Source organism: Oryza glaberrima, chromosome 12 (assembly GCF_000147395.1).
Source record: "Oryza glaberrima chromosome 12, OglaRS2, whole genome shotgun sequence".
NCBI lineage: Eukaryota > Viridiplantae > Streptophyta > Magnoliopsida > Poales > Poaceae > Oryza > Oryza glaberrima.
Genome location: NC_068337.1, coordinates 7,587,488 through 7,659,576, shown reverse-complemented (window position 1 = coordinate 7,659,576; position 72,089 = coordinate 7,587,488). Strand labels below are relative to the sequence as shown.

The following is a 72,089-nucleotide window of genomic DNA, read 5'->3' as shown; positions in this document are numbered from 1 at the left end:
TCACTCTGTATCAGATGCATACTAAAGTGGGGACAAAAGTGTGTGCAGTTTGTACTGCATTTTACAGCCAGCTTAGGGAAAAGTTTAGTTACTCTCTTGACCCAATTACTTACTATACTTGGATCCAAGAAATAGTGGGGATTTTCAGAATTTCTGGGGAGTTGATGAATCTACTAAAATTTGAAAATAATAAAACCAAGCAAGTACCCAAGGCTATTAAACATCTTGTTATCTTGTAATGTTGTGTTTACCTTGTGACAAGGAGCAAGCCGCAAAATTTCTTCTTCCTAAGAAAAGAAATACTACATTTCATCCCAAATTTATTGTATTTTAGTTTTCACCATGAGGGCTTTCACATACTTGAACTAAATCATACGAAAATCCTATAAATCTCCTAAGAATCAGCTTATTGTTCAATACATAATATCATTAGTGTTAATAATAAATTATGAGAAGAACATTTTTTTCAAACTAAACAGTAGGCCAACATATTTTTATCCAAACTGATCAGTAGACCACAATATGTCCATTTCATCCTTAACATCACATGAACCACTCGAGCAAAAGATGAATTAAAGTGTATCTAGAAATGTCATAGCTCAAGGAAACGTTTGACATTTCAGTTTTTTACAAAAGTGTTGTTTCAATCCAAGTTGCATAAACACAAGTCAGGAATTGAAGGATTTTGTAGGTACACTTTAATGTTTCTCAAAGATGAATTGACGTTCATTCACACAAATCACAAGTTAAATCTAAGCTCATGTGAAAGCACAATTCACATGCTATCTTACACGCAAAATGGAAACCTTGGCATGGTAGTGCCCACATGCTGTTGACATCAATATGAGGAATAAAGAGCAGGAGATAGAGTAGGAAGCACTTTACCAACAGATTGAGGACCAACAGATGCAGTTTATAGAGTCACCTTGACATGTCGTAGGAGATCTTTATTGATATGCCGTAGGAGACCTTATTGTTCAATACATAGTTAGATACGGCAGGGACCAATTAGCGATAGTCCGATACACATGTAGAAAAATCACCCTTAGAAAAATCAAGTATTCAGCTTTTTATTACAAGCTTAAATGCCAACCCTAAAACAGAGACTGATCACTATAGGAAAATGTGGACCTTTCTTAACCTATATTCAGGCTATTAGTTAGGTACATCTCATATAGAACCTCAATCCATATTGACACCATGTTAGAAAACCACAAAAATGTGCCCGTGCTAACACTACGGTTATATTTTTTATGTAAATCAAACAACCAAAATGTGAAATATGTTTTGTTAATGGAGTAGGATAGATTTAAGCTTCACATAAAAAAAAATACCTCTGCTAGGGATCATGCATGGGTTTTCAAGCTTCATGTAAAGTCATGAGCAGAGATCAAAATATAGTAGATCAGTTTCCTTTCCATAGATTTGGCCAACAATTAAGTGTCAAAATGGCATACAGGACCAAGAAGACACAAAATTTATATCCTTTGTATTTGTACATAAATAATTGAAGAAAAGCTATTCAAGAAGCCACAAGGATTTCCAACTTTTGTATTTCTAGAGAAGTAATTAAGATCAGCCATTTCTGTACATCCCAATCTGTATACAGGCCATTTTGATCATATATTATCTCTAAGAGGTCATGATGTTCTCTCACATCCTGTTATTGTTATAAATAGATCAATCAAAATGAGCTAACATGGCATCGATCAATATGTAACCTGTTATCAGTATTCTATGTGATCCTGCTATTCTGCAATGACAGAAGACAATGGGCAACCCAAACTTTGGAAGGAATATGTGAAATCATTCCCTGAGTACTTAATCACATAACAAAATGATAATATGCATGCCAGGTCCTAATTCAAATACCCATCGAAGAAAAGGATAAGATATTGAATTATTGATACAAGCCTTTTAGGTTGAGGTGCCATGTTAGGCTAGATTCCCTTTGATGGTACATATGCTGATGATCTGCACCCATGCAAACCAACATCCTTTTAAGATCCAAATGTCAGTTTGCCAAGAATGTAATAAAACCAGCAATATGAACCAGTGAATCAATTTATCGAACAACCACCAAACATGAGACATTGATTGACAGAAATTTTTATATCAGTTATTAATGCTAAGATTTGACAAGACTAACCAGGTCCATTTATCATTTTCTTTTACCAGAAAAGCTAATCCATATTGACAGAAATTTTTATAACAGTTATTAACGCTAGATCATTAGAATTGACAATTTTATCAGCCGGTGAAGCAACAACTCTTAACATCCAAATTGGGCCATCCTAAACACACCAATGCCAATAAGAAAACCTACTCGTTAAGAAGATGACACAAACCATGTCAACGTTATTCACTTTCGATGGGATGAAACTGATATACATGGTTCAGAGATGAACTTAATAAAACTCTCTACAAAAGCTAATAACAGCATACACTACCAAGGAGGTGGCGATGCAGGCGGCGGTGCCGGTCGGCGCCCCTCACCTCCCCTGCTCTGCTCGCGACTCGCGAGATGGGGATCGGAGCGGAGGCGGCGATGTGATGGAGAAGCGGAGGAGTGCGGCGACATCTGATGGAGGGCGGCACGATGCGATGGAGAGGCCGAGGCGTGCGGCGACGAAGGGTCCCGGCTGGCGACGTTGTGGAGCGGCAGAGAGGGCCCTGGTGGCAGCGCGCGAGGGATCGGCATGGGTCTGGCTTCGCCGGTGGTGGGGGGAGGGGGAAGGAGCGGCGGCCATTGCGTCGACTGCGGGAGAGAGAGGGGGGGGGGTGCGAGAGAGGATGAGGAGCGACACGCGCGCATCTAGGACGTCCGATCTAACTCATTTGATGATTTTACATCGTTGGATGTGTGATATGATGAATGAGTAAATGAGTAAAACCATTTGTTCAACTATAGGGTAGAAGATCTGAGCGAATCTATAAAACTCAGGATATAAAGGATATAAACACTGACTTTTAAATAGAGATTAGATCCGATAAATTAAAGCGGAATTGAAAGGAAAAATTATGGGGAAAATAATGAGGGAGTAGTGAGGAATCGATTTTTACGACCAAGGAAGGAACGCGGAGAAAAAGGAAAAAAAATGAGAACGGAAAAGGGAGGGAAAAACGGCGGGTGAAAAAAAAAGGAAAAAAGAAGCGAAGGAAAAAAAAGTGGAGGAACGGTAAAAATGGAAAAAAAAAAGGCGAAAATAACAAAAAAAAAGTGACGGACGAAAAAAATATGGAACCTTACGTATTTTTATAATAAACTAGAAAAAAATGCCCATGTATTGCAACGGATAAAAATATTTTTGGAATGCTATACATTTTACTTTTTGGTTTTGGACCAAAAGCTCATATCATTCCTTCTTCAAGTGGAGCTGTAGGTCCCCGATTCTCCCCATCAAATCCGGTCAAATCCTCCACATCAAATTCAGTTAAATCTTTCTCAATCTTTAAAATTGGTTGAGGGTTGTTGATACACTTGTTCCCCTTTTCATTTTTATTAAAATTAGAGCGACAAAACTCGGGATAAAAACGATAATTTTTAAAAGGAGATTAAATTCAATGAAGTAAAGCGGAGTTAAAAGGGAAAATCATGAGGAAAATGATGAGGGAGTAGTGGGGAATTGATTTTTGGCAATCAATTGGAGGAGGGAACGCATGGGGAGGTAGATCAACGTGGCGGCGACGCTAGTGTTCGGCCGCGCAACGAAAAAAACATGGCACAAATCCTTACTGCGTACGGAAAAATGCAACAAAAAAACAGCAACGAAGAAAAAACATATGAAAAACCTAGTAAAAAGGCCCAGAAAAAAAAGTGAAAAGCAGATGAAAAAAAAAGCAGAAAAAAAGACGGAAAAAAAAAGAAAAAAGAAAAAGGGTGAAAAAGGACGGAAAGAAAAAAAAAGCCCAATACGCGTTTTTTTTTGCCGATTTTCTCCGTCCGATTGGTTTTTCTGCACGCGGTTTTTTCCTCCGGTTTTTTTCCACGCGGTTTCAATTGGTTTTCTTACACGCGGTTTTTATCCACGCGGTTTTCTCGTCCGATCAGTTTTTTTCGTCATCCGAGTGGTTTTTTTCGCAGCCGTTTTTTTGGCGACAGAGAAAAAAAAAGGAAAACTGACCAAAAAAGGAAAAAGCGGCGAAAAAGAAAAAAAAGATGGACGAAAACTTTTTCACGGAAACCTCGCGTATTTTTTAATTAGGTATAGAAAAAATGCCCGTGTGTTGCAACGGGTGAAGGTTATTTTAATGTTATTATTGTTATATGGTTTAGTTAAGTTGAAATTCACTTGGATATATTTTTTTAGAAAATCATGAGCTGCAGTTAGGAGTCCAATCGTCTCAAATTAGTATGCGAGTTTTTTTTAAAAAGATTTCTTATACGATTCCTTCTGTATTACCAAAAGCGGACGAACTTAAAAACTGACTCATACACGGATGGCGTATCAAAGTACCGGCAAATACATTTTCAATTTTTATAATAGTAGAGAAGATATTAGTATTTTTATTGTTGTTAGATGATAAAACATAAATAGTACTTTATGCATGATTTTTTAAAAAAATTTATCAGAAATCTTTCGAATAAGACGAATTGTCAAATGTTGGACACGAAAACTCATAACTGCATGTAAAATGGAATAGTTGGAGTAGAAACAAGTTCAGTCTAGGTTTGGGCTGTTCTATAAAGTCTATTCGAGCATTTTGGACTTGTTGTGCGTATGTGTAGGAGATTATTGGGTCTGATGTGAGTATATACAGGAGATTGGAGATTGGGAGTGATGTGCACGTAGTTGGTGATTTTTTTTTTGACACGGTAGTTGGCGACAATTGATGGCACGGACTCGGGAAGGCCACGTGAATCAGGGCAAACGCGAGCACACGAACAGTGGAATAGGGTTAGGGAGCGATGGGCCGAAGGCCCGTCCAGCCCAGCAAGGTCTCCTCGCGCAACATGCTTGTTCCGGATATATACTGCTCGTAAAAAGTATGTATATGAAATACGAAACCGATACGATGACGAGTGACGTACCAAAACTATCAAAAACATCTTAAACTTTTATAATAGCCAAACATGCCTAATAGATTATTATTTTTCTTTGCATACACACGCACACACTAAGCTCTACTGTTTGTGAAACATATAGATAATCTATATGTAATAAAAAATTCGTAAGGCTTCCGTAAGGTTTTTTTCGTCCGTCAGCGGTTTCCTGAACACACACGCGGTTTTTTTGCCGTCCGGTTTTTTTTTTCTACCCCGGTTTTCTGTCCGGTTTTTTAGGCCGTTCGGTTTTTCACGGTTTTCTGGCCTGGTTTTTTCGTTGATTTTTTTTTCTCTGATTTTTTCGCGGTTTTCTACCCCATTTTTTCGGCTATTTTTTTGGGCTGTCCGGTTTTTTTACCATGGTTTTTTTTCTCATCCGATTGAGTTGAAGCACAAATTGAGTAGGATACAAATACAGATGGCCCAAAAATTACACAGAGTCCAATGATAGAAATTACATACCGAATTACATACATAATCCAACTATTGAAATTACATGCCCGAGTAGGATACAAACATCTTATCAACCTATATAAAAAACTGAAATCACAGATCACAAATATGACTCATATGCACCCAAAATTTGGTGTGGATACTGAGCAATCTCTCGCTCGGCACTAATATATGCCCCCAAATATGTTTTTTTTTCAAAGTGAGCAATTTCTGGTTCAAGGTGATACTAAATCTACGTTTATGATGGATGAAGGTAATTCTTTAGCCCTTAATGATGCACATATTAAGAATTGCATTTATTTTTTGGCATAACTTTTGGAATAATCACAATTGAATCTGGATATTCAATTATTCCTATGATCTCGTAGACTGGAATTTGTAAACTATTCTTCTACTTCCTGCTCACTACCTTCGCACCTTTTACCTGAATTATTGAGTAAATTCAGAAAAAGTTAATTACATATAGCAAGCATTAGCAGCAATTATTTTTCACTCTTAACATACACACAAATGAAAAGGTTAGAACCAGATTAATTTTTTTTTAAAATGATCCAAAGTTAGTTCTTTGCATCAACTCTGCCATGTCAAATGTAGTAGGAGCAAGAACATACTCCACTATATGCAATTCTAATGAAAAGGTTAGAACCAGATTAATTTTTTTTAGAATGATCCAAAGTTAGTTCTTTGCATCAACTCTGCCATGTCAAATGTAGTAGGAGCAAGAACAACTACTCCACTATATGCAATTCTAATATGAAATAAAGACAAACAGTGGCATGCAAAATACTCATACATATGCATCATGCATCCAGATCAAGTTTATCTGAGATTGCTTCCATGATTGCGTGGTGGCACTCAAAATCACAGCTAACTAAGTGCAGTTCAGAGGTATTATTATCACTTAGAGGTTGAACATCCACACCCACATAATAGTATAGATCTTAGTGTCCACACAAGCTAGAAGTACTTACTTCAGTACGAGTAGTAGTATCATTTAGAGGTTGACTATCCATATGACCACATCCACTGAACAGTACAGACCACGAAACATCATGCAACACAAACAAGCAGGAAGGAGTTGAGGTTGAGAGACCATAAAACTTACATATTTCCAACTGGCGGCAGCGTAAAACACCTACCCTGCTTCTCCTCCACTCCCAAAGTTCATGTCCGCCATTGAAAATAAACTTCTATAGGAATCGACATAGGAAAATGACTAGCACAATAGGATACCATTCAATATTGGAATATCATATTAGTGTCAATATAATGAAGTGATCTAATCTCCTGCAGCTCAATAAAACGAACAAAAACAGCTGTAAAAACGTAAGACATCAATCAAAAATATAATTGAGCGCCACAGAGTAGATCATCATGAAAACCTTAGAACGCCCCCAGAAATAAAGGGATAGAAAGGAAAGCAGAGGCCCTCGCGAAAAGATAAAAGAAAATGAAAAGCACAGCTGGCTTAGACCAATAGACAGAGTAAGACCACAAGAGGTCATTTTTTACGTAAGGAATAGGCTCTAGGAAAGCTGCCTGGAAAAGTAGGAATGAAAGCAGAATGCTTACCGGCTTCGAAAGATAGGACTGTGAGACTACGACATGAAGGAGAGTTCCCGCTATTCCATAGGGACTTGACAGATTCTCATACACCAATATGGCCTTCTAGCCAGAACAGACACATCATGCAGACCTTTTGGTCAGAGAGATAAATTACTTGAGAATCAAGCAAGAAGCACCGTACACTAGAAATTGACTTCTTCTAATTATTTAACATAATGTAAACTAATTATTTGTTTTTACCAGTACATAATCTCCTAATCAATATCTTGCTAGATAAATATACTTTGCAGGCTATTCTTTTAGATAGAACATCTAAAGGTCTCTTCTAATTTTTCTATTTTGGTTGAGTTTTGATCTCCTAAACTTTGTTAATATTTCAAAAGTTAGTGTATTGTCACTATAAACTTGATGGAATTCTGCTTTGTGATAGAACCTTGAAATCTATTATATATCATGTAGATCAGTCATTCTATTCTTAATGGCCTAAACTTATTGTGCACGCAGAGATCCTCGCGCTATTGTTTTATAATTTAAATACATCATGTTTTCTTAATTGTGAAGCTTTTTAATTCATCGAAAAGACATATAAGATTACCCATGTGTGTAGAGTGTAAATTACAATCCACAGTTACCACCTAAGTTTATATTCATCTCAATATTCCATAAGTCGTAGAGCTACAAAAGACATATAATACTTTGCTTCTCACCATTGTTTTCGAGAAGATACATCACGCTTTTGTTGTTGATAATGTTTATCTACACAGCTTCATCTTCCAAAGTTGATACCACGCCATCTGGGTCATCATCCTCATTCTTGGATCCCAATGCAAAAAGAAGACAAAGAGATAGGGAGCGGTATGCACAAATGCCTGACGAAAAGAAGCAAGGGTTACTTAAAAAACGTCGTGAAGCCTATAAACGAGAAAAGGATTCAAATGTCCTTCCAAATGTAAAGAACCCACATTGCATCAATTTTGAAGATGATCAACCAAGTTCATCACATGCTACACAATCCGGTCAAACATGCCCTGTTCAATTAAATGGTACATCATGGTTTTATACCTCCACTAAATCTAATAAAGTTAAACAATATATGCTTGCAGTTTTTTTACTAACAAATGATTTGACACCTCCAACAGACGAGTTTCACCATCAGATACAGTCACAATGTACTCATGATACTCCTAAACCAGAGAGTAGAACATTGATAATTGAAAAAAAAACGGTCAACTGACAGGGCGTATTATGCAAATTTGACACCCGAGCAAAGGCAAGCTAAGATAGCAAAGGTTAATGCTAACAAAGCATTGCGACGCAACACTTCAAGCCAATATTCCATTGCAATGGAGAACCCTGGATATGTTGCATCAAGCATGTCACCAAGGAAGCATGTAACACACGGAGAAAGACAGGCATTGTTAGCCCATCGCAATGAAAGCTTCAGAATTAAAAATCACACAAGATCAGCCTTATTAGAAGACCCTTCTGTAAGTGCAGAACTAGCCAATGGTATTGACTCCACTAATCAGCCAAGTGTAACAAACAATGGTGAGAATCCAATCTCAAAAATTTGGTTCATGTTATATATTAGATAACAATGTTTTTTAAACAAACATTCTATATTTAATATCACAAGGTACCAACGATGTACAGCCTCCATCACAATCATTCATCAATGATGATGGTAACATTCTCAGCTATATTTGTGGTTTATTTTCAATATAGTTAGAGCAATTTATGTAGCCACCAATTTCAATACAGGTGATGGTGAAGTCATTTTTGAGGATGATACTGATGATGATAGTGACATGTTTGATGATGAAGGTAATATTGTCATTGTTTATTGTTATCATGTTAAACATAAACTAAATAGTTGGCACTAAAACATTTCAGATTGGGAGATAAATGAGGATGTGGAAATCAAAGAAGATGATGATATACCTGAAGCCTCTAGCATCCCTGATATGTGATGTTGTGTATAGCAACATACCACAGAGCACTCATATGTTGAAACCAGTTGAAAATTGTGGATTTTGTGGTGCAAAGAAGTTTGAGCATGAGCCAAAGGGCTTCTGCTGCCGAAGTGGACAAATTAGACTAACAAATCAAGACACGCCTCCTGAACTCATGAAGCTATGGACAAGTGATGATTCAGTTGCCCAACATTTTCGCGACAACGTAAGGTTCTTCAATGGGCATTTCTCATTCACTTCTCTTTATTGTCACCTTGACAGAGAGACAACTAACATGAGCAGAAGTGGTATTTATACGTTTTGAGCTCATGGTCAGATATATCACAATATACATTCATTTGGCAGTGATGGTTCACACCCAAAACATCTGCAACTATACTTCTATGATGATGATCCCAGCCTAGAGCATCGGTACCGTCGTTGTCGTCCAGAGTTATACGAACAAGATAAAGGCGTAATTGACATTCTGAATAGTTTAGGAGTTTGGGACAAGCTGAGAATCTCGAGGACTACCGAGTGATGCTGAACCTTGATCAAAAGTTGGATCAAAGAACGTACAACGAGCCAATAACTTCAGAAGTGGCCGCGGTGTGGATTGAAGGAAACGAGCATAGAAAGACCTTTGATAAGAGCGTAATCTTACATGGGAACAACAATGAAGTACAAGGAATCCGATCATATCATACATGCTATGATCCGTTGTCCTATCCACTATTTTTTCCCAGAGCTAAGTTAGGTTGGCATGCCGAAATACCCAAAAATGGTGTTAACATTGAAGACGTGATTAAAGCCCGTAGGAATTGTAATAATAATGATGACCCAGGTTAGTATTCCGTATACACGTGTTGTAACCATCATGTTTTCTTATTATACTTATTTAAAAATGGCACTAACTTTTAATGTGGCATGTGATATGCAGATTCAGGTAATATACTATGTGTTTCTATGAGAGATTACTACTGCTACAAGTTCCAAATGCGACCTGGCATATTCAACCCTATATTACATGGTGGACGTCTTTTCCAACAGTTTGCGGTTGATACATACATCAAGATTGAGAGCTCACGATTAGTCTACATATTTAATCATCAAAAAGAAATAAGGGCAGATCTATATCAAGGTTTGCTTGATAGCATTCATGCTGGAGAGAATAGAGGGAATGCAGTTGGCAAACAGACAGTTCTTGCTAAATCATTTATCGGAGGACCTCGAGATAAATTACGTCGATACCTAGATGCAATGGCTTTAGTTCGAAAATATGGAAAACCAGATGTCTTCCTCACAATGACTTGTAACCCACACTAGGAAGAGATCACCCGTGAACTTGAATTTGGCCAAACACCTCAGGATCGCCCAGATCTCATCGTGCGCGTTTTTAAGGCGAAGCTAGAGGAAATGAAAACACAGTTGTTTGAAAAGGGCATTCTTGGTATTGTGAAAGCATATACCTATGTTGTTGAGTTCCAAATAAGAGGCCTACCACATGCCCACTTCTTATTGATCATGAATGGAAAATATAAATACACGTGTCCAGAGCAATACGACCAGATCATCTCTGCTGAGCTCCCAGATCAACGAAAGTACAAAGAGTTGTACAGGATGGTTGTGAAACATATGATGCATGGTCCTTGCGGCAATTTGAACCGTAATTGCCAATGCACAAAGAACCGACCTTCATGCAAGAATGGTTATCCTAGGCCTTTCAATGCAATTACTACTACAGGCAAAGACTCATACCCCTTGTATAGAAGACGCGACGAAGGGCGTACTGCAATAGTACGAAAATGTGAACTAGATAATAGGTGGGTTGTTCCTTACAACCCTTACCTCTTACGAATGTTCAACTGCCACATAAATGTTGAGGTATGCTCAAGCATAAAGGCTGTGAAGTATTTGTTCAAATACATTTACAAAGGTCATGATCGTGCATCTGTATCTGTGAATGGAGTAAATAATGAAGGTGACATTGATGAGATCAGGCAATATAGGGATGCAAGGTGGGTGACACCTCATGAAGCTTTGTGGAGAATATATGGTTTCGAACTAAGTAAGATACATCCACCTGTGATGCAACTACAGCTTCATCTGCCTAACATGCACATGGTTGCATATCAAGGCAAAAAAGACATTCAGAAAGTGCTTGAACAAGATGGTGTTGAGAAGTCAATGTTGACTGCATACTTTGAAGTGAATAGGTTACATAAGGAAGCACGAGACATATTGTACCGTGATTTTCCAGAGCATTATACTTGGCAGTCAGGAAAGAATGGAAAGTTTTGGCAAAAGAGGAAAAGAACTGCTATCTTTCAAGTTGGTAGGATCGTTACAGCTCATCTAGCTGAAGGCGAACGATACTATCTTCGGGTTCTCTTAAACCACGTAAAAAGCGCAACAAGCTTTGAAGACCTACAGACAGTTGATGGTGAAATATTGCCATCCTTTCGTGAAGCCACGGAAAGAAGGGGTTTAATTGAAGCAGACAATACACTAGACGAATGTCTAACAGAAGCCGAGTCGTTCCAAATGCCATCCTCACTACGAAGACTGTGCAACAATTCTTGTGTTTTGTGAGCCTAGCGATGTCCGGGCACTCTGGAACAATCACCACAAAGCTATGTCAGAAGACTATCGTCGCAACTGTCAATGCGCGCACACAGTACAACAGATGGTTTTGATAAATATCAGAGATATGTTGCAGTCAATGGGCAAAGACATAAGGTCATTTCCTTTGCCCGAGATCGATGAAATACATGACTCAACAGACGGCGTGCCTAGACAGATCATCGAGGAATCCTCGATCAAGGTAGATCCTCAAGATGTAGCATTGTCGAACTCCCTCAATGTTGAACAAAGGGCTGCCTATGACGAGATTCTAGCTGCAATTGAGCATAACAAAGGTGGCCTATTCTTCGTGGATGGACCAGGAGGCACTGGAAAGACCTTCCTATACAAGGCATTGCTCGCGACATGTTTTTTCAATACAGTAACAATTTATCACCATATATTGGGAGTATGCTTAGGATAGGGTGCCCGATTAGATGAATAAAAATCGGACTGTACAGTTCTGCATGCATGCAAGTATACCACAAGCTAGTTTTTTTTTCTTTCTTTTTTCTCTTTTTAAATACTTTTTTCTGTTAAATTATGTATCCAATCTACGATCTGAACGTACCGTTGTATTTATTATAGTAAATGTATTTATTGTAGTTAAATCTTTACAACAAGATATCATATTATTATATTATGATAAAATAAAATCATATGTTTCAAACCATTAAAGCTCCATGTTTCATGCGTGATATTGATATGTTTCAATACGTGTATTCAGTGTGTTCCACAAAATTCACGAACCACATGACACCTCTCTCTCTACTCTCTCTCTCTCTCCCCTCTATCAAAATAAATTTTCAAAATGAATTTTCTCCTAAACTACTTATCCAATGTACTATCCGATTTGTATTCGTTGTAATTAAATCTTTATAACAAGATATCACATGGCTATATTTTGGCGAAATAAAAACATATGTTTTAATCCGTTAACACTAACACTCGTTGTTTCATACATAATAGTAACATGTTTCTACTTGTATCTTTACCATGTTTCACAAAATTTTTAAAATTTTCAGTTGCTGATTTTTTTTTCACCATACATAACTTAATGTTTCACTTGTTGGTCAACTGCAACATTTGAACACCCGATTTTTTTTTTAGAAATCGGGTGGTGAAATATATTTTTTTCCTCCTATAAATTGTTCTATAGATATATTTTTTTCAAAGGGTCTTGTTAACTTTATACGGTATATATACCAAATACGATGACTTTGTGAAAAAAAAAAACCCCAGCAAGTGGAGTGCAGGAATAGGCACACATCATACTAATGTTCGCTACTCCAGTTTCCCAACGTGCACAATTAAACACGGAAAACTGAGTGATCTATTAGCACATGATTAATTAAGTATTTGCTAATTTTTTTTTCAAAAATAGATTAGTTTAATTTTTTAAGCAACTTTCGTATAGAATTTTTTTTTAAAAAAGCACCGTCTAGTAGTTTGAAAAATGTGCGTGCGGAAAACGAGTGAGATGGGTTGGGAAAAGAGGGTTGCAAGTGGATTCGATGGGGCGGCCGCTGCGAGCCTGCGAGTGGATTCGATGGGGCGGCCGCCGACATCATGGAGCCAGCAGGGCGCACGCTGCTGCTGGCTCGGCAAGACACGCTGAACATGTGTACTGGTGCCCAAGCACGCAAGGTAATAAGAGCAAGTATAATAGTGGGCTATAAGAAGGCTAAATGCTGAGGTGGATGGGAGAAGAGAGGAGAGAGATGAGAAGCGGACTGTAAGTTTACAGCCTACTTAGGCACAGGAACCAAGAAATTTGTGAGACAGACATGTGGACCATATATTTATAGTGAAGAGTTAACCACTATATGAGTGAGCTGATAGATAGGCTATAAGTAAGCAGCTGGCTGTATTATTATCCTTGCTCTAAATAGTAGTGCTCGTAGGGGACGCTAGCTACGCTATAACTACAACGGCCCTTGTTTTGAATTAGCAGATCGCTATAGAGTGATCCGATGAATTTATGTAACTACTAACCCATAACTAATGATAAACTAACAAATGAGAGCAGGTACAATAGTAGACTATAAATCAGCTATAAACACATATCGAGAAAATAAATGAGGAGAGAGAAGAGTAGCGGTGTCAACCCCTGGTTTTGGAAATCAGAAATCTTCTGTGTTTATCAGGGGCCAGGCAGGCCAACAACTATCAGAGGAACAACAGCGGAAGACAAAATAATATAAGGGCCCGGTTGACATGCCACAAGCAGTCGACTGGGGAACAAGACCTAGAATGAAACCGCACTCCGATCATCTTGTTAGGTACGCAAGCGTACTAACAAGGGCTTCTCTTCAACACTCTGCTAAAAGATATATATAGAGCAACAATTAGTACAAAAGTACTCAGCAAGCCACCACACAAAATGCAGTAATGCACAAGATAATACAAGGAGTGGCTATGGTTACTTTGCGTAAAGCTGAGTTTTCAATATCATTTCACAAACCTAAGACCTAGCATAAACTGGTCAAGTTTTAATTCCACAATTCATTACTCAACGATGGTTTTGTCCACCATCCATTGTGTTCCCAAAGATAGCTTCCCGCCATTGAGTCGTCATGGTTTTCTGGGGTCTACCCCTTCTCGCCTCTCGAGAAGTTGATCCACCAGTACAAAATCATCATGCAACATCCCACCCATCATTTTAAGAATTCAGAGTCTAGCCAAGTGTAATACATGTCCCAGTGCTCAATAACCGCGAGCACGGCTATTCGAATAGATTGGTTTACTCACACTGCAGTGGATGTATACTTTACTCGTACTCCGCGACTTGCCCAACACATGAGCCTACGTCCCAACGAATGAGACTTGCCACGGCAAAGCCTTTCAACAACCTCACTTTGCCAGTACCCGCTCCATGAACTTGAGTCCTCATGCACTCTAGGCGTACACGGTTTCTAGCAGTGAGAGGAGTTCTGGCGCTCCCGGGAAGGCAAGACTCACACATGCATTAAGTTATAGTTTAGTTTAGGTTTACACATGGCAGTCCTACCGATGGCGACACCACTGTAGGCACCCCCCCTGCGGTCCTACCAATGGTTGCCCCACCGTAGGCCCCTGCCTCACACACATCAAGAAAACCATGATGCAGGGATACTGCCTCCGCTCGGCTATTTACTCCACTAGGTCTATACCCATTCGAGAAGTACGGTTGTACGGGGGTCGTTTCATGCTTAACTTCATGGCTCGGTCCTTAACTGACCAGGGACGGCTCTAGCCTTTACCGGACACCACCAAAGTCCTCCAGCCACCCCAGTCGAAAACAGTTGTGTAGTTTTATTTTTCCTTTCACAAATCATGTCATCAATGTCATGGCAATGTGGCGCTCATGTCTCCACATGCCGCATCTCAACCACCTTCCCAAAGGTAGTTGTCCAAGCATAAAGCATTTTGATAAATACGAATATGCATGATTCTAGAGTAGCATTTCTAAGCATTTGCCATATTTGACTAGGGACTCATACGTAATTATGGATACAAGGGAATAATGAGTGTCGAGGAACGATCCTCTCTAGCGGGAGATCGTGAGATCCCCCTTTTGTGAGTTCGGCCGGGAGAAAAGGCTCGTGTGTCGAGATCGTGTATCCGCCCTGAGTGCTTCTAGATCACGTACGGGCGCTAAGATTATACAGGTTCGGGCTGCTATGGAGCGTAATACCCTACTCCTGTGTGTGGGATTTATGGTTGAGTGTTACAAAGGTTCCTAAACTCCGGAGAGCACTCTCGCTCTTCTCCTCCCAGAGTTCAGGCCTACTGAGCGTCGTCCCTTTTCTTGGTGGGCAAGGTCCTCCTTTTATAGTTCAAGGGAATACCACATGCACCGCTTCTACCTACTCTTTCACGGGAGGGGGACCCACTTTACCTTGACCGGACCACGATCCGTGCCTTCGCCCGGAAGCTAAGCAGCAGTCCGTCCTTGAGTGGGACCCAGCACCGCCCCCCACCTGACATGGGGGACAGCCCTGTCATTCCCTCTTAAATGAATGAAGATTTGTGGCGGTCCTTCTCACGTGGAGGGAGCTCCGGATGATGCTTCGATGGGACGGGACATACCTGCCTCCACTCCGCCGGGTACAGGAGCGAACGTGGGGGCACGGCCACCCGTCCGATCGGACGTGACTGGCAACAGGCCGGTCACAGTCTGGTCACGCCCGATTGATGTGGGTCAATCGGGCCGCACCGCACGTCCGCCCTTACCGCATTAAATGCGGTGACGGATGGTTGGGGCATCGCGCATTGATGGCGGCTAAGCCTGGGTCTCCTCCCCGCTCGCTCCCCTCGCCACATGGCAGCTGCCTGAGGGCCTCGGGGCGAGGCAGCGCGAGGGCCCGAGGGGCGTGACGTGGCACCCCAAGGCCCCCTAGCTGCTTCCGCGACTTCCGAGGTGTGGGGGAAGGACCAGGCTGTAGGGCCAATATTCCAGCAGCAATCAATATGCACAAACAAAATATAATTGTTAAGGTCGAACATAGGGTTGCTCATACTACTTGCGTTTGCTAATGGGTAATCTCTTAATCATTCTTATTGTCATGGCGGCTTATTTAGGAGCTAACCAGTATAATATGAATGAGGTACATACTACTAATATGTGGTTTAGTCTGGGAGGGTTATAGTCAAACAAATAATTACAGTGATTCATTTGTATTATTATTTTATCAATGGAGTCATTATTTTAATCATGATCAGGTTTTACTTGTCACACTATAAATCAAAAAAGGGTAATAATTATCCATGCTATATATGTTAGATTTGTGAGGTTAATAATATTATAGTTACAGATTATCTTATTGTATAACTTTATAACTTTATAATGAACAATCCTCAGTTGTGGTTGAACTAAAATTATGTATGGTCAAGATTTATAACTAGCACTAGTATTTAGCTAAATACTGGTTCTTCATTTATTACCTAGTTTAATATATGCAATTAGTAGGTTATCTAAAAGGGTATGTGTGTGCAACAGTATATTAACATTGAGCCATTTACTGAATATAGGCAATCGACTATAAGCTATATCATATTGGTGATCTAATCACTGTTATTATCCTTCCTAATCAAGCTTAGGAATGATCTATGTATATTTATATTTTATTTACCTAATTATAAGACTAAACTTAATTTAATTAATTTGTAAGGCATGGACTTAACTACATATATGGTCAGTGACTAATGAATAGCAATGTTACTTTCTATGCTTCAATTAATTTGAAACAATATTTATAATTAATTTATGTGGTTGCTAAAGTGACAAAGCATGTTAAATATAATTATTATTCTACCCACTTTACTGTACAATACCAATTTTATTTATTAGCAAATTTTTAAGTTATCCATTATCCACCATTTTGATATTATTTATTTTATAAATATAAAATATATTTTATTAAATAATGAATTAAATACCATTGGAAAGCTTATGAATTTAGATGAATTTAGGTTCAAGTTTCACTCAAATCGGAGTTAAAATGAATAAGTTATGCTAGTTTAAAGATTTAAATCTGAATGGTTGCGAAATAGCACTGTTCATATTTGATTTATTTTTAATCCGAAATATGTCCTTATCCCTAACAGCTGCTGACATGTGGGGTCAAAGCTTTGATTTTCTTTTTCACAGGATTAATTTTCTAAAGGAAATAGGAGGAGTGGGGACGGCTCGTTAGTGGCTCAGCTGAAGGTCGTCTTCAACCTCCAGCCGGGCAGAGGCAGCGCGCATGGCGCGGCTAGGCGCAGCCGGGACGGTGCGAGGCCGGCACGGCGGCGGCTGGGGAAAGTATGGAGAGGCTCCGGCGACCTCCCACCACCGTGAGCGACGCGTGGTGGAGCGAGGGTGAGCGGCGCAGCATGGCCACCATGGCCGAGCTAGGGCAGCTAGGTGCTAGGGCGATAGGGAGGGTTTCCGACCAAATTGGTGAGGGCGTGAGCATCTACGGCATATGGGTATTTGATTTCATCAGCTAGATGGAGAGGGGAGCTCCCGGGATGGCTTGTCCATGGCGAGCTCAACGACGCACAATGGCAGCCAAGCCGGCACGGCCACGGGTACTAATTGGCAAAATTGGAGCTGGTGCTAGCTATTAGAGGGTTAGAGGATGGTACGAGCTCGAGGGTTTACCCAGGGATGGAGAGACGGCGAAGGACGACGACGCGTGGTGCAGTGCGGACGAAGCAGAGGTGGCTAGCAGTCGCGACGCCCGAAAGTGTTCGACGCGTGCTTCCCGGCGTCCAGTGGTCCTCGGCTCCCTCAATGGTGACGGTGGCAGCACGGTTCTTCCTCCACTCCCTCCAACCTCCAGCTCCGGCTGGGGAGCCTCGCAATGCTGATCTCTAGCGGTGGTGAGAGAGTGATCGCAAGGTGCTCGATGAAATGTATTCGGGAAGAAAGCTGAGAGGAATGGGGATTTTGTTGGGGGCTTAGCTTAGGGTGTAAGGAAACCATGGGGATAAGATTGCCAGCACATGGCCTGGACGAGCTAGAACTCTAATGGCGATCAGATAAGAACAATGAGGTGGATGATGCGGATAAGGGTTCATCTCCTTCTCCATTAAGGTTCTGTGGCTTAATCATCGCATCTATAATCAATCTATAGACTGCAGGTCTGGGCGCTAGCTGGAGGAGAGGGCTCTGTTTTATCCATGAAGGCGGGCGTGGCAATGGCGATGCGCGCACATGGGCGATGGCAGAGCGGCGGCTTGGTGAGGACGAGTTTTCCGTCGTAGGGTGGTTGCCTAGGGCTAGGGGTGACGCGGGATGACACAGTGGCCGTTATCCCTCGACTCCGAGGCGACGCGAGATGGCGACGGCGCTGACGTGCGCGCCCGTGGCGGCTCTGCTTTTGCGCGGGGATTCAGCGGCTCGGTCGGGTGGTGGGACCCACATGAGCACAGCACAGTGCACAGACACGCCAGACACGGCACACGGGCAAGGGAAGTCGCGCGCGCATGAGACGGGTCGCCGGGTGGCACAACGCTGGGTGTTCGGCTTGGGCTAGGGATCTGGTTGAGCACCTGGCGGCCCATGAACAGTAGCTGGCTGTAAAAGAGAGAAAAGGAAGGAAAGGGAGGGGCTAAACTGCAAAACGGCTGAGATGGGATTTGAATGAAATATAGTTCTATACACTTTGGATTCAAAGATTCAAATAATTTATTTGAATATTTATTTATTTATTTCCTTCCATATGAATTTTACATTATTTTGGATTACTCTAAAATTAACTTAAGTAGTTAGTGGCTTTATCATGTGCACAAATATTTATAGGATTAATAATAATTATCTTATTATTATAATTATCACTTAGTTGTACAACTATAGTTTAATCTTCAATTGTGACAATTTATAGTTTGGCAAGCAATAGCAACCATAACATCCAGCATGATGCAAAAGGTTTTAAAAAGTTCGAAATTTTAGTGCTTTTTATTGTCGGGAATTTTCAGGATATTACAAGCGGGCTACAGATTTGTAGCTAGTTGTAGCACAAACTACAAGACGCAATGTGTGTATGACAGGTGGGACCATGTATTACTAGAGTAGTATATATTTATAGGTAACTATTGTATGAATTGGCTATTAAATTGACTATAGATGATTTGGAGCTAGTAGTTGGCTACACTATTAAACTTGCTCTGATGAGTTCATTAGTTGTTTTGTCTCTCAAATTAAAACTTGTATTCTTGTGTGTCGTAACATCTAATGATAAGAATATATCATGTTTATTTCTTAATTTAATGGAAAAAGTACAAATTACCCCCGAACTATAGCGGTCGTCTGAATTACCCCCTGAACCACAAAACTGGACATTCTTCACCCCGAACTATGTAAACCGGACGAATTACCCCCCTCGACCTAATCCGCTGTGGTTTTGGTCTACGTGGCATACGCGTGGCAGTCCAGTCAGCATTTTATTTATTTAAAAAATGTGGGACCCACCTGTCATACTCCCATCCAACTATTCCCCTCTCTCTCTCTTATCTCCCTCTTCTCTCACTCTCTTCTCAGTCACGTCCACGGAGGTAGGCGGGCGACAGGGAGCGGCGGCGGCGGTGGAGGCAAGCGGCGGGGGATGAGGTGGCGAGCGGCGGCGGGGTATGGCGGAGGAGGCGAGGCGAGGCGAGGCGGCGGCGGCAGAGGCGAGCGGCGGGGGATGAGGCAGCGAGCGGCGGCGGGGTGCGGCGGAGGAGGCGAGGCGAGGCGGCGGCGGAGGAGGAGGAGGAGGAGGCGAGCGGCGGCGGGAGCTCGCGCTGCTCGAGGCGAGGCGGCGGCGGCGGCGGCGGCAAAGGAGGAGGCGAGCGCAGCGGCGGCGGGGTGCGGCGGAGGAGGGGAGCGTGGCGGCAACGGCGGCGGGGTGTGGCGGAGGAGACGAGCGGCGGTGGGGTGCGGTGGAGGAGGCGAGAGCGGCGGCGGGGTGCGGCGGAGGAGGCGAGCGCGGCGGCGGGGTGCGGCGGAGGAGACGACCGGCGGCGGAGGAGGTGAGCGCGGCGGCGTCACGGGCCACACGGAGCCGCCTCGCCTCGACGAGTGCCGCCACAACCATGGCGAGGCAGGCCGTCGCCGCGTCCAGCCGGTCGACCAGGCCGGCGTCGCAGGCCACGCGGAGCCGCCTCGCCTTGACGAGCGCCGCCGCGACCATGGCGAGACAGGCCATCGCTGGTGAGGCGCCTCGCGAGCAGCACCACCAGGCGGTCTCGCCCTGCCTCGCCGCCGCCACCTCGCCTCCTCCGCCCCCGCCGCTCGCCTCGCCGCCGCGCTCGCCTCTCCACCCCCTCGCCTCCTCCGCCGCCGCCTCGCCTCGCCGCGCTCCTGCCATGCCGCCGCCGTCTAAAGGAGAAGAGAGAGAGAATGAGAGATAGAAGAGATAGAAGAGAGAGATAAACTGATAGGTGGGGCCCACCTATTTTTTAATAAATAAATTGCTGACTGGACCGCCACGTAGACCAAAACCACCGAGGATTTGGGTCGAGGGGGGTAATTCGTCCGGTTTACATAGTTCAGGATGAAAAATGTCCGGTTTTGTGGTTCAGGGGGTAATTCAGACGACCGCTATAGTTCGGGGGGGTAATTCGTACTTTTTCCTAATTTAATATAAGTTGTAATGTGATATTAACTCTTTGAGTGCTACTAAATACATACTTATTCTCATAGGTTATATGTGTTTCCCTTCTTTGTCGCTGGCACTACGCGTGGCCGCCTCTATCATCAATCGTCATCACCATAGTCCATGAAGAGATAGGTACATTGGCGCGATGGAGGCACTTCCCTCGAACTATGCCAATAGTGACGGGAATGGCAATAAGGTCCGTTGGTGGCTGTGTACCTAACAAATTGGCTTCGATGGTCCTGGTGGTGGCAACATGTGGGTGAATGACTGATTTACTATTCTGTTAATGTTCCACGATATCGTCCGCTTCGGTTCGACATTAGTTGTTGATAGCGATTGTGTGAAATTCTATCTGCACCAAGATTGGCTGCTGATTTTAGACATTTTGTTTTCTAATTTTAGAAAAGGACTGAAAAACAACGGTTTTCCAACCGGCACCAATTTATCGGCACCTATTCCTGAGATTAGAGACGCTGGTTCATTACTATCAATCAGCACCTATGACCCATATGCAAAAAAAAGGGGCTCAACTACTCAATCAATGCATCGGCTCGATCGAGCCATCAACATTCCATCACCCACATCAACATCCCTAAAGCATCCCGAACACCATATCCAAGAACACATTAATCATCAACATCCAGGTACCATCATCCATTCATCCAACAACACAGAGACATCAAACATGCACAGATCAGCATCCAAGACTGAAAAACACACAAATATGAAAAGAAGATAACAAAACTGATTAGGAGGACGCACGGATTTGAGCTACCAGCGAACTGTCGTTGGGATATCGCATCCGCCGCACCATTGTGGAGGCTGCCCGCCGCATCCCGCCACCGGTGAGGCCGCCCGCCACCCACCAAGCCACGCTAGAGGGTAGGCCGCCCGCCACCAACCGGGCCCCGAGGAGGCGAGGCTGCACCTTGCCACCATGGAGGCTTTCTGCCTTCCGCGAGCCTCCTCCACCACTGCCGCCATTGGTGGCAATGCTGCCGCCACCGGATCTGGTGGGGGATATAGAGGAGGTGGGGGAGGGGGTGAGGATGCGAAAGCGAGAGGGAGAGGGAGCGCTCTGGAACGGATAAGAACGAAGGGATAAGAGCGAAGGGATAAGAACGAGGGCTAAAAAACCATCCATCCAACGGGTGGCTCAACTCAGCTGGGTATATTAGTACTACTATATTATAGGTGCCAGGGCACCTATATTATATTATAGGTACCGGTTTTTTAGAAAAATGTACCAATAGTCATTGTTATCAGTTTTTCTATAGAACCGGTACCTATAGTTGTTCAAAGGTGCCGGTTCTCTATTTTTTTCATCATGCAAAGGTTGAAAATGGTTAATAGGTGCCAGTTTTCAATAAACCAGCACCTATAAGCCGGTTCCTATGAAGATTTTTGTAGCAGTGTAATTTCATTATGTTAAAAAAATTATAATCTTTAGCAAGTACATGTAAGACCAGAAAAAAAATTATATTATTGCCCTTGAGAATTGCCATGAGTAATATTAAGAAGCTAATAGTTTACAACATGGCCATTTTCATTTTGAATGAGAAATTTCAATATTTGCCATCCAATTGTTAATCCTGTTAGGAATTGCCACTCACTTTGCAAGTCTTTCAAATGTTACCACTGGATGTGTGATTTTTTTTTCTTTCGTGCCACTTCCGTTAGATCTAGCGTGTCATCGGTCTCCTTCCAACTACGCTATCACCGGGAGCTGCCGCCATCGCCGTTGCTAATAGCTGCTCGTCTCCACCGCCAAGATAGGCGTTGAAGAAGAAGATGAACAGGCTCAGTGTTGGGGAAGAAACGGACAGACCAACAGAGTGGCACAAAACGAAGAAAAAGTTAGTGGCAATTCTTGAAAGGCCTACCAATTGAATAGCAAATAGTAAGTTTTCTCTTCTTCTACCAGCAGCATCTCGAAATGAGGATTAGCAGGAGTAAAGGTCTGGGTGTTTGGTTCATGGTCACACTTTGCCAATACCATATTTTTGGCTGCCACAGGTTGTTAGACATGTGTTTGGTTCGCTGTCACAGTTATGGCTTACCACACTTTTTCAATAGCATGTCCCACCTATCATAGACTTAATTTTTTTGTCAACTTTGCCACACTTTGTGGCTAGCAATTTATACATCACACTTTTGTGACTGTCACATTTGTCTAACGTTAGTCGTGGAAAAATGTGATAGGCAACCAAATCATTTCATTCTGTACATCTATCCGATTTAATAGTGATTGAGACAGTGAAGTGATACCAAGGTTGTACAGTAGTACTTTATAAATTATTTTATGTAATCACTTCGACCGGATGATGGCAATAGATACTGTTGATAGCCGTCCCACTGTCGGAGGCACTAGGCTGGCCATTCCAATATGAACCGTGCAATCCAGTTAATCCTTTTTTTTTTCTAGAAGCAAAAAAATTCCTTATCAAGTCTCGCCAAATTAAATGTCATTGATGACTCATGCATGATTTGGCCAAAACATCAACAGAGAAAAGAGAAGAACCAATGTATCATTATTATTGTAATTAACTAACGACTCACGATTTGGCCAATCGTCAACATAGAATTAATTTCATATACTACTGCGTTAGGCACAAACATCATACTCCCTCTTTTCCAAAATATATAAAGCACAATTATTTCTATTAGATGTTTCGTAATATAAAACGTGCATGTAAGTATATAATTAACTAGCACATCTTATCTACTAAATTATTATTACTAGTGAGCGTGCACGTGCAAGACACGTCAACATATATTGAATGGAGTAAATTGAGAAAAAAAATGCACCAAATGCATTTGAACCTTAATAAAATGATGATAATAGTTGCACTGTTAGATAGATAGATACTTCTGTTCAAATACCGAAATTAAAGGAAGAGGTGGATATCAATCCCAAAATAAAAAGAATAGGTGGATATCAATGTATCAAATAGTATGTACAATGTTCATGAAGGCGAGAAACAATCAAACATGTGGAGTACGCATTGACCACAGAGGTCAGTTAGCAGAGTCTTATACATAACAAATAGAAGCAATCAACCTATATGTGCATATGCAAATGTTTACATATGGAGCCTAGTCCTTGTAGAAGTTACAAACATCTATCGGCCTTCTTGAGCAGCGAGGAGTAGTCATCACTAACATCTCTCTTTTGTCCATCAGGAGTTGAGAGCAAGGTCAACAATAAGTATGTGGTCCTATCCTATAGACTAATAGACATAAACAATGGTATAGAGTTAAACATGTATTGGTCACTTTGAAAATCAGTCCAGCATTCTTGAAAGAATGAATGAGATGTGCAATAACATTTTTACGGTACTGCTGAATACATTAGAGCAGTCCTAACCTATAGTGTCCATAAGCAGTGTCTATGGTGTCATGTTAATAAGACATCACAATAGAAACTACACTCCACAACCCATGATTTTTTAAAGTGGGCCATTAATAAATACATCATCTCTCTTCTCTACCAATCATATTTATTCTTCATCTATTATAAAGATACTATTCTCTCCCAATGCAAAACTTGATGATGTCTAGTGTATAGGTTCTCGTGTTGAAGCTGTGTCTTGCATGAGACTCAGTTTCTTTCTCTCTTCACTCTCTCTCTTAATTAATATAGTGCCACATAAGCTAAAAGTCATACATGGCAATGTAGTTAATACCATATACACCATCCTAGGTGGAGGGTTGGGACTGCCCTAATGGACACATGAATATGTACCTGATTTTTACCATTAATAATGTTGAGTTTTGCTTCATTTGCTGAATCAAGCAACTCATAGGAACAACATCATCCATATCTTAACAAGCTCGATCGTTGCAATTTGCAATCCTCTTTGGTGAGGCGCCTGGCTACCACAATAGGTTGTCGAGGCTGCATTCTTTGGTAAGGCACCTAGCTATCACAATAAGTTGTCGATGCTGCATTCATGCTTTAAATAATCAGCATAACAATGATGAGCATGTGAATTAGTTGCAGGAAAAAAATTATTGCACAGCTATATGTAGATAGCAATCAAGATTGATTACTTTGGGCTCCTGAAGTTGCTTTGCTCTGATTGCTTTACCAAGCAGCTAAAATCACTGGTGGAGAAATCATTTATACTCTCGGTTGGTAACCCCCTTTAGTCTCGGTTTTTCAACTAGGACTATAAATCTGGGACTAAAAATGCCCATCTTTAGTCCCGGTTAAAATAACCGGGACTAAAGATCCATCTTTAGTCCCGGTTGGTGTTACCAACCGGGAATAAAGATAAAGATAAGGTATCTTTAGTCCCGGTTGGTAACAAGAAAGGGTAGCGGCAGTCCCAATAGGTCTCTTTTTTCATTGTTTTTTAGCCAGAGTTTAATCCCTGTATTTTAAGTAGGATACATATCCCCAAATCAAACCTCAAATCAAAGTAACATCCCAAAATATTCACATCACAAATCTTAAGTTACTTATACACACAGATCAAATGCATCACAAATCTTAAAAAAGTTACACACAAACCAAATATATCATAGATTATACATCTCAGATCCATGCAACAAATCACAAAATTATACATCTTAGTGAATCACAAATTGTAAAAAAAGAAAAAAAAAAAGATGCCGGCAGCAGCTGCCGCCTGCCACAGCTCGCCACTGGGCCCTTGCACGGCCCATCCGGCGGCCTGCTGCGTGGGAAGGGAGAAGGGGGAGGAGAGGGCCGGGGATGGGAGGGGAAGGGGAAGAGGAGGGAGATCGATCTGAGAGTGAGGAGGGGAGGAGGAGAGGGAGATCGATCTGAGCGGATGGGAAGGGAGGACGGGGAGGAGAGGGCCGGGGATGGGAGGAGGAAGGGAGGAGGCGGAGGGGGAGGAGGAGAGGGAGATCGATCTGAGAGGGAAGAGGAGAGGGAGATCGATCTGAGCCTCTGAGGAGAGGATAAGTGCGAGGCTGTTGTGGAGGAGAGGATAGGGAAGAGGGATTATATATTAAGCGTTGAATTTTAGTCCTGGTTGGTAAAATCTTCTAAATCTTTAGTCCCGGTTGATAACACCAACCGATCTTTAGTCCCGGTTGGTCTTATCAATCGGGAGTAAAGATCCAGGGGGCCTGACAAGGCCTGACAGGTTTAGAACCGGGACTAAAGATCATCGCTGTAGTCCCGGTTTTTAGTGGAACTAGGACTATTGTGGATTTCGGCCGACCCACCAAAGATGGTTTCTCCAGTGAAGTAAGTCAACCATATCTTCAGAAGCTCGATAACTGGAAGCCTCGCTATTGTTATCCGTAAATGGGAGGCGCCCGAGTGTCATAACAGGTTGTCGATTCTCGTTTCCAAAATAAAATTTTTATTGCAAGAATATTGACTTGATGACTTATACTAATGTTGATTATATATTATATTAATATTAAATGAAGTAACACGTTATCGACAACAGTAGTATAAGCAGACTTGCTTATGGCGCTTGCCGCCTGATGCCTCCTTGTGCTGCAACTAATGGTTCTTTTTTTATTCGTGCTTCCTTCTGCTCGGCAATGGGGGAGGCGTACCTCTCTATAGCACGCTTTCTTCTCAATGGGAGAGGTGTACCTCTCTATCATGAATGAATATAGAAAACATAAAAAAAAACATGGACATGTAAAAAACAGTCTAGAAGCAGAGCATGACCAATATGCAGGATCAATATATGAATTTCCCAGCTGCTCTAATTTAGTTAATTTCCATTAGCGCAGGTGGAATATAGGATAAACATGCAGTTCTGCTGTTTCATTCATCAAAAAAATTCACACGTCCATTTGTCATGATCAATAAATTCACAGAAAAGTATTTCCTCTCATGTTTACAGTGTACAATTGGTACTAGTTACGCACCCTAAGTTATGTTTCCAACCGATAAAAGTATGGTTTGCTCAAACACATTGATGTACTCTTGTTTCTATAGCGACAGCTTCTTAATACTTTCCTACCAATGACAAAAAAAAAACTATGTAATCATGAAGGATAGTGTAAAGAACTATGTAATCATGAGGTAATTGGCAATGGCGATTGAAGTGGCGAGAAGAAGATGTATACAGCAACAATCCAACAGATGAGGTGTTATTTTTACCGTGAATTGGAGAATTGGGTGATATTGTAGCTTTGTTGCTGCTGGTCGTCGGGCTTCTTGTTGGACGGGTTGAAGGCGACCTGCTCGGTGCAATCGCGGTTGTCACCAGAGTGCTTGCGGCCGACACCCATAAGGTCGAGGTTGTACTGGTAGTTGGAGATAAAAACGTTCGTGTCGTCGATGTAGCCCTTGCCGTAGATCTGGTCGTCGTAGAGCATGTTCATGGTGGCACCAGAGCCCGGGAGCCTCTTGAAGAGCGTGTGGTTCTTGGTGGGCTTCCAGTTGCCGACGGACACGTCGTGTGTGCTGACAGCTGCTTCTTCTTCATCGGAGTCATGCACCGCCACATCGCCACCTTGAACACCATCATCGCGTTCTGCTGCAGGTACTCCGGATGGTGGAGCAGGACCTCGTGTATCTTGTTGCCGGCGTCGCCATAATTACAGTTCCTGATCGATCAACCACATCCAAAACATCAATCCGGTGCAAATAAATTAAGCAGATGGTGAAGAAGAAGCGATGGATGGATGCATTACCAGATGATGGGGTATTGCAAGTTTATCTTGTCGCATAGTCCTCCTGGGGGCTCATCTCTGATTGTAGGAGAGCCCCACGCCGTCAGCCCTCTGGTTGCCAAACCCAGTTGCACACACGCAATCCCCATCAATGGCGACCCAAAAGCTCAAGTTCAGCTAGAGAGAGAAGAGGGAAGTGGAGCCGACATGGCCGAGGAAGGCGTAGAGAGCTCCATCATCTGCATCTTCTTGCCTCTCGTGGTGCAGAAGCCGAGGGGAATGGAAGAGGGCGGTGGTGCCATGGCGGTGATGAAGGCCCGACGGTTTGGAGTGTGGTGGGAGGGGCGGCAGCGGGGAGGGCACTGGTCCGGCATTGGAGGGTAACGGCGGCTGGGAATCGCACGGAGCAAGGAGGAGCAAGTGCAGCGGCGGATCCGTGCGGAGCAGGTCGCGAGTAGCGCGCGGCGTAGTAATCACGCGGGGGCGGAGTCATCGCGCGGTGGAATCGGTAGGCGGTACCGACGGGTGTGATGATGTGACACGGGTGCGCGGTCGACATTAGTGCGATGGATAAGATGAGATTAGGGATGATGATTTGGCCTATAGGATTGGACGGTAAAACTCCTCATTTTTATACTAGTATAGATTTTTAACTCTTCCACTCTCAAAATCTCTAATTCTATTGGGTACATGCATTGTATTTGTGAAATTATTGTCATGATTAATATTTGTGATGAACAAATTGGTTTTGTAAATGATTTAATCAATGAAGTGGCTTGAAAAGATGTGTGGATGTTGGTGTAAGTGCGTGTGACTAATGTGAGTCAGGTTGTGATATATGTGCCCAGAAACAGTTGTTTTGTGTAATTAGGAAGAAAGACCGCGCAGATGCGCGGGTAATTTATTTATTGTTTATAAAAAAACTAAAAAAAAGCCCTATACCACCATATTCACTTCCACTATAAGTAATCGAACATAGATTTTAACATACTAAATTTTAATAATGTTCATCATATCCAAACAAAAAATCTTTTTGTCCTCATGTATCACAACTATTTATTATCATTGTCTCAAATATGGATAACTTTGCATTTTCACCTAAAAATAAACCCAATTAGTATTTAATACCTAAAAGTTTATCTCTACTTCATACCTCATGTCTCACATGTATCTAAACCTATATGTAAATATTTAAAAATACCACTTCTACTAATTAATTAATAGGATAAAAATCATTAAATTTATATATGAATGCCCCTCTAATAACCGGTGAAGCTGACTATAGCCGCTAAGGCATTTTTCTCCAATGCCTTGACTCATGAGTCCTACATTGATATAGTCGTGCTCCTCAAGACAAGTGTGGAGCACAACTTTATAAAGGATTGTATCGGTAAGTAGGCTAGTTGAGCTCTATTGTCAATGGTGACCTCTTATTCGGACCACTTCAGCTCAATAATGCGTACTCCTGCCATAGTTACTATAATGTAGCCACTCGAGATCCATGCTTGGCACCTTTTAGGGTATGGAGGTGATGAAAATATATTTTTTTATGTCTTGAGTCAACTTACTATATAGAGTATATATACATAATTTGTTTATGGTGCTAATTGATACATATATAATTTTCTCTTTTAAAAATTAGCAGGGTTGATCATATTCAACTCTACTTCAAAAAATCTAATAGCTTCAGTGGTGAGGACCACTTGAAAAAATATTTTCTCAAACTGTAATCCTTTGCTAACATACAAGTTATATAGGTTTTGGTTTTTTTTTCTTGTGTTATACATCTAATTTACCTATGCATGCTCGTGGGGATTAATATTCGATGGAATTTGTTAAAATTATTTGCACTAATTGTTAACACTATTTGGATGAGAACGACACAAAAAGAGATATAATGTAGTTACATGTATGTTTTTTTTCTAGCGGATAGTAGTCTCTCATATGGACGTTTGTTTTTTTTTCTTTTCGTACGAATATTTGTCTATCATAAGTATAGGGTGTACATATTTGTATTGATAGTGTGCGTCTACACGCATTTATATGAGCTCCTATAATTGCCTCTTACATTGTTAGTAAAAAGGTACGTTTAAAAATTTGACGGCAAGGAGGAGCAACGGGTGGCCTGAGGTGGCACCATAGCACAACTTCTTTTACCAGCTAAGAGTGGTAATTATGTATATGCTCAATTTGGAAAAAGAGAAAACTATCAGATGGGACAGATCATTTACACACTCTTTTTTTTTCTTTTTATATATCTTGCGGATGTACATACATGGGAGTTGTGCAGGTACTTAAGGAGGGATTAGACGGTTTCTAGTCATAAGGATTATACTTTCATAGATCTAATTTAATGGTTGAAAATAATGGATCACCGATTTTGAGTGTAAATTGATGAATAGTTGTTTTTCTTTTATTTTATAGTTTTCTTATATTCTCTCTAATTAGAGCGTCACATAACATCTTAGGAGCATTTTGTAGGAGTATAGAAATATTATTGCTTAGTCACAATCTATTTGTAGTCAACTATTATTTGTGGTGGATTGGTGGCATCCTCTACCTACCTATCATCTGTTGATCATTGCACACTTAGTATTGCTCTTTATCTCCAGTGCTTCATGACCTACATGCTCATTAGATATTAGCTAACCATTAGGTGCATTGTGCACGGATATCTCATATGTAATATGACTTGGTGATTAGTAAATAGTGACTTGTATATAAAATTTACATATATGAGGATCAGGGAGGACATGAGATTGATATTTTAGGCTAGGATTGACTAAGTATATTGCATACTACATATTAAGTTTTTAATACCTAAATAATAAATTTAAGACAGTATTGTAAAATGCACATAGGATTCTAGTCCCTATTTATAGCGAGTACGTTTTTCAAACTATTAAACGGTGCATTACACGGTACGTGTTTTACAAATACGTTTTATATAAAAGATTTTTTAAGCGAGTACGTTTCTCGAACTACTAAACGGTGCATTATACGCGGTACGTGTTTTATAAATACGTTTTATATAAAAGATTTTTTTAATAAATCAATTAGATTCATTTGTGTTTTTTAATATTTAATGCACAATTAATCATATGCTAATGACCCGTATCATTTTCCGTGTCCTGGATAAGCACACCTAATAAGCTAAATCAAACTAAAACCTAAGTAGGAGATGAAAGACATCGACATGATATTTTGTTTTTTTCTTAGAGTTGCTCTAACTTATTAGAGCACCACTTGGCGATCTAGAAGCGCTTATAGAGATGCCATGTGGCGGATTATAAGCGTTTTTAGGAAATTTAATGGACTTTTAGTAATAATATATAAATAAAGATAACTCACAATACATGAAAATACATTCATGATAAATTTAGTAATATTATTTTGATATATCAATAATTTTTATAGTAGGGAGTGAGTAATTTTGATCGAGAAATATTACTCATAACTGGAGTTGTTTTATTTTTTGAAAATGCAAGTCTAATTTTATTATACAACATACAATTATATAATGCATTTTATTCATTTATTTAGATTTTTTATGGATGTTTCGATGATGTGCGTATTGTAGAATACAACTCGAAATAACATATATTTTTACAACTATTGGGTGAAATTATTAATTTGGTTTTTATCTTATGAGAGTGAAAAAAAAAAGAAAAAAGAAAAGAAGGGAAGGGGGGCACGTACGAAGTATGTACGTGAACGCATGTACACGTACGGGATGGATCAACATAGAACGTGGCGCTTTCTAATTTTTTATGTTAGATTTAACGATTAAAAAAATATGGGTCCACCATATTAAATGACAATGATCAGATATATTTTGTTTTTTCTTGAAATTTCTCTAATTTATTAGAACGCCATTTGACGGCCTAGAAACGTTTGTAGAGATGCTATGTAGCGGTTTAAGAGCGTTTATAGGAAGTTTAATAGGCTTTTAGTATATAATAGATAATAGATAGATAGATAGATTGTGTGCAGGTGACTTGAGGTTAGCCTTAGTCAATAGTGAGGACCGGGACTATGCTCAGGGAGGAGCAGAGATCTAGTGCGGCCAGGATATCATTGAGAAGGTGACTAGAGTCAGGTTTCTTGAAAATCAACTTCGGTCAACCGTGGGGATCGGGACTAGACATGTGCAGGTATGGTACTACAGTACGCGAGGTACTGTAGCGTGCAGGTATGCAGTATGTACGGTGCTGTACATGTGCAGCTAGTTGCTTCGGCTGGTGGCTCTGTTGGATGGCACCGAGCAGGCCCATGCGGCAAGGATGCTCGATTGGCTGGCAAGCCGAGATTGCCAAGGACGTGCGCTCGGGGAGACCGAGTGTGACTCGGATGCGGCATCTTCGGCTGCGGGTTTTGTAAATTGTGATTAGATTGGAAATTGAGGGTATCGTGAATAGGAGTTTTATACCTATTTTGAGTCGGATTTGCTATACAACTGGCGACAGTTAACAGGGGTGAAAACTTTCAAATTTTAAGCTGTCTAATATGCTTTGAGATTTGTGAGGGAAAATGGCGAAAGTTAACAGGGGGTGAAAACTTTCAAATTTTAAGCTGTCTAATATGCTTTGAGATTTGTGCTAGTGAGGGAAAACGGGTGAAAACTTTCAAATTTTAAGCTGTCTAATATGCTTTGAGATTTGTGAGGGAAAATGGCGACAGTTAACAGGGGGTGAAAACTTTCAAATTTTAAGCTGTCTAATATGCTTTGAGATTTGTGCTGCGTGCAGTAGGGATCGAACCCAACACCTCCAACTTGGAGGCCTGTTCACCTAACCAGTTCTCCCATCAAGCTATTTTGAGTTACACTTGAGTTACATATTAGTTATATAGTAGTTATATAGTAGTTATAATGTAATTACATAGTAGTTATATTTGAAAGTTTTTCATCCCAAAAACTGTCGACAGTGTATAGCTACTCCTATTTTGAGTAAGGGATTTTTAGGTATAAATAGATAAGGGGTTGAGGTTATAAGAGATCGATTCTTTGGGAGAGAAAAGTTAGGGTTTATTTTGAGGATTCAATTCTAATTCGTGAGTTGAGAGAGTAGCGCTTTAGGTGCACTTTGTAAACACATATTGATGCAATAAAGTTAATATACTTTCAAGTGTTTTGTCAATACGTATTTTTCTGTATCCTGATGGTTTTACCGGAGGCAAGACAGCGGTCTAACTGGCGAGAGGTTCAAACGGTGACAAGATGGCGGTTAGACCGGCGGCGTGCGTGCGGTCAGACCAACGGTGACAGGACTACGTCAAAATCTCTATCGATTTGAGGGTAACTTTTATTTCCACTAAAAGTTTTTGGGTTTTTGGTTTTCCCTACCATTCACCCCCTCTGATAGGCTTGGTTACTTATGTTCGATCCTACAGTATTTATTAGGATGATTCAAACAATAAGATGATAATAATTGCTTCTTGATTTTCGTGCCTTATATTTTAGAACGTAGGGAGTATATTGGAAGGCTTCTTACCACCAAAGTATCTCTTACTCCTTTCACAGCTACTAATATTGGACTTCAAACAATATTTGTTCCTCGTGCATATGCGTTCCAAGTACTGGTAGTTGATTGGATGATATGGACGAAGTTGAGACTTGAGATTATGCCAATTATTTAAGAACACAAATGAACGAATTAAATATTACAAAAGTTAAAAGGTTGACTTAAAAATGTTTATAAAAAAGAAAATGTCTATTTCACTCTCCAAAACTATTTCACGGTAGCACTTAACCCCTAAACTATTTTTTTCTCATTTTACACTCCGAACTATTGAAATAAATACAATGCACTTCCCAAATGCTATTTCTCTTGTTGTTTCTCTATATACAAGTCATATTTTGTACTGAAAATTCGGAAGAATATAGATGCATTTAGAACTTATGTCTCAATATTTTTAAAAAAATTTTCTCACAATTTACATAGTCTGCAAGCACTTAGTACTGATGTAAACTTCAAAAATTTGAAGCTTAAGCAAATAGCGATGAAAATATGTTTGAAATTTAATAATGGTGACATCTATGGACCTAAAAAGTTTCAGCTGAAAATACAACTAGTATTAGGAGTAAAGTAAACCTTTTTAATAATTTAAGAGGTAAAATTAGAAAAAAAAGTTTAATTTAGGGGGATAAATGATCCATTGTTCGAGGGAGAATAAAATGGACTTTTTCCTATAAAAAATATTGATAAAGAAAGTACTTTGGAAAAAACTTTGTTGCTTATAGGAGGTTTGGGAATGTGCTTGCTACACTATAATCCATAATGTGTCCTAAAGTCTCGTCCGTCGTATATTCAACCCATGAATGTAAAACACTAGCAAGTCGCAATCTACAATTGTATAGATGGACAATCCTAGGTTTTTCATCCGTCCCTGAAAAAAAAAAAGGCGAACTTACAAACATGTTCCGCACATGCTCGTCAACCTTGGGGGCATTCTAAAGGATAAATCGAGGATGCTTGTAATATTTGAGTCATATATGAATTTTTTTTTTTCGATATTGCCTTTTGGAAGAAAGGATTGGGCACCATTGGATCAATGGATCTATAAAATTCATTTCGAATGCCTCAGTGCATGGAGACTTTAATTAACTGAAAGTTAGCGTGCAGTTCACCCTCTTGAAAAAATTCCGTTGATTTTATTTCTCTCACCCATCCAATTTATGTATTTTTCCCGTGGCTATACAAAATGACCATTCTTGAAAGAACTCATGTTTTTTCAATTTCTGTGTTTCAAAATGGAAGCTAAACATGTTTCTGTGACTGTAAAACACTCTTAAGGGTCCTAAACACGTTGCAGACATAACCATATGTCATAAATACAGTATTGTAAACACGCCTCAAACTAGTAAATGCATTCTCCTAATCACTTGCTTGTTGGTTTATTTGGAACCAAAATTTAAATTTTGAAACTATTTTAAGTTTAGGTTTCTTTTAACCGTAGTTCCTTTTTCAGCATTAACTTTTAAACTGCGATATTAGTATAGATATATAAGTTTGAGGGTATTTATAAATTATTTTCGATGCTTCGTTCGTTTTACTCGCTAATCAGAGCCAATAAGACACATCCCTAAATAGCAAACATGTTTGGAACATGTCATGTCAATTGACGGTTTCCCAGGCACTAGGCTCACCATTTGTGTGTATCTGACAATCCAAATCCCATTTTTGTTTGGAAGCCAAAATTTCCTCACGATGTGTTGCCAAAATGTCAGTAGCGCCTGATGGTTCTCCCAAACGAGCACAGAGAAAATAAAAAGTGCCCGAGGAAAATTATCACTATTAATTAACGACTCATGGTTTGGCCAATCGTCAAGATAGAAAACAGAAGAACTAGGTGTACGTTGGGATAAAATAATCTGAGTACACGACTGTTGTAGAGTTTTTGTCCTCATAACCATTGTTTCTTTAATAAATAATGTTGTTGATATTCTATAGATGTTTGATCATTTGGCTTATTCAAAACTTTTGTGTAACGCGCGGGCGGCTCGAGGGAAAAACCTAGCGTCGCTGCCTCCCCTCTCTCCTCCTCTCCCTCCCCTCGCCGCCGCCGGAGCGCACCGCTGGAGATCCGTGCAGCTAGCCGGGATGGCGGCGGCGAGGCCAAATCTTGGCGATGCACCGTCTCTGCGCATGGAAGGCGGGCTGGCGCACGGAGCAGAGGTTTGACGACGCGGCGTGGAGGCGGCGGATCTGGTGGCACCGCGGCTGGATCCGGTCCCCCCACGGGTGGATCGTGCCGGATCTGGCTAGAGCAAAGCTACTCGAGTGGCGACGACGGGAGGCGGAGGCTGTGGCGTCTGGCGGCGGGCAGCTGCCGGTGAAGAAGGCCGGCGCGCGCAGAGGTGCGGACGACAGCAACGGAAGCCGGCCCAGGTGCGGCCGCAGGCAGCAGAGGCCAGCGCTCATGGAGGCCGCGGTGGCGACTGGCGGCGGTGGAGGCCGGTGCTTGCAAAGGCCACGGTGGCGCGCGTGCAAAGCTCGGCCGGCGACGACGGAGGGCGGCCGACGACAGCAGATGATTGCACGACGCGACTTGGAGCGGCCAGGGAGCCGTGGTGGTGCCCGACGGCGGTGGTGACGCTCCCGGTGGTCGGCGGTTGCCAGTGAGGCGATGGCTGCGGTGAGGCGACGACGATGCGACCAAGCATCCGTTGGGAACACGGGTAGCCTGGTTGAGGCGGCGACGACGGTTGCGCTATGAGGGGGGTGTTGAAGCCTGCGGCAAGCTTCGTTCCAGGTGTATGTCCTCTTGTGGCAGCGGCTTGCCGCCATAAGATGGCCACGCTGGACGGGCTAGTGCGGGGGAGAGGGGATTCCTTAGGGGTGTTGTGTGCACTGTATTTAGCAATAGGATCTGAGTAGACGCGTGGTGTGGTTGTATATTTTCTTTTTCCTTGACTATAGTCTCCCAGGACTATAGGCTTGTATTTTATTCCTTCTTTATCAGTAGAAACTTCGCACTATCTTGTGCGGGTTGTTTCAAAAAATTTTGTGCAATTATACGAAAATGTTGCTTCAATGTAACTTTAATAATAAACCAAGCCACATAAAAATAAAAAATCATTATATGTTCTTTTTAATTAGATGAATCATCAAATGTTTATCAAAAGATCAACAGTGTCTAGTTGGTAGAAATCAAATGTTATCAAAAGATCAACCGACTCAAGGTTTTTCCTCATCCCAGAAGCTCTTTAGGCCCTGTTTCTTTCAGCTTGAGATTATTATAATCTAGATTATTGTGTCAGATCACTATAAGCTAGATTATTATAATCTGTAGTAGAATAAGCGGTTAGTTGTTTCTTTCCTAGATTATTAGAGCCTGATTATTGGGTTTGCAAGTCTAAAAAGGGAGTGAGTGAGGTGGCATGGTGGGTTTTTCACCCAATAACTTGGAAAAAGCTCACCTAAATGAGCTTATCAGATTATAATAAGTTAGGCTCCAGATTATAATAAGTTACTTTCAATAAGTTGTCTGTTTCTTTCAGCTTACTTCCAATAATCTGGATTATAATAATCCCAAACTTTGGAAGAAACAGGGACTTAATAGGTGGAGACTGCAGAGGCTCGTTGCTAACGTCGTGATGCCGTACATGTGTTGTCATTTTGCTGATAACCAGCCAATTTTTGTCGGCAATGTAACTCCTTGCTACTCCGTACTACAGTACTATACTTGGCCCAAACACAAGTGCACAACCATATGCTTTTGTTGCGCTCAACACCACCAGCCTCGCGTCAGGAGGCGCAACCGCGCGTGCAAAGAAAAGCCAACGAAACCGCTCCCAAAATTCGAAGAGACGAATCTCGCCAGAATTCGGTTCAAAAGTCGTCAAATTTGTCCGCGAGTCCACCACCCAAGAAATCGGTATAAAAGACCCACGCCGTCGCCATCGTCACTCGCCTCTCATCGTGCCTTGGACGCCAATTCTCTCTCTCTCTCTTCTATCCGTGCGCCTCAACTTTCCCACCACCACCGCGGTCTCCACTGCGCCACGCTGCTGCCGACCACCCGCACCATCGATGGCCAGGCGCGGCCGCCGCTCCCCTGCTTCGCCCGCCGTCGCCATCGCCCTTATCGTCTTCCTCGCCTACGGCGGCGGCGGCGGCGGCGTATGCGAGGCCGCGCCGGCGAGCGCGGTCGTGAAGAGCGTCCCGGGATTCGACGGCGCCCTCCCGTCGAAGCACTACGCCGGGTACGTACGCGCGCGCCTCCGCCCCCGCGCCGTCGCGCGAGCTTGCTGGCTTGCTGCTGCTGCTAACATCTAGCTCGTGCCGTGTGGCGGCGGCGTAGTGCAGGTACGTGACGGTGGAGGAGCAGCACGGGCGGAACCTGTTCTACTACCTGGTGGAGTCGGAGCGCGACCCGGCGAAGGACCCCCTCGTGCTCTGGCTCAACGGCGGCCCCGGCTGCTCCAGCTTCGACGGCTTCGTCTACGAGCACGGTGCGTATATCCATCCACACACACACACCTCCTGCCCCCTCGCCGTCACCGGAGCTAAGCCTCCGGCCGCGGCGCGTTGCGGCGGCGAGTCGTCTCGTCGTGGTTGAGGGCTTGAGGCTGGCGGCCGCAGCTCGCCGTGGAAGGAAGGGGAGGTGGTGGGGCCCCACTGCTTTTGCTTTCGATTATTATATTCGATTGCCTTTTCACCACAAATCGCGTAAAAGGCTGCAGCGTAGTTGAGATTTGAGCTTCTATTTTGATTTGCTCTGTTTTTTTTAGCCAAACAAAAAAAAGAAGAATCTCCGATCTGAGTCTGCACTGTACACACGTCACACGGCAGCAGACGGCTGTTGCCCTATACTCCCTCCGTCACCGGAAAAAAAAAAAAAGGCTAACCTATCTCCTCATATATTAGTGTTTTTTTTTCAGAGGGAGTATGTCATTCGATAACCAAATACTCTCTCCGCCAAAAAAAAATCAATCTCACATTTTGATACAATGAATCTAAATATACTTTAGATCCAGATTCGTTATATTATGATATGTCACATCCTAGTACTAAATTTTCTTCTTAAGAAAGGAGATGTGACATATCCTAGGAATATAAATCTGGATATAGTACTATGAATATGGATATATGCCCAGATTCATAGTAGTAGGATTTTTCACATCTTATCCTAAATTCACTTTTTGTAAGAGGGAGGTAGTATTTCTATCACTACAAGAATTGATTTATTTAGTTGGGAACTTGGTTAACACGATAATGGATTATCTATAGTTGATTTTTAGATACACCCTTAGTCCCAAAATATACCAACTTTTAGCCCTCAGAATTTGTTCCAAAATATAACAACTTCTCCACCAACATTCTCTTCCAACCAATTACAACTTTCCACCATTCACTTTTTCCATCTACTACCTCTACTACTCATCTAATCACAACCCTCCACTACTCATTTCTATCTAATTTCTTAATAACTGTGTCCAACCCTAAAACTTCGAATATTCTGAGACGGAGGGAATATATACTTATATGTTAAACATTTTAGGAAATAAATAATAAATAGTTTTAAACAAGTGGTTTAAAAAATACAGTGCACGAATTCTTTTCTATTTGAGAAATTATATTGTTAAAAACGTGGAGTAAATAATCTACAACAATAATTTGGTAAATAAGCTGAAAAGAACAACTCACACAGTGGCGTTCATCTCTATATCATTTTCATTTTTAATATCTCAGTCCTGCAAGAAGAAAAGTCTTCATTTTGTTTAATTCCAGCCTTAACACAACTGGTTGATGGGGTTTGATGATTCGTGTGGCTGAACCTGATCATTATTATGCACCAGTTCATATGTGTGCTGTGCTTTCCAGGACCATTCAATTTCGAGTCAGGAGGGTCAGCCAAGAGCCTACCGAAGCTTCATCTCAATCCCTATAGCTGGTCCAAGGTTGGCCATGTCCATATATCTGTTGGCCCTGCATACATAATGAGCTGAAATTTTCTGTTGTCTGAATGAGACTGGTGATATTTTTCTGTGTGTGAGCTTAGGTATCCAGTGTGATCTACTTGGATTCCCCTGCTGGTGTGGGGCTGTCATACTCCAAGAATACTTCGGATTATAACACCGGGGACCTCAAGACCGCCGCGGATTCGCATACTTTTCTTCTGAAGGTACTATATATGTATGTTCTATAATGTTCAGTATGGTGAATTAAAATCATCTGCCTGTGCAAGATAGCTGAATTTTGTTATATCTTGTGAGCAGTGGTTTCAGCTGTACCCTGAGTTCCTGAGCAATCCATTTTACATTGCTGGGGAGTCGTATGCCGGGGTTTATGTTCCTACTCTTTCGCATGAAGTTGTCAAAGGTATTTTTCTTTGAGTTAGGATTGTTCTCATGTTGCAACAATTAACACTCATCTTATGGTCTTGTTTCTTATGAATTGTTATGCAGGATTACATGATGGAGTGAAGCCTACAATAAACTTCAAGGTTACATATTGATCAATGGAAGTTTTTTATTAGGAGGTCTATAGTTTAACATGTATCTAACTTGGATTTGAATGTCAGGGCTACATGGTCGGAAATGGTGTTTGCGACACTGTTTTTGATGGTAATGCTCTTGTGCCATTTGCTCATGGAATGGCTCTAATTTCAGACGATATATACCAGGTAAGTCCACTATTCAGATTGAAAGCCCCATTTCAGTAATATTTCCCCTACACATTATGAGAAAAGAATCAGAGTACCCTTTTTTCATATTCTATGGATTTTTTTTCCCCAAAAGTTGTTTTTTCGGTTCCATTGATCTTTAGGAGATCACTTTTATATATGTACTTCTGCACACAATTTCAAACAGACTCTACTTTGGAATATGATTGAATGGACTAAACACCATTTACACAATTCTATGTATTCAAAATTCAGGAAGCTCAGACTGCATGCCACGGAAACTACTGGAATACTACCACTGATAAATGTGAAAATGCACTCTACAAAGTCGATACGGTAATAAACCGCCGTGTTACTTCATCTGATTAAAGATATCATTGAATCAACGCTGTTCTCCTTATGATATACCTTGTTCTTGTGCAGTCAATTAATGACCTAAATATTTATGACATTCTTGAGCCATGCTACCACAGCAAAACTATCAAGAAAGTGACCCCAGCAAATACCAAATTGCCCAAAAGTTTCCAACATCTTGGTACAACTACCAAGCCCCTTGCTGTAAGAACAAGAATGCATGGGCGTGCTTGGCCTCTGAGAGCTCCTGTGAGAGCGGGGCGTGTGCCATCCTGGCAGGAGTTTGCCAGAGGATCTCGCCCCAGTGGAGTTCCTTGTATGGTAAGCTCAATATCTCTCGATTCTCTCCCAAAAGAAAAATGTGGACAGATGTGTAGCTATAAATCTGAACAGATGTGTAGCTATAAATCTGGACAGATGTGTAAGATGTCCTGGTTCATAGCTAGGAATTTTTTTTTTCTTTTTTGGACGGAGGGTGTATTTTCTAGTGGTACGTGAGATTGCGAGAATGGTATGTTGCAATCTTGCAGAAATATTGGTCCATTTTCTGCTAACATGGAAAGTATGCATTGATATTTTTATACCTTCCTTTCCAACAAAGAAATCCCTGACTTATATTTAAATATGACTGCTAAGAGCATGTTCAACAGTCATTAATAAGAGGCTCTTAACCTTGACAACTACACATGTTTTTATAATTTACAGAAGAATTTCTGGAAGAATGCCTGATGCATTCATGGAGGACTTTATTAACTGACAGCCTCTAATTTGCTTAAACTGCAGAGTGATGAAGTTGCAACAGCATGGCTGAACAACGATGACGTCAGAGCAGCAATTCATGCCCAACCAGTATGGCAATCATTTAGTGACGACCCAGAATTAGATAGAATTTTACAATATTTTCATCTTACAACTCTAATTTTTTACATACGCTCATGATAGGTAAGCTCAATTGGCTCGTGGCTTATATGCACCAACGTGTTGGATTTCATCCATGATGCTGGAAGTATGATCAGTTATCACAAGAACCTCACAGGCCAGGGCTATCGTGCTTTCATATACAGGTCCGACATGTGCCTATAAAAACGATGTTTTCACAAAAAAAAAATTTCCTATCCTATTGATTGGTTATGGATCTCAGAGGGAACGTCCTTATTAACTTCTGAATTATAAAAAATAGCTTTTCGCAGGTGGGAAAAAGGCGAATTTTGTGCTGGCTTTTTTTGATTTCACATTCTATACTCTTAGAAAAGAAAGTGTGATTCCAATGGTCATGACATTTTGTTTTATATTTGTTACAGTGGTGATCATGATATGTGTGTACCTTATACCGGGACTGAAGCATGGACCAGATCTTTGGGCTATGGAGTTATTGATTCATGGAGACCGTGGCGCCTGAATGGCCAAGTTTCTGGGTATTAATCACACATATCCCCAAATTTTACTAGTTGAATTATTACCCTCAGAGTAAATTTACTCAACAGCTGCTATCATTGCTTTTATGAAAGGAAACCAAAAGATTCTAATTGGATTTTATTCCAGAAACTCAAACTATATAAATATATAAGATATTCATCGGTCAGTCTACTTATATTATATTATGTAACTCGTCAGGTACACCCAAGGATATGAACATGGCCTCACCTTTGCTACCATTAAGGTGAGTATACATTTCTAACCAGGGCATCACAATTAAGGTCAAAATGAATGTAATATGGTTTGATTACCCACTTAAAGTAAGAAGAGGACACAATATATAAACTAATATGATTGTATCATTCAAACACAAAAAATCTAAAAAATTGAGGTTGAATTGCATTTAACTTTGTTTCCTTCCCCTTTTTTTCTTTGTTTGCAGGGTGCTGGGCACACTGTTCCTGAATACAAACCACAAGAATCATTGGCTTTCTATAGCCGCTGGCTTGCTGGTTCTAAATTGTAAATGCTTGTGAATCCGACATCCAATAATGGGAAGCATACATATCCATACAGCCATGAATCAGATAAAGGTTGATACAAAGATAATATAAAACTACAAACCAATTTAGAAAGCCACATTTATTTCAGAATAGTTGGGGCCAACACCATGTTGTATGTTCTTTTATGCAAACAGTAGATCATTCAGCATTATTTGTGGAAGCTTACTGTGCTGTAACATCAAAATGTCAATCCTTTTTTCTGATATTTTGTATTCTCAATTTCTGATTGTCAATCCAAAGCCACAAAGATAATTTGTAGATGGATTACAAGGTCATCTCTTGGCATATTAATATTGGTCAGTATAATATTAATATTGTAGATAAAAAGAATGTCATTAAAATGTCAAACTAATAAGATAGCAACCGCAGCACAAATGATAACAACTCCAAAAATAAATCAAAAGAAAGTATGTAAGGTGAATGGTCAAGTGGCTTAGGTGGCTTTTTCTACATAATTTAACTTGTTTCCTACTCTCTCTCTTAATAATTGAAAGTATTGACTAAACGATACACACTTCTACCACTACTTTTTCAACATTTAACTTGTAAATACTTGGAGCTCTGTACAATTATAAAAGTATAATAAAAAATGAATCCAAAAATATAACTTTAACATATAAAAATAATATAAAAATTATTATTGGTCAAAGTTAGCATGGGAGGGAACATGTTGTGTCCTCATGTGGAGATGATTATTTTCCTTGAGGAGATGTCCCATGTGATAATTCCCTTTTAGAGTAAATGGCATTTTTAGCCACATATTCTTACTAAAGTTTTACTTTAACCACTCTTGAAGTGTTTTTTTTAAAAAAAATTGGATTATATTAGGTATCGTTTGCCAAATGTTACAGCTTGAACAGGGTAGTCCACATGTCAATGGGACTAACCATCTTTATTGTCTATGTGTCACTTGCATGTGGGCCACCCAATTTAAAGGGCAATATCTAGCCACAATACATAGTCCAAAGTGAAAACAAAACATTTTAAGGGCAGTACAAAATTAAACATTGGTAGGCCCAAAGTGCAATTTACTCTTCCTTTTATAACCACAAACAATCATCCTGCTAAAACGTTAAAAAAAAGACTTCCATATACTCACATGAATTCAAGGAATAAAACCACAAAGGCTTTCATGGAAGCATATCTCCATGCTTTGGTACAAAACAATCCATCTCCCCTTTCTCCAAACCAGCACTTTTGCTTTCGTCTCCTCCCGTATTCTAACCTTACATAGCTTTACGTTACACCCCTAACCATTGGTGAGCTTGGTCGCCCTCGCTAAGGAAGAAGATTAGGGGAAGAACAAGAGAAGATGAGATATCTTGCTTCTTTCATTAGCTTGTTGAATACTATCTCCGTTTTAAAATAGTTGTCTTTCCAAAATTCAAATTTTATCCAAAATAGTTGTTATTACTCTATATAGTACTAGAATTGTCCCATTACATCCCGTTTAATCTCACCGAAACTCCTAATTAGAGCATACGTGCCGCGAATTTAAATAGCGCGCGTTTTGAGCCTATCCCTCCCACGGTCGCGCGCGGCTCATTTTCCCTTTTTTTTTGTTATGTTTTTTTCGAGACTTCTTTTCCGCACAGTTGGTTGCCACAGTGTCTTCTCTTTTTCCGCACCTCTTGCGCAAGGAGTCGGATCAAAAATTGAAAAAAAAAATATTCGCGCAGCTGGTTTCCACCGTAATTAGTTTCCGGTATTACGATCTACCTTTACTTCTTTTCCATTTTTACTAAAAATTTGAAAATTACTTTTAAATAATTTAAAAATACAAAAAATAAGTCATACCAAAATTGAATACTTTCACTTAAGATTCGAAAACTTTCAACTCGTATTTTGAACTTTCAACTCAAAATTTGAAAACTTTTAACTCAAATTTTAAAAACTTTCAACTTAAGATTTGAAAACTTTCAATTCAATATTTGAAAACTTTCAAGCCAAGATTGAAACTTTCAACAAAATATTTTGAAACCTTCAACTCGAATTTTGAAAACTTTCAACTATATATTTGAAATTTTCAGGTGTTCTTTTAAAAGTTTTAACTAAATTATTTATGTGTTTTTTCTATTGAACTTTGTTTTTAGTCAATTCCCGGCCTGTTATTATCCCAATTTACCGCATTCCCAAAAAGGAAAAGAGAAAAGAGAAAACATCGGGAGGAATTTTTTTCCCAAGAAAAAAACAAAAAAATAGGAAAAAGGGAAAAAGGAAAAAACAAACTTGTATGGGCAAAAGATTTTTTTTTCCGTCACGCGGTAGGAGAGAAACGCAAGTGGGCACTGATCGATTCTTAGTCTAACCCCTCATGTGCGCAATGCCATGTTTAGTTCACAAAACAAAAAATCACATCGATGCATGAAATATTAAACATAGGAAAAAAACCAATTACACAGATTACGTGTAAATTCTGAAACGAATCTTTTAAGCTTAATTGCACTATGATTTGACAATGTGGTGCTACAGTAAACATTTGCTAATGACGGATTAATTAGGCTTAATAAATTCGTCTCACAATTTCCTGGCGGAATCTGCAATTTGTTTTGTTATTAGACTATGTTTAGTACTTCAAATGCATGTGCATATATCCGATGTGACAATCAAACCCAAAAATTTTCCTCAACTGAACAAGGCCTTAGTATACCCGCGCGTACGCCTACAGGACGACCAGGAGGAGAAAATTGACATTTATCCATTCTCGGGTTGGGGTTTCGCCAGAATGCAATCGCCGAATGTGGCTTCGTTACAATGCCATCTTCAAACGACCCCATCTTGCCACACTGCCATTTCAACCAATTTTGGTTATTTGAAAATGCTTTCCACTGTTTTGCTTATTTGGTTTGACCCAAATACCCTTGCCTCAACATGGGGCCCACTTGCCAGGAGCGTCTTCCACCTCCGCCTGCCACCATCCTTCTCTCCCCGGTGAACTCATGCAACAGTGTCCTCTCTTGATCTCCCTCCTCGGTTGCTCTCACCCCAAATTAAATGCAAAAATCGGTTCCTCTCATCCTCCTCATCAATTACCCCAACAAATCCCACTCAAATCAGCTTATCTCCGTGGTGGATTTTGAAGTCCCTCTTCAATGGCGAGCTCCACCATGGCCGGCATCGATCTCTCTCCCCGATGAGGTTGGAGGGCTAGCTCAAGAGGCTGGACACTGCGGGGTGGAGTTGACTGCGGCTGCGTGCGCTGGACTCGCATCGTCGTCTCCGCGCATGGCCCCGTCACCGTCGACGACGTTAGGAGGCTAGGCATCGAGGTCAACATCATCGGCGCCAGGTTCAGCAGCTTCCATGGGGTTCTCGATGCTCCCTCCTCGACGAGGAGCTTCACCGCGAGTAGGTCGCCGCCCATGTCGAGGAGCTCATCGGAGAAGGGGGTGACGCCGTGGCGCACAGTCGGGTTGAGCGCTTGGTGCGCCACGGCGCGGCGCGAGGTTGGCGGTGAAGCGCAGTCCCCAACCCCCACATCCCCGGCTGCCGGCGGAGCGCAATCACGCGGGGAAGAGCTAGGTTTGGCGGCAGCGGTGTCCAGAGGAGGAAGACGACTGGATGGGGATCAATCTGTCCCATGCAAGCCAACAAAATAGTTATAGGGGCAAAAAAGCCAGATCACAGTGGAAAACATTTGCAAATAACAAAAATTGGTTGAAATGGCAATGTGGCAAGATGGGGTCGTTTGAAGATGGCATTATAACGAAACCACATTCGACGATAGCATTCTTGTGAAACCCCAACCCGAGAATGGCTAAATATCAATTTTCTCAACCAGAGAGGAGACCCTACGTGTAGGACTCACAACATTACTCCTCTAGCCACTTTCCCCACGCCTTCTTCATTCGAAGGCGCCTTCTCGCTTCCCGCCTTTGCCCTGCTCCAGTCCACTTCCTCTGCTTCTCATGCCGCCGCGCGCTCCCGCCGCGTCGGCGGCGCGCCTCCACGCGCACGTCCTCGAGCTCCACGGATGCGGCGGCGGCGGCGGGGGCCTCGCGCTCCGCCGCGCCCACGCGGCGTCCCTCGTCTCCGGCGCGCTCGCCACGTCCCTGCCGCTCGCGGGCGCGCTGCTCCTCTCGTACGCCGCGCTCTCCGACCTCGCCTCCGCGCGCCTCGTCCTCCGCCACCACCCGTTCCGCCTCCGCTCCGCATTCCTCTGGAACTCCCTCTCCCGCGCGCTCTCCTCCGCGTCCCTCCCCTCCGAGGCCCTGCGGGTGTACAACCTCATGCTCCGCTCCGCCGTGAGCCCGGATGACCGCACCTTTCCCTTCGCCCTCCACGCCGCCGCCGCGGCTGTCGCTTCCGCCGAGGATAAGGGCCTCGAGCTGCACGCCTCGGCTCTCAGGCGGGGGCACCTGGCTGACGTCTTCACGGGCAACACCCTCGTCGCGTTCTACGCGGCCTGTGGAAAGGCCTGCGACGCGCGCAGGGTGTTCGACGAAATGCCTGCGCGGGACGTCGTCTCGTGGAACTCGCTTGTGTCAGCGTTCTTGGTGAACGGTATGTTTCATGACGCGAGACGGGCGCTGGTGAGCATGATGAGGAGTGGGTTTCCTTTGAATGTGGCGAGCTTAGTGTCAGTTGTGCCTGCCTGCGGCATGGAGCAAGAGGAGAAGTTTGGGTTGAGCATCCATGCGTTGGCAGTGAAAGTTGGCCTGAACACCATGGTGAATCTCGCGAATGCATTGGTTGATATGTATGGTAAGTTTGGGGATGTTGAGGCATCGATGCGGGTGTTTGATGGAATGCTGGAACAGAATGAGGTTTCTTGGAATTCTGCAATAGGGTGCTTTCTTAATGCAGGGCTTTATGGTGATGTGCTGAGAATGTTTAGGAAAATGTCAGAGCATAATGTCATGCCAGATTCTATCACATTATCTAGTTTGCTTCCTGCATTGGTTGAGCTTGGAAGTATTGATTTGGGGAGGGAGGTGCATGGGTATAGCATAAAGAGAGCAATGGACTTGGATATTTTTGTTGCCAACTCACTTGTTGATATGTATGCCAAATTTGGTTCTTTGGAGAAAGCATCTACCATCTTTGAACAAATGAAGGACCGCAATGTGGTGTCATGGAATGCAATGATTGCGAATCTTGTGCAAAATGGAGCTGAGACTGAGGCGTTCAGGCTTGTCTCAGAGATGCAAAAAAGTGGGGAATGCCCAAATTCGATCACACTAGTGAATGTGCTTCCAGCTTGTGCGAGGATGGCCTCTCTAAAGATGGGCAAGCAGATCCATGCATGGTCGATCCGTAGAGGCTTAATGTTTGATTTGTTCATATCAAATGCCCTGATTGATATGTATTCCAAATGCGGACAGCTGAGCTTGGCACGGAATATTTTTGAAAGGTCGGAGAAGGACGACGTATCGTACAATACTTTGATTTTGGGATATTCACAGAGTCCATGGTGTTTTGAATCTCTTCTTCTTTTTCAGCAGATGAGATCTGTTGGTATTGATTATGATGCTGTTTCCTTCATGGGAGCTCTATCAGCGTGTACCAACTTATCTGTATTTAAGCATGGCAAAGAAATTCATTGTGTTTTGGTTAGGAGATTGTTAAGTGGCCATCCCTTTCTTTCTAATTCCCTGCTGGACTTGTACACTAAAGGTGGAATGCTTGTCACTGCATCAAAGATTTTTAATAAGATTACAAAGAAGGATGTTGCTTCATGGAATACTATGATATTGGGATATGGGATGCATGGTCAAATTGATATTGCATTTGAATTGTTTGAACTGATGAAGGGTGATGGTCTGGACTATGATCATGTATCCTACATTGCAGTGCTTGCAGCATGTAGCCATGGTGGGCTTGTAGACAAAGGGAAGAAATACTTCAGTCAGATGGTTGCTCAAAATATTGAGCCACAGCAAATGCACTATGCTTGCATGGTTGATCTTCTTGGGCGTGCTGGACAACTGTCTGAATGTGCTGAAATTATCAGAGACATGCCTTTTCCTGCAAATTCCGATGTGTGGGGAGCATTGCTTGGGGCTTGCCGTATACATGGAAATATTGAATTAGCACAATGGGCAGCAGAGCATTTGTTTGAGTTGAAGCCAGAGCATTCAGGCTACTATACTCTTATGATAAACATGTATGCTGAGACTGGGAGATGGAATGAAGCAAACAAGATCAGGAAATTAATGAAATCGAGGAAAGTACAGAAAAATCCAGCCTATAGCTGGGTACAGGATCAGGATGGCAACAAGCTGCAAGCTTTTCTTGTGGGGGATGGGTAACAGATGGTGCACCTCTGTGGTGGTACAAAAATTTTCACCTGGAACAAATTCAATAAAGCAACAGAGTATGGCAAATGGTCCCATACAGATAGGTGCCACACTATCACCGTATTAACAAAATCTAGCAATACTGTAAATAAGGATTGCAATGGCATGCAGGCATAACTAGTTCAGTAATCATTGGCTGCTGCTTGACCTGACACCAATCAACATTAAAGATGGGTATATATCAGTCTATTATGTCTGTCAATTAGGTATATTTGGTCATAGACTCTGTCCCAGAAATGGACGAAATGGTGAGCCTCAGTTTTTATATTGACATATTTTGCAGAGCAATGTTTTCATTCTACTAAGACATCACTTCTTGATAACTTGTTATTCTACATAGATAGATTGGAGTAGTTCTGACTTCTGAAATCCATACTCAACCTTCTTGATCATACAAGGTCATCATATTTATGTACAGGTAAAGTTTACCTTATGCTAGCTCCTCAAATTTGCAGTTAGGATGACCAAAAGGTGAAAACTATAACTTTCAATATTTATCCAGTGTGCCAAATGTTATCATGTTAATCTGTATCTGGATATGATAAGTTACAAATTGGCAAATTTGGTAAAAGTATTATAACTACAATATGGATCCACGTCTGTAACATTCTTTCCTGGAATCTATATTTGTTGTATTCTATATTTTATTTTACTTTTATCTCTATGGCTGTGTCCTGTTTCAAAAAAAAAAAGGCAGTACTTCTACACTTTTTTTTTTTTTGAAATGTACTTCTACACATTTTTGGGTTATTCCATGCTTTGAATTGACTTCAGCATCAACAGGGTGACAAACTGACATCACAATTGCAGTGGTGAAAGAGAGGTCCAGCTTTCCAGGCTATAATGCTCCAAAGGTGATGTTTGCCACAACATATTCTGGATTCTTCTGCTAAAGAAGATGTTCTACAGTCAGAGAGCAATTCTTGAAAGTTGAACTTTGGTGACGATGGAACACGGCTGGGGCCTACTCTGGAGTTTAAACTATCTTAAGTCTTGAACTACACTCATGTTGGATTATGCAAATTGATTGGGGTGCTGTGATGCATGCAAGTCCTGAAGATAACTTGCCAGCAAAAGAAATCAACTCAGATTGCTGACCATGGCAACCACTCAAGGCACCTATTGTTGATGCTTCAGATGGCAGTGCATTTTTCAAAGACATTATTTCCTCTTGTAAATCGAGTGAGGGCCAAGTCTTGCAAGATGTAAATTTATACTTGGACAAGCAAGTGTGTAGATCTTCTATTCCCTGGACACAGTATTTATATTCCATTTGCTACGATTGTTTTAATTTATGTTTGGCACAATTTTATTTTTTTCTCATGATCCATGTAATATTTTGAATTCTATTTGAACATTAGCTCAATTTCTTTACACAATATCCTTTGATGTGAAATTTGAAGAAGACATTGCAAAAACTACAAATTCCGGTTGAAAGTTCAAACCACTTATGACAAGAATCACCTGGAACTGGCAGTCTCCGTTTCCAACTTTCTATGGTGTTCTTATCAAAACTTTATGTCTTGATTTTAGCTATGTCATCCTGATCATGTTTTTAAAGAAAAGGCTAGCAAAGCACAATTGTAAGCACGGATTCCAACTTAGATTTTGTTTTTATCTCGGTGATAATGTGCATTCACTCCTTTGTGTGCCAGTGTACTCTATTGCAATACCCAACCGGCCATGTAAAATAGGACAGCCAGCCTGGATGTCAGTTAGAACTAAAATAAATAAATAAATAACTGTCCATATGTGCATCATTTTTGACAAAGTTACTTCCATTCAACCATTAGTCCAAAGAGGAGCAGCAAGAGCAAAATTGAAAACACATCAGCAATGTGTCACTAAGTAGATCTTCTAATGCATAGACATTAGACAATAGGGTTTATCCAAGTTACTGACAAAACATAGAACACCTGCCTAATATTAAAGAGATTCACCAACATCAGGAGATGTCTTCTAAACTCCCCAAAACCCATTACATATTGTGAAGTTAAACATCAAGCTTTCCTAGGGTTAGTATCCCTTACCTGCCTCTCTAGCATTGCAATCTCTTCCTTGAGACCATCGATTGCTGCTTCCAGTTGAGCCTTTTGTGCTTGTTGAGCTTCAGATGCCTCTCTAACCATTTCTTCCATTCCGACTTCGCGCCCTGGGTGGAAACCTTCTTGATCTGCATTTTTGCCTCCTGCAAAAATGCAGAGCATCTTAGTAGAAACTATTTTCTTGACATGATCAGCATTTCCATCCACCAGAATGCTAGAAGAACTTTCGTTGTTTCCTACAAAAGAAAAAAGATAAAAGGAATGCATTAGCAACAAATTTAGTGGTATTTCATTTGTTTCTGCGAGATTAATGTGTAGGATATAATGCATTAGCAACAAATTTAGTGGTATTTCATTTGTTTATGCGAGATTGATGTGTAGGATATAATGCCAGTTCATCATACCTTTCTTATTGACTTCTTGGCAATCCATGTGAGATCCTATTTCTTGGTTTGATACTGACATATGTTCATTTTCTTTTTCATCACCTTCCAAAGCAGCTAGCCTTTTCTTGTTGAGCTTGCCTCTCTTATCTACCTCCCCTGAAGTAATGCATGTCCTCATTTCTTTAGTGGATGCTTCTAAGGTATCAACATTAGTTTGAGCACTAGAGACATGAGTTACTTCAGCTAGTTCTTTTCTGAGGGTGATATCGTTTAGAACGGTAGCGTCCTCAGAATCACAATTGTTTCGTGGCATAATGTCCTTCAACATTGAGTTTTCCCACTTATCACTTATGTTGCCTGGCTTGCTTTCCTCATTTGTCTCTCTCAATGTGGATGATATTTTGTCCAACATGGGTGATTTCAAATGCATTGCGATTGCCTCCTCTTCCTTGCTTGTAACTTCACCAGACTCATCATCAATCTCTATGATGTCATAACATTTGCTTTGCACCCTAACTTCCTTCAATAGAGGACTACCCTGCTCACGATTTCCTGTGATAACCACCTCCCTTTTCACATCCAATTCTTGCAAGGTACATTTTGTTGTTTCCATTGGGTCTGAACTCAGATGCATAGTATTCATCTCATCGTCCTTGCTTGAGAGTTCTTCATCGAATTCATCATCACTGATCACCACGACGTCTTTGGGTATTGACTTCCGAGTAACTGAAGCTGCAGGTCCAATGGCTTTGTTGCTGTCATCGCTTGCTGCATCCTCGACGAGGAAACAGACCTCTGATTCACCATCTCCTGTACTGCTGTTTTTCTTATCTTCTGCGATAACATGGTCTGATGCTTCATCTTCACCAACTGTAGTCTCCAAAACTGCCTCTGCATCAGACAAAGCTTGCTGAGTACTTTTATGGAGAGGTGATCCATTTCCACCATCCCTTGCCCAGCTTGCCATCGAATCCTTTCCAATTCCAACAACTTCCACATGATTGGAATTCCCGTTCATCGTCATGATGATACTGTTCTGTCTGTGAATGAGAGGGATCTCATCCTCTGGATTCTCTGCAGTCTCCAAATGCCGCCTTTTGCCGGAGTCGCCATCAACAAAACCTTCAGCCTTCCTTTTTCTTGGACAATCAACACCATCAAGTTGCTTCATCTTTGCAGCATTAGCAACAGCACCCGCACACGCCGACGAATATGGCTCCCACCATTGCGCATACTCAACCGTCACACCGGGTTCATGGCGAGGAAGAGTGAACTTAACATCCTGAGGCTCCATCTTGTATGTTGCCCAAGCAACACTTGAATTTGTGGCACGGGGGACGTTCCCGGGAACGTCCTGATCGAAGCCCAGCTGCCTCGCGACACGGTGCGGGAGGTAGTGCTCGACGCAGCGCAGGCCGACGAGCTCGCAGGGGCGCAGGCATTGCGCGAACGACAACAATTCCCTACTCCGGGCAATGTCCCGGCCATGAATCCAGATGCCAACCTTGTCGAGCTGCAATGCGAAGCCACTGCTTCCGTATGGCCTCCACTCAAACTCCATTGGTGACATGAGCACCGCGTGGATGTGCGCTGGCTGGAGCTCCGTTCGCGCGTTGTGCCACCGGGCAGCCCATGGCGGTGGCGCGCCATGGCCGTCGGCGGTGGCGTGTGCAGAGGTCGCCGCCTTGTCGGGGCATAGCTCCGGGAAGCGCTCCCATGCCCAGAGCTGGACGACGTGCAGCGGCGCCCAGGCCACGAACGGGTGGCGCCATTTGGTGCTGGAGGCGAGGTGGCGCTTGAGCGCGGTGAGGTCGTTGTAGATGCTGGCGAGCGCGGCGGGCGCGAGCCAGCCGCGCGGCGAGGGGGAAGACCTGCGGCCGGACCGCCTTGAACGGCGGCGCCGGGAGCACGTACAGCGAGAGCCACGTGGCCAGGAACGCGCCGTGCTCGAGCAGCGATTGCGCCTCCGCCTCCGCGTCTTCTCCGTCGCCGTCGCCGCCGTCGCGCCCGAGGAAGTGGTGGAGCCACGTGGAATACGTGGAGTTCTTACACTTGCTCCGGTGCAGCGCCGCCCGGACGGCCTCGAGCGCGGCGACGTCGCCGGCGAGCGCGCCCGGCAGCCGCGCGGTGACGGGCGCGCCGAGCAGCGGCAGCCCGCCGAGCACGGCCACGTCCTCCAGCGTCACCGTCGCCTCCCCCCACGGGAAGGCGAACGAGCTCGTCGCCCCACACCAGAACGCGGCGAGCTGGAGCACCAACCCGCCGTCCCGGCGCACCCGGCACGCGGCGGCGGTGGCGAGCACGGCGTCCAGGATCCCAACCTCCCGCCACAGCGGCTCGTGCCGTGGCCGGAGCCTCTCTACCCACCGCCGCCGCAGCGCGGACGAGCACGGCCACCCATGGAACTCGACGCGGTGGCCGTCGCCAAGAACCGGGCCCGCGCAGGGGGGACAGCCGGCGAGAGCAGCGGCGGTGGCGCCCGCGCGGGGGAGGAGGAAGCGCGCCGATCGGGCGCCGGCGCAGGAGATGATTGCGGCGGTGGATTCCTCGACTAGCGGCGTTTCCTCGTCGGCGTCGGCGGCCATTGCGGTGGTCGGTGGAGTGGGTTTTGGTGTGTTTGGAGTGGAGTGAAGAGGAGTGATTGGACTGGCAGGAGCTTCCTTCATGTACTCAAGTACGCTACAGTACTGAGTACAGTAGGAACGTGCGAGGCAGTCTTTGGCTTATTCAGTATTGCCATAAAAATTTAAGGGTAAATAGAAACACAGAAAAGTCTCCAAGCTATTTTTTTTTACTTAAAGTACTGCTAGGACTTTACCTCACAGCGTGATTTTCATTAAAAGCAAAAATATTACAAATTACAAGGAAAAAAACAGTAAAACACCAGAAATTACAAAAGTTGTAACTAAGCCTGCTAGTGGGATGGGTTTGATTGGGTGAAATGGGATGGATGCTAATTTAGATGGTGGTGGTTGGATTCAAGTGGGTTGATATTAATTTGGCAAAATTGGTTATATAGCATCGAAAGTTCACGTTTTTTGTTTTATAGCACCGAAAGTTACCGATTCACTTTAATAGCATCCAAAGTTCACCCTGTTCCCATTTTTAGCACTTCCGTCAATTTTTCCGTTCGTCTTGATCGTTATTGATCCAGCCACACACATGATATGACATTTCTACCCTCATTGATATGCATTATACTTGTACTTATAAGAGGTATAAACGTTATATCGTGTGTGTGGCTGGATCAAGACGGACGGAAAACGATCGAGAATTGACGGAAGTGTTAAAAATGGGAACATGGTGAACTTTGGGTGCTATTAAAGTGAACTGGTAACTTTTGGTGCTATAAAACCAAAAACGTGAACTTTCGATGCTATATAACCAATTTTGCCTATTAATTTTGGATTGGAGTGGGTTGGCCTATGAAGAATTGAGGTTTGGGCTGGAGTGGATGCAGGTTGGCCTGTGAAGACAATCCATGGACTCAGCCCATATGTTTACCCCCAAAAGACACCCAAACCTTAGACTCTACTCCCGGGCTCCCGAATCCCGATCAAAAACCCTTGCCCGTGCAGAGCGCCCCACCACCGCCGCGTGCCGCCACCATCGCTGGACTCACTCCCGGTCTGCGAGGAGGAGTTGCCGAGAGGGAGGTCGCTTCTACTACGCCGTGACCCGCTCGCCATCACCACCGCGCCCGCCACCGTCGCCGAACTTGCTCCCGGTCTGCAAGGAGGAGGCGGCTAAGAGCCCGAGAGGGAGGTCGCTTCAAGCTTCTGCAAGGAGGAGGTCGTTTCAAGAAAAGGGGAGGCGGCGATGGGATTGGGTAGGCGCAGTCACTCAGCATCCTGCTCTCCACCCTCGACGACCTCGCCATCGACCACCCACACATCGACCTCGCCATCAACGGCGCCGACGTGGTTTTGACCCTTTTTTTTCACTTCTTTTGGATTAATTCAGTTCCATGTTGATTGCTGTTCAGCCTTCCATTGCTGCTTTCGACGTGGGAAGGATTGACTTAATATTAATCCTATTTTGGTTGTCCTGCAATCGCTTCTACCTTTGCTTACTTCCCTCGCGAGAAAAAAAAAGTTGTATCTTTATGAAGAAAGTAGGAAAAAAAGGAAACTTATGTTCCACATTATGAAAACTTATTAGTTGTCAGTTCTTGATTATGCTGTTAGTGGCATGAACTTCAGTGATGAACTTCAGTGGTAGTCAACCATGCAAAAAATTTACCCCCATTGTACTCCTGGATGGTTTTTACCCCCATTGTACTCCTGGATGGTTGGGAGGACAATCTGTCTCTTTCTTTTTTTGTCATGCAGATTAGCTTGTAGCATTCGGGAGAGTCTATCTTTGTCATTTTCTTTTTCTGCTGTGTAGATTTGCATCTGAAAAGTGGATAATTTAGCAATATTATACCATGATTTGCAGATATTAATCCCTCCCATATGTAATATATGTCATTAGTAAAAGGAAACTTAGGCGTATGTTGGTTCAAAGCGTTATATATTAATAACTAGAGGTTTATGTTGGATCTGAATGACTATCTCCTAACTCTGTTGATTATCACTATTCTATTACTTTTCGCACTTATCTCTGTTTATACTGAGCTACATGATATTGTCATGGACTCATGGTGGCATGGTGCTTATCATTTCACTAGTTTTTAGCACAAGTAGTAAATGTAAATATTAATTCTGCACAAGTATATTAATTTTCTAATCTTGTCAAACACAGGTTTATTAAACATGTCTATGCAAAATTCTGAAAGTTCATCTGCCAATAGCTCTAGCCATGAATTGCCTTCACAAACACGTAAAAGAGCAAAAGTGTGGGAACATTTTGAGCAGGAGCTTGTCATGATAGATGGTCTTCCAAAAGCACAATGCAAATATTGTGGATTAATGTTTTCAGTGACTAGAAAATCAGGAACTAGCCATCTCATAAACCATATTATTTAATCTTGTCCACTAGTTGATGGTGAAGTTAGAAATAGGTTTATATCAATGGTTAGGAAACAACCCGTGGAAAATTTCGTGTTTGATCCTAAAAAAACTAATTAAAGAGCTTATGATAAAATATTTCATCCATGCTGAGATACCATTCCATAAAATTGAGGATCCCTACTTGGATGATTGGATGGCGTCCATGCAACCAACCTTTAAACTTGTGGGCCGTCAATCAATCTGTGACAAGATTTACAACTATTACAATAGGCTGAAACAAGAATTGCATGCTGAATTAGAGAATCTTGATTCGCATGTATGCCTAACATCGGACATGTGGACCTCAAATCAAAACTTAGTATACATGGTTGTCACGGCCCATTATGGTGATGCATAATTCAAAATGAAAAAGAAAATTATAAGTTTGAAGCCTGTGAAGTATCCACACACTAGCTTTGCAATTGAAGAAGCCATGATGAGGTGTTTGACTGAGTGGGGCTTAAGCAGCAAACTATTCACCTTGACTTTAGCTAATGCTAGTGACAACACCGCTACTTGTCAAGAATTAGTGAAAACTCTTAAGGATGAGTTGGTTTTGGAAGGTAAACATTTTCATGTGAGGTGTTGTGCACACATCTTCAATTTGTTGGTTCAAGATGGAATGAGGACGATTCATGTGGCAATAGCTAAGATCTGTGAGATCCTAAAGTACATTGAGCATTCACCCTCACGCATTCAAGCGTTTAATTCAATTGCTTCTGGTAAAAGCCTTCCTCCAAAATCTGGTTTCGCTCTTGATGTACCAACCAATTGGAACTCAACCTTCAAGATGATTAGAGAAATATTGTCTTACAAAGCTGTCTTCAATAGCTATGCCTCTGAAAATTGTGAAGTTCTACCAACAGACCGAGAATGGTTGCAGGTTGAATCAATATGTGAATTCTTAAGGCTTTTGAAGAGGTTACTAGAGGTGTGTAAGTGTTGACGGCTGTTAAGTACCAAATTAACACAGTCAATACCTGCATAAGACCATAAATATAAAACATCCAACATAATGGTAGGGTTTATTCCTAACAATTTCCACGAGTGTTGATGTATATTCATATGCAGGTGACAAACAATCTAAGTTGAGAAGAAATATACAACCTAAGTTGAGAAGAAATATACATGAAGGAGGAGGAGAATCAAACTCGTATCCGAACTTATGGAGTTTTAGACACAAAAACCCAATTAAACACCTCCAAATGGGCCAAACATCCATACCAATAAAATGAGGAGCCCAAAATGAATGTCTAGGCTGAAAACTGGGGCCAACGGAGCCAGCCAGGGTTCGGCCGAACCCTGACAGAGGCCGCTGGCCCAGGCCCAGGTTGCGTTTAGTAGCAAACCGCTCCCCAATGACGGTTATGGCCATTTTCACCGGTGGAAACCGTCATAAAATGTACACTTGGCACATGGAGGATGAAGATGCCCATTGGATACCATGGAAGATCTCCACACTCCAAAGCAAGCTCACACTATAAATACCCCTCTCATCCTTCATTCCAACACACACCAAAGCATGAGCTGAATTACAAGAGCCTCTATTGTACTTTTTTGTATACTAGATTAGGGAGAGAGTAGAGTAGAGAAAGTCGAAGAAATTCCGAAGTTGTCGGTAATCCTCTTCTTATTTATTTTACTTTGTTAATTTCTTTGTTTTAATTGAATATCATTCTGAGTAATTAAGATTTATTCTATGAGAGTTACCTCTTAGTTAGTTTTAATCAACGTACGGAACATTGTTCACTATAGTCCATTAAAATATAATGATTGCTTGAGTGAGTTATAAACACTAAAGTAGTTATTAACAGCGCATACATGGTGTCTGGGTAGTTAATTTCTAATGTTTGCTTCGTATCCACAGTATATTTGAGGTGGGTGTAGAGGTGGTGACAGAACTCAAGTACATTAAAGTCCTCCCTGTCCAGGTACGTTGTAGAGCCATATCTAGGAGCAGCGGGCTGGCCAGCGCCTGAAGTACCGTGTTAGGTTTAAATAGAGCTTTCTGTAGATACAGTCTCTGATAAATCCTCTCTACCCTTAGCCTATCTTAGCTTCATGCACACACGTTTCGTGTGAAAATCGATACCTTAGAATACTCCCGGTGAAGTGCTACATCGGTATCTTCCGTGCGATTGTGGATTCTATCTGTGACGTTAAGAAATACCAACAGTCAGCTCATAGGACACCAGCTGCACACACATTCTTGCCCCATGTTCTTTGTATCTGTCATGCTTTAAGTGATCCTGATTGGCAAACCAGCGATGTTTTGACACGATTGGATGCTCCTATGCACACTAAGTTTGCAAAATATTGAGATGAAAAATTGGCAAACAACTCCAATTTGGCACTTGTTATTACCACTGTGTTAGATCCAAAAAGGAAAAGAGACTATTTAAATTTTTTTTTTATGAGAAGGTGTCTCCCCATGGGTTTAATGTTGAAAGTAGGGTGGACTCTATTATAGAGGAGATGAAATCATACTTTCATGTATATGAAGGAATTACAAGAAGAGGTGTATCCAACATGTCACAGTCTAATGAGAGAGAGTGTTGTGGCTCACTAGTTTTGGGCAAAAGAAAGCTTGAGCATGAATTCACCCTCTTCAAGTCAAACTGGAAGGTTGCATGTACTCACAAGACAAAGATTGGTAAATATTTAGAAGAAGTGTGTGAGGATGATAGTGAGGATTTTGATGTTTTTGGCATGGTGGAAGAAAAATGCCATGAAGTTTCCTATGTTGGCAATTATGGCTCGAGACTTTGTTGCAATTCCACTTAGCACCGTGCCCTCAGAGTCTGCTTTCAGTAGCGGAGGAAGGATTCTTGTGTCCACTTAGTACCGTGCCCTCAGAGTCTCCTTTCAGTAGTGGAGGAAGGATTATTGGAGACACAAGAAGTTCATTGACACCAGAGATGCTCGAGGCATTTCTTTGTGTGAAAGATTGGTTGTATAGAGCCAAAAAAAACAGGGGGATTAAAGGTATAATATCTGTCACATTTGCTTATTTATTGTACCATTGCTGCTGCCTTGATTTAGGAATATTAGCAGTTATTACCAGAACTTTTACATTTTAGCAATTATTTAAGAAATGCATAAGTCCCTATGTTATAGGTATATGTGTGTGCTTTGACTTGTGATTGACTTGGTTTGTCTAAAGGTAGTACAACACCTCTAGCTTGCTGCATGTTGATGTTTACGATAAAACTGTATTGTAATGTGCAGTGCATTAATTAGTTAACAATTATATAACTATTTGTCAAGTGATGCATGTTTTGTGGTGTATATACTTTCAGCTCTCCTTTTAACAACTCTGGTTCTTTTGTGGTGAGCCAACTAACCATTGTGAAGAATATGTAATTTGGGTAGGAGGATTGCTTTTGGCTAGGGGGAGTATGTAATTCGCATTATCAATAGTTCTTTTAAATAGCATGAAAAATCTATGTAATTCACATTTGGCTTTTAAATAGTGCTGGAAATCCCGTGTATCGATAAATTAGATTAGACATTTCTTATGCTTCTCTTGTGTGGCAATATATTACCAAATTTTCATGGTGAGGAACTGATTGTTCTTGTTGTGATAAATCATAAATGAGAATAACTTACTACATTTCTTTGATGGTGTTATGTTCTTTCAGGTATTTGCTTCCTGTAATCAAAGAACTGTAACAGTTTCCGCGATTTGTGGCTCATGTGAGGTTCTTCATGTTGACAAGTTTAAAGAAGAAACTAAGGGAAGTCAAGTTGTCAGGTTATCATGATCTTTTTTTATGCAACAAACATTTGAAACTTGTATTATCTAATACATCATCCTACTTGGCCTTGATTCATGTAAATGCATATATTGAATATAGTACCGAACTACCGAACATAAAGGCCACTTCCTCCAGGGTCATTCAATTGTCAAAATATTTTTTCTCAAAATGTGACAAAGGGTAAAGGAGATTTGTAATAGTTGTCCAAATTTTTCCCTTCACACAACCTAGTCATATGAGACTATTGTAAGGTTAGAAGGCAAGTTAGAAGGAGTGTTAGTAGCATATCTTTTTATAAATGAATTAACACAAATTATAGTGAGAAATAGTTGCAGCTAACAAATTATTTGGGATCCAAGTCAAGAATTGATCGGAGATATAGTGATCTTGTCTACTCTGCTTTGATATTTGTAACTTGCTGATCTTTTTTCAGTATAATATTTGATTGATCTCCATATTAGTCTAAGTCACTGTTATCTGTTGGCATCTCACCCATGCTTAATATATTTGTAATTATATTCTCCAGCTGATTAACTGATTAGAAGGTAGATACTACTTTACAAGTGACTCCCCAATGCCTCAGGGAGAGATTGTCATCGGTGGTCCTAACGTAAATTTCAAGAATGAAGCTAAAACGAATGAAGTATTCTAGCTTCTCCGAACTGCAAAAAGTAGCAAGTATTTGCTTGCCCAATCATATGAGTTGTGTATTCATGTAATATTAAGAAGGGCCAATTGCATATTTGCCACTAGATTGATCAGGTATCGTGGATCTACCATAAAAAAATTATAATTGCAAATTTGCCATCAAAAACAGTATGAACCTAACATAACTGCCACTGGACTAACAGGTTAGACTAATACCGTTAGATGGCTGGTTTTCATGAAAATTAGGACAAGGATTGCCTTGCCCATGAAATTGTGAAATTGACAACATTTTGGCATCAATAAAACAATATTTGAGGCAGCAAGCAAGAACATAGTCAACTAGCATCATTTCGATAGAAATTTTGACATTGTTTCCTTTAACATATGCCCTTTGACAAAAAGAAAAAAACGATGTGGTGAAATGACTTAACCCTAACAATGGCTGTCAAGAACCTCGGCCATATTCCTACAGGATAAGCAAAAAAATAAGGAGAAATATTCTAGTAGATCAACAAGGAACAGATGAAATCTACATCTAAATGCCTACACGATAGACAGAGATAGCAGGTCACAACCATTTCAGTATAGAGTATATACGTTTCCTTCTGCTACTGCCCATCGTAGCCACCACACCGCCTGAAGCAGCCGACGCCGCAGCCCACCGCACTCAACGCCGACACCCTCCGCAGCCTGATGCAGCCTGCTGTAGCCGTCGCCCAAGCCGCCGCAAGCGCGGCAGTCGACGCCGACACCTGCCGGAGCCGCGCGCTGTAAGCCGCTGCTTGCCTTACTGCACTACTCGTTGAAATCTGCACCTCTTTCATTGGCATCTACTACTCCCAAGTGACCGATTTTTGATGGATTTGCTCCTGATTTGAATGAAGGGATGAGAAGATTGGGCTTGTAGGGTTCATCGTGGGAGAGGAGAGAAGTTCGAGCAGATGTTTCTGATGCAGTAGAGTTGGGGAAGAAAGCGGATAAGGTCGAATCTGGCAAGGGCAACATGGTCTTATCACGTTGCCTTGTTTTTTAATTTAATTTCATGAATTATTTTTGTCCTCTTACTCGTACAAATTGGAACGGCAATGGCATACGGAATCTGCTCATGCTGTTTTCAGTGGTAAATTTGCAATTCATGATTTTATAATGGCTATTTCGAGTTAGGGGGTGAAAGTAGTGGCAAATATGCAATTCTCCCTTATTAAGAAAGTTCAATACAATCTGATTAATTTAGGCTGTGCTAAGTTAATTTTCATCTGGATTTGCAAATTTAATGAGAAGCATGACATATATATTCTTGTTTGACCATTTGTCTTCTTGTTGCTTTTTTCATACATCGCTGTTTTGAATTGTTGTGCTGCACTGCTGCTGTGTTGGTGCAGACCAAAGAAAACAAGACTACATACATACTGGTGGGTTGGTCATGGGTAGGATCCATGGGTTGGCATGTGGGTTCAACTTATGGATTGGACTGGTTTGGGTGAAAGCAACATGCGGGGTGGGTTGGGTGGGGTTTAGAAAATGATTATGTGGAATGGTTTGGATTGGGTGAACTAGGTTTGCTTTGGGTTGGGGTGGATGAGGGCTGGATTTCAATCCACTGGCAGCCTTAGTTGTAACCAATCAAAACCTATCGTTTGATTAGCACATAGAAATATCGTAGAAATTTTAGACACTAAAAGAAAAACATGAGGTGATGAGACCTCATGCTTATTTTCCTTCAAAATTGTCTTAGCAAGGTTCATTCCTTGAGAATTTTAAAAGAATTGATAGGAAACAATCCTTTGTTTCAAAGGATTATATAGGATTACTTTTCATATGATAAAATCCTCTAGATATCCTATGATTTTTCCTTTGTTTCAAAGAGGGGCCTAAGAGCTCATTCTAAATTAGGGCTCACTTTCCTCGAGCAAGCTAGCGAGCTTTGCCCTCGTCCAAGGCTCTTCATGGAGGGGCTTGTAGTGCTGGTAGGCTCTATATGGAGGGGCTTGTGGTGGTGGGAGGGAAGGAGGGGCTTGTGGAGGTGGGAGGGTATTTTTGGGATGTTGCATCTCTAAAACAAATCACAAAGCAGTGAGTTAGAATTTGAGTGATAAAATATTCTTTTAGTAGTGAAATAACACTTGATTTTTTTACATATATTTTTATCAGGAACTACTCCATGGACTATGGTACCTTTATGGAACAGAAAATACGCATGATATTCACAATATCTCCATAAACTTGCATATCCACAAAACGCCCTTGATATCCGTGCCAGTTGCTACCACAAAGCAGGTTATACTGCCATGTAAACACCGATTATGTTGCCGTAAAACTTCAACGCTGCCACCATGACAAACCAATGATTTTTCTGTAATACTTCCTCAAAGATACTAATGATACACAAAAATGCTGGTGATGCCCATAATAACACCACGAAAACAGCAGTATACCAACAGATGAGCAAGGCTCACCACATAGGGACAGAAACACTCCAACTTGCACATACATAACTGTTGATCGCTTCCTGCTTAGCTCAGTACTGTTGCAAAACTACAGACCGTAAGAAAATAATTTCTCAAGATACAAAACTTGCACTGCCTGAAGCATATGAAAGGAAAATTAGAATTCCAGTTTCCTGTGGGGATTGTTGGCGCTTTGGCTTGTCTCACATGATTTGAACGTAGGAACCAATACTAGCTCGCTTAATATCTTACACCATCACAGCTATTGGGGTTCAGATTATGATTGGGTCCTCAATTCAACAAGCACCAACAGCTAGATCTGATTTTGCACATGGATACAAATACAGGAGGATCCAACAGAACAGCCAAATCTGACGATGCTGATCTAACAACAGTTGCATCCCAGAAGCAACAGTGCAATTAATTTTCTTCATTCTCTTACCTCTTCCGCCTCTTGCTTCTCTTCTTTTCACTCTCATCAGAGCTCGATTCCGACTCTGAGCTGGAGCTGTCTGAAGCAGATCCTGAATCACTTGATCCTGACTCAGAAGAGGCAGGTTTCTGTTGTTGCATTATCAGTCGAGGCATATTCTTCAAGTACTCTCTCAGGGTCTCTGTGATACCCCCAAGACCAATGGAGGTGAAAAAATTTATGGAGAACCTTGTATTCTTTGGATGATCCTTTGGGAATATTGAATCAAATGAATCTTGCATGTTGGGATCATTCAGTTTCTCGTTGAGTAGACGAATACCAAGATGTTCAGACAACTCCTGCATAACAATAAACATATACTTCAATTGTCTACTTTAATAAAAGATTGAGTTGACATAGTAAATAAAAGCAGAACATTAACAGCATACCTGGAAGAGTATTTTTATGAAAATTCGAGATGAAGACGTTGTGTCCTCCTCTGTCAATCTGATGTAGGCCAAAACGTGCCAAGGAAGCGCATCAGTACCCAACAAATGTGCAAAAAATTTAGCAACATTCCTTAGCTTATTTGTTTCAAGACGGTGTATCATGGAATACTGCTGCACAAAACACTTCTCAAAGTTCTCCTGGTAAACTTTGTTAATCATGCAAAATCGTTGGCCCAATAATCCATAATATCGAAGATAAGTTCTCTCCTGACTGCAACACTCAAGAAGCATGATGCACAATTCCATCTGTCAATGAAACAGACAGTTGGCTTAGGGGAAAATAATATATCTAGCAAATTGAACACTGAAGAACTAAAAGAAGCAATCTGATTATGCAAATTGAAGAGGGATTGTTTGACATCAAGTACTGTATTGTGCAAAAACAAACCATCTGGAAGCTTTTTGACCATCGATTTTTCATCCTAGCATATGCTATTATTTAGTAGTTAGGTCTGATCAATGCAATAAGTGTAAACTAGCAGATGATTTGAATAAGCTTATCAACTGGACCTGAAAGTTACATGTACAATTGAATCCTTATTGTCCTTAAGAACCCCCACCATGTAAATAACCTAAATTACAAGAAAGGAGCCAAATGAAGCAAATGGCACTTATAAACCATATGTAAATGGAGGCATTAACTACAAATTGCTGAATTGTACTAATGCTAAGAATTTGACACAATTTTCTAGAAAGGCAATTAGCATAAAAACTACACAAATGGCAAATAAAACCATTGTTGAGACAATAAAGTTCATGCATTATCACAACAATTTGTTCCAAGTTCTAATATAAAGAAATAAGTCAACCTACAATACTTACCTCTTGGCCAGGCTCGAGTTTAATTTTTAGAAGTTTGTGACCAGCTTCTTCAAAATCAACGCTCGACATAATTGTCAAATATATGGTTCTTCGAAGGTTAATGAGATTAGTCTCAGTTTGATCCCTAATCTCCATCTGCTCTTCATCCTCTTCATCGTCAGATTCTTCTTCAGCGTCCTCATCAGAAGCATCATCAGACCCTTCTTCATCATCAGAAGATTCTGCTCCCAGGATGCTTCTTTTTAGGTTCTCATACGCCTTCTCATCTTCAGCAAAATTAGGATTTGCCCTGAAAACATCTGCAGGTTGGAAAAGGTAAGTGCAATACCACACAGAAGTCTTAAGACACATGAAATGCAGGAAAGTTTTGAGATTCCTATGGGAATTGAACTGGTGTCTGAAACTCCAATAAAAGCCCCATATTCCAAACAAAACTAACACAAGCTTTTATCTCATAAATGTAGCAAAGTGAATATGTTCACAGAAGAAATAAAAGCTCACTTAGATTAGTCTCTGGGTCTAGCTCATCTTCAAGGGATATCTCATGAGTAAATTGGTCTTCCTGCTCCACAAGATCCAACTCTGGACGGATAGCAGGGAATCCCTTCACATATAAGATACAGGTCAGAATTTGTTACAAGCATTCACGAAGAATACCTGAAAATATTAGTAAAAATATGAGCATACCTGAAATTTAGCCTTTCTAATTGCAAACAGTCCTTCAATTAAAAATTGCACACGCTTGTCTATTTCACCTTCATGAAGAATACCTCGAAATCTTTCGAAAATAGCTGCAAAGATTGAGAAGGCAAATCTATTGAAAACAAAAATGGAAGAAGATGAAAAAAATTGAGCAATGGTTTGCTTTAGTTAATTTTTGGGACAAATAAAACTAAATTTAGCAATAGCACAAGTGTTCAAATTACACAATTGTCGCAGGTAAACCTGAATTGGACAGTGTTAGGTAGCATCACTTCACCTAACCTATTCCTTGTACATTTTTAAGGTTAACAGCAATTAAACTCACTGTTTGGTACTATACAGTTCACATGTCTGAATACCATGCCTAAGTCCAAAAAATATCGTGATACACTGTTGTGCTAGCCAACAGGTTCAACAAGTCATGCAGTCAAAATAAGCACTTGTAATAACAGGTGATATAAAGAACCTACCATGAAGACCTTGTGGAGACAAGTCCTGCAGCATTGCCCCACATTCTTTAACAAACCCCACTGCGACCTGTCAGACAAGAAATACATCCGTACTTCAGATATTGCACAAATGAAGTTCTGATTAATACAAAGGTACTCAAAAACAAGAGTGCACCTCAACACTATCATCAGTTGGGTTCTCAAGCAGCACGGTAAGAAGCTCCAGCGCCACGAGCTCATGAGCAACAACCTGGTTAACCAAGTGTGCTATGAATTTGGTTGCTGCAAGCAATTGTGGCTGCAACAACCAAGAGCTGTTGTTTAAAACATTGCATATGCAAAAACATAAAATTAAGCAATAGATAATCTTATGAAGTGTTCATTTTAAAACAATGCTAGAAACCTTGACCAGAATTCAGGCCAGACATCACTCCAACATGGCATAAAATTAACCAAGGTCTTCCATACTAGTTATGTTTGAGCCAGTAGCAGTATCTTACATTACATGTCAAGCTGAAAAGGAGAGTTGAGGAAAGTTACCTTGTCATTTCGCTTATATGCCCTCTTGAGCTGAAGCACAACACGAACAAGAAGCAGGCGGCCAATCTCAGGGAACTTGGTATTTACAACCGCAACAAGTGCAGCAAACACATCTGTGAAGCCAGGCGAAGCCATCTGCGACTTGATGCACGATTGGCAGAAGAGCCCCCTTCCACGAACCAGGTTCTCGGCGAACAGCTCCGGCACGATATTCTTAATGTTGGTGGCATTCACCTTGTTCACTAGACCATTGATACTCTTCTTGAGAGCATCCCAGCTTAGACGCTGGTACTCGGGGCTCGACTTGTCCTCTACCTCCCTCATCATCTGCGCCATGCGGAAAGGCGGGATGTAGATCCCTCCTGTGCGCCCGGGTATCATCTCCGGCAAGAGCGGCGGTGGCGGGGGCAGCGGCGGAGTCGGCTCCTTCCTATCAGGGCTCCTCCGGTGCTCCTCGCGACCGCCCCTGTCCCGGCGCCTCTCGTCTCTCTGCCGCCTGGAGCTCTCGTCACGGCGGTGGCGACGGCTACGGCCACCATCGGAGGACTCCGAGCTGGGGCTCCGGCGGCGGTGGCGCCTCCGGTGCCGGTCGCGGTCGCCTCTCTCGTCGTCGGAGTCGGTGGACCGCCTCCTCCGGCGGCGGCCGCCCTCCTCCGCGTCCGCATCGGGCACCCTAGCGCGGCGGGGAGAACGGTCGCCGCCGTTGTCCCCGCCAGGCTTGGGCGCTCCTCCTCCGTTGCTCTCGGCGGGGTCGGAATCGCGGGGGCGGCGGGGCGGGGAAGCCCTAGATTTGCCGCGGTGGCGGTCGGCGTCGCGGTCGGAGGGGGAGGGGGACGGGGACGGGGACGGGGAGGCGCGGCGCTTGCGGTCGTCGCGGCGGTGGCGAGGGGAGTCGTCGTCGTGGCGGCGGCGGCGGCGGCGGGGAGGGGAGTCGTCGTGGCGGTGGCGGTGGCGGCGGGGAGGGGAGGCGGCGGGCGAGACGGAGGCAGCCATGGAGAGGGGGAGGGTTGTGAGATTGGTCGAGGGTTTCCGACTACTGACGAGAGAGTCCAAAGGGTGGGGGAAAAAAGATGATTTGATTTTGCTCAAGACCGGCCACTGAACCGGGCTGAACCGGTTTTTTCTGTGTTCGGCCTAGACGGTGGTTTTTTATTCGGATTGGCTACAAATATGGCGTCGTATTTTTTTTTTCACTTAATTCCGGTCTTCTATGTCATGCCGCCTGGTTTTTCTTTTTCGGTTGCATATCTACAAAACAAAACAGATGTTCAGGAAAACCAAGGAAACCGAACCGATTAAGGTTGTGCTACACAATAGGGTTGGTACCCTCATGTAAAATAAGGAAAATACTACACGTACGATGATGTTTTGTTACGATCTTAATGCGATCCAATGCCGAACCATCCGCATCCGAGTATGTAGTTTTGTGTGGGACTGAAACGTGCAACCGTCAACAAACACTAGGAGAGAACGTTTATCGTAAAACAACCGTAAACACAATATCATATGTGTAGCAGCTCTCGTAAGATAGGGTGGCTTATTAGCACATAAGTAATCAAAACTTGATAAATAGATTAATATAATTTCTAGAGGAACTTTTTAATAGAAAAATTTGCTTAAAGTTTAGCCATTCAAGAAATGTGCTCTCATAGAAAATAAGTAGACGGTGGAAAGAGAGAGTATTGAACACAACCTGAACCAAACGTCCACCCCTAGATAAGACCAAACTGAGGAAAATTTGTCAGGGTTATGGGTAAGGTATACCCTCTACCCTTCGATATACATCACATATCAATATGGTATACTTGCGCGTATACGGACGTTTTCGGCATACGTTAAGGAAATTCATCACAGAGTTCACAGATGGAATGAGTCCTACTCGGACGGAACTGGGTCGTCATTGTATCGTGCCGGGTCCGATGTCTCCAAGTCCTACTAGGAGACCAATTGACCTGCGATATAAAAGAGACTCCCAGGGAGGACCTAAGGCATCGAATCTCAGAGCCAAGACATCCACCACAGCCTACGGAGTTGAAGCCACAGGAGCCAAGTCGCCAGGAGATCTAATCGAACCTGTTCGATTACGATCTCGTCGGTATCATCGAGTTCCGCTATTCCCTTTGTAATCTGTGGTTTCCATCATATAATCCTATATCAACTAGATTAGGGCTATTACCTATCAAGGGGCCTGAACCAGTATAATCTTTGTTTTCTGTCTGCTTGATGTCGTATTACGTAGATCCTCGTACCAGCGTACCCCAGTACCTTCTATATCCAGTCTACGGGTATCCCCCGTCGACAGTGGCACGCCAGGTAGGGGAACTTGGTGCTCAAGGTTCTACTACTATGTCATCCAGCTTCGTCGACAACAGCGTCAACACCAACTTCAACCAAGGAGTTCCTGCTTCAACAATGCTGGTGTGGACTCAAGTCGGCGAAATCGTCTTCCCGGTTTACACCACGGTGCCGATCTCGGCTGGTCCATCAATGACCGGAAGCGAGAACGCAGTGGCTACCACCCAGGACGACTCCATGTCGAAGGATCCTCCCGCCGAAGCGGAGAACGGAACGTTGGCGACATCCGAGCCCGAGAAGGATTCTAGTGCGGCCAAACCTTGCCTTTCCGACAAGAATCACGAGCCGACGAGGATGACTTCCGAGGTGACAAGGTCCTGGTGTCCTATCCACAAAACCAGAAAACACACCTTGCAAGCCTGCTGGGTTTTTCTCAACGTCCACGCTGAAATTCATGCCTGCAAAGAGCGTGGAATTCAGCGTACTTCTCCAACTCATGATGTCTATTGTCCTATTCACAAGACAAAGAATCACGACCTCTCAAGCTGCAAGGTTTTTCTCAGCGCCATGAAGACGTCACCTCCTAAGGTCCAGCAGTCACGTATCCCCCTTAGGGATGAGGACAAGGAACAAGGAGCGACCCTGATCTCAGATCGATTCGTTGGAGTAATCGATATCGATCCCCGCGAACCGTCAGTCCTGCACCTGCTCGAAGACTATGGCTCATCGTCAACAAGTACGCCACGCGAGGTATTGGCTATCGACGGGACCAGCACGTCAGCGTGCGCTAATGCGGAAGCGGAAGATCAAGTGACTACACCGGCCCAGCACATTAGAGCCGTCAACGCAATACTGAGGGAAACCCTCTACGATCCCGTTCTGAACGACGATCTCACACGATGGACAGAACAGCTACGGGAATCAGTGACCAACCTCAGCAACGTGTTCGAAGAGGCCGTTGCTGCAGCGCACCCGGAACAGCCACCAACTGGCGGTGCTAATGGCGAAAACCCTGAACAGCAGGAATCGCCTCATCGAGCCACCCCTTCACCTCGCGGCACCGGCGATCTCCGCGATCACCTGAATGGCCGCCGAGAAGCGCGACGCGCACGAGACAACAAGAAGCGTTCCCGACATCGCGTCTCTTCACGACGTCACGATAACGAAGAACGAGGAGGCCGTTCGAGCGAAGACCGAGACCATGATAACTGCCACAACCGCCACGATCACGACGATCGCGAACGGCGGGTGCTGGGCGATACTGGTCGAGGACGCCGCCGTAATGACGACGACGATGGAGATCGGCGCCGGGACAACAACGGGAGACGACGACAGGATTCTCGAGAACTCGGCGGACGTCCTCGTAATCGTACACTAGAACCAAGTGACCCATCGTCATCGTCGTCATCTTTCTCATCCTCATCATCAGATGGACATCCACGAAGGACGTACGATCGCCGACAACCCACCACCCCCAGCGTAGGGTGTAGAGCTTTCAGTCATTCGCTGCGTGATGTCTGATGGCCTGAGAGATTCCGACCAGGAGCAATAGAGAAGTACGATGGGAGTACTGACCCAGAAGAATTCCTTCAAGTTTACACCACGGTACCCTACGCTGTCGGAGCGGACGACAACGCGTTGGCGAATTATTTGCCAACTGCATTGAAAGGCTCTGCGCGTTCATGGCTGATGCATTCCCGCCCTACTCAATTTCTTCGTGGGCAGACCTGTGGCAGCAGTTCGTCGCTAACTTCCAAGGAACTTACAAGCGCCACGCGATCGAAGATGACCTACATGCGTTGACACAGAACCCGGGTGAATCCTTGAGGGATTATGTTCAACGCTTTAATGAATGTAGAAATACAATCCCTGAAATCACTGACGCTTCTGTAATCCGCGCCTTCAAGTCTGGTGTCAGAGATCGCTATACTACCCAGGAGTTGGCAACGAGGCGCGCCACGACTACTCAGAGATTATTCGAAATTGTCGATCGATGCGCTCACGCGGACGACGCACTGAGGCGCAAGAACGACAAACCGAAGACTGGAGGAGAGAAGAAACCAGCCAAGGACGCACCTGAGTCAAGCAAGAAGAAAAATCGCAAGAGTAGGAAAAGGAAAGCTCAAGCGGAAGTTCTCGCAACAGAATACACGGACCCTCCCAAGTGCCCAGACCCACAAGGCAGCGACACGAAGAAAACATGGTGCCCTATACACAAGTCGGACAGACACTCTCTAGAAGATTGCCTCGTCTTCAAAAAGTCGCTCGCAAAACACATGGCATTGGAAAAAGGCAAGCGAGTACGTGTGGTCGAGAAGGACGTTGAGGCAGCTACTCAGGAATCGGACTCAGCACACCCAGACTCCGATCTCCATGTCTCGCACATCTTCGGAGGTTCCACGGCATACTCCTCAAAGCGAGAATACAAGAAAGTGGAACATAAAGTCTGTTCGACTTGGCAGGGAGCTACGCCCAAGATGAAGTGGTCTGAACAGAAGATAGAATTCTCAGAAGAGGACCACCCCAAGGCTGCTATCATCCCAGGGCGATATCCGATCGTGGTCGAACCCACTATTCGGAATATCAAGGTCGCGCGAGTTCTGATCGACGGCGGCAGCTCAATCAACCTTCTCTTCGCCAGCACCTTAGACGCGATGGGGATCCCACGAAGTGAGTTGACACCCATGGATCAACCCTTCCATGGAATCACTCCTCAGTCATCATCCAAACCATTGGGCAAAATTACGTTGCCTGTGACTTTCGGCCAAGCAAATAACTTCCGAACGGAGCAGATCACCTTTGATGTCGCTGAATTCGATACAGCATACAACGCCATCATTGGGAGAACTGCACTCGCGAAGTTCATGGCCGCATCTCACTACGCGTATCAAGTGCTCAAGATGCCAGGACCGAAGGGAACAATCACTATTCAAGGGAATGCTAAGCTGGCAGTGCAATGCGACAAGCGGAGCCTCGACATGGTCGAGCACACGCCCAACCCACCCGCCACAGCTGAGCCACCCAAGAAAGTGAGCAAAACAAACAAGACGCTGAAACCGGACGGCGCAATCAAGATCGTTCCACTCTCCAGTGCCAACCCCGACAAGACCGTCAAGATCGGGGCATCACTAGGCGAGAAATAGGAACTCGCGCTCATCACCTTCCTCCGCGACAATGCTGACGTGTTCGCTTGGCAGCCGTCCGACATGCCGGGGGTACCCAGGGAGGTGATTGAGCACAAACTCATGGTGCGACCCGATGCCAAGCCAGTAAAGCAAAAACTGCGGAAATTTGCACCAGATCGAAAACAAGCCATACGAGAAGAGCTCGACAAGCTTCTCAAAGCTGGTTTCATCAGAGAGGTACTCCATCCAGAGTGGCTAGCCAACCCAGTCATGGTGCGGAAGGCCAACGAGAAATGGAGAATGTGTGTCGATTTCACCAACCTCAACAAGGCGTGTCCCAAGGATCACTTCCCTCTTCCTCAAATAGACCAACTGGTGGACTCAACAGCCGGTTGTGAGTTGTTGAGCTTTCTCGACGCTTACTCCGGCTACCACCAAATCAACATGGCGAAAGAGGACGAGGAGAAGACAGCATTCATCACGCCGTTCGGGGTATTCTGCTACGTTAAGATGCCGTTCGGACTAATAACCGCAGGAAACACTTTCCAGCGCACGGTCTAGGGCGCACTTAGCGACCAACTCGGAAACAATGTCAAGGCCTACGTCGATGACATTGTTGTCAAGACCAAGACAAGCGACTCATTGATTGATGATCTGCGGGAAACGTTCGACAACCTCCAACGATATTGCCTCATGCTCAATCCAGAGAAGTGCACGTTCGGAGTACCATCGGGCAAGCTGCTCGGTTTCCTAGTATCTGGCAGAGGAATAGAAGCAAATCCCGAGAAGATCAAGGCAATCGAGAACATGAAGTCGCCTACAAGACTCAAG

General features: G+C 42.7%; 3 protein-coding genes and 2 pseudogenes across 8 annotated transcripts; 2 read left to right on the top strand and 3 right to left on the bottom strand.

The window, feature by feature from the left end:
• Positions 1 to 26,508: 26,508 nt before the first annotated feature.
• Positions 26,509 to 27,776, bottom strand: LOC127757954 (chitinase-like protein 1; annotated as a pseudogene).
• Positions 27,777 to 36,772: 8,996 nt separating this feature from the next.
• LOC127756458 (serine carboxypeptidase 1) lies at positions 36,773 to 42,102 on the top strand. The gene is made up of 14 exons (XM_052281788.1): positions 36,773 to 37,071; positions 37,175 to 37,320; positions 38,693 to 38,769; positions 38,871 to 38,993; positions 39,088 to 39,190; positions 39,277 to 39,314; positions 39,393 to 39,494; positions 39,750 to 39,830; positions 39,918 to 40,169; positions 40,632 to 40,697; positions 40,791 to 40,912; positions 41,150 to 41,263; positions 41,463 to 41,508; positions 41,707 to 42,102. The coding sequence occupies exons 1-14, from the start codon at positions 36,899 to 36,901 to the stop codon at positions 41,788 to 41,790; spliced, it is 1,527 nt and encodes a 508-aa protein (XP_052137748.1). The 5' UTR covers positions 36,773 to 36,898; the 3' UTR covers positions 41,791 to 42,102.
• A 3,621-nt stretch (positions 42,103 to 45,723) lies between these two features.
• Positions 45,724 to 49,840, top strand: LOC127758069 (pentatricopeptide repeat-containing protein At5g27110-like). 6 transcript variants are annotated; one of them, XM_052283691.1, is made up of 3 exons: positions 45,724 to 48,374; positions 48,471 to 48,544; positions 48,937 to 49,839. In XM_052283691.1, the coding sequence occupies exon 1, from the start codon at positions 45,736 to 45,738 to the stop codon at positions 48,076 to 48,078; it is 2,343 nt and encodes a 780-aa protein (XP_052139651.1). In that variant the 5' UTR covers positions 45,724 to 45,735; the 3' UTR covers positions 48,079 to 48,374; positions 48,471 to 48,544; positions 48,937 to 49,839. The 6 variants fall into 6 exon arrangements, with proteins under 6 accessions (XP_052139651.1, XP_052139652.1, XP_052139649.1 ...); XM_052283692.1 differs by having other exon boundaries at positions 48,467 to 48,544; XM_052283689.1 differs by having other exon boundaries at positions 48,910 to 49,838.
• A 71-nt stretch (positions 49,841 to 49,911) lies between these two features.
• Positions 49,912 to 53,142, bottom strand: LOC127758068 (uncharacterized; annotated as a pseudogene).
• A 9,163-nt stretch (positions 53,143 to 62,305) lies between these two features.
• On the bottom strand, positions 62,306 to 66,862 carry LOC127757564 (uncharacterized). The gene is made up of 8 exons (XM_052283103.1): positions 65,839 to 66,862; positions 65,474 to 65,596; positions 65,320 to 65,386; positions 64,835 to 64,938; positions 64,649 to 64,751; positions 64,148 to 64,446; positions 63,266 to 63,571; positions 62,306 to 63,175 (listed from the first exon to the last, which is right to left on the bottom strand). The coding sequence occupies exons 1-8, from the start codon at positions 66,829 to 66,831 to the stop codon at positions 62,843 to 62,845; spliced, it is 2,328 nt and encodes a 775-aa protein (XP_052139063.1). The 5' UTR covers positions 66,832 to 66,862; the 3' UTR covers positions 62,306 to 62,842.
• Between the last annotated feature and the right edge of the window lie 5,227 nt (positions 66,863 to 72,089).

Coding starts and splice junctions, on each gene's coding strand:
- LOC127756458 (XM_052281788.1), top strand. CDS start 36,899: ATGGCCAGGCGCGGCCGCCGCTCCCCTGCTTCGCCCGCCGTCGCCATC. Junction 38,994..39,087: donor CGCATACTTTTCTTCTGAAG/GTACTATATATG, acceptor TCTTGTGAGCAG/TGGTTTCAGCTGTACCCTGA. Junction 40,913..41,149: donor TATCGTGCTTTCATATACAG/GTCCGACATGTG, acceptor TATTTGTTACAG/TGGTGATCATGATATGTGTG.
- LOC127758069 (XM_052283690.1), top strand. CDS start 45,736: ATGCCGCCGCGCGCTCCCGCCGCGTCGGCGGCGCGCCTCCACGCGCAC.
- LOC127757564 (XM_052283103.1), bottom strand. CDS start 66,831: ATGGCTGCCTCCGTCTCGCCCGCCGCCTCCCCTCCCCGCCGCCACCGC. Junction 64,939..65,319: donor GTCTCCACAAGGTCTTCATG/GTAGGTTCTTTA, acceptor CAATCTTTGCAG/CTATTTTCGAAAGATTTCGA. Junction 63,176..63,265: donor TCATAAAAATACTCTTCCAG/GTATGCTGTTAA, acceptor ATTGTTATGCAG/GAGTTGTCTGAACATCTTGG.